The sequence below is a fragment of the Drosophila suzukii genome, chromosome 3 (genome assembly GCF_043229965.1).
Source record: "Drosophila suzukii chromosome 3, CBGP_Dsuzu_IsoJpt1.0, whole genome shotgun sequence".
In the NCBI taxonomy this organism is placed as follows: domain Eukaryota; kingdom Metazoa; phylum Arthropoda; class Insecta; order Diptera; family Drosophilidae; genus Drosophila; species Drosophila suzukii.
Window position 1 is genome coordinate 32,710,203 of NC_092082.1, and position 72,089 is coordinate 32,782,291.

The window sequence follows — 72,089 nt, forward strand, 5'->3', positions numbered from 1 at the left end:
AAGCCTCTCGCTAATTCTTGTATACGTTGATGACATCCTGGTAACCTGTCAGTCAAAAGAGGATCTGCTCAGAATCAAATCGAGCATCTCGAAGTCGTTCGAATGCGTGGACAAAGGCTCACTTAGCCTTTTCTTGGGCATGGAGATAGAGCGTGAGGGAGAGCTAGTAGCAATTTCCCTGGGACATTCGCAGTATATAAAGGATCTACTGCATGCACACGGCATTGAAAATTGCAGACAAGCTGCCACACCACTGAATGCAGGATACCAGGTAGCTTGCACTAGCAATCAGTGCAAAAAGATTGATCCAACTCTATACCAGCCTGCTGTTGGCGAGCTAATGTGGCTTGCACTTACAACCAGGCCGGACATTTCGCATTCCGTTTCCAAACTGGCTCAACGGAATCAGGATCTTCATACCGAACATCTGGCCGGTATCAAGCATGTATTAACGTATATGGCATCAACAGTGGACATGAAGCTACACTACAGGCAGTGTGGTCAACCCTTTCTTGAATACGTAGACGCGGATTGGGCCGGTGACAAAGTCGACAGGAAGTCATATACCGGGTACATCTACTTCCTAGCTGGAGGTCTAATTTCTTGGCGATCTGAAAAGCAGCGAAGTGTCGCCCTTAACAGTACCGAAGCGGAGTATATGGCGCTATCTTCGGCTTGCAAGGAGGCCATTTTGATGCGCAGACTGATAAACAAATGATAAACAATCGTCCTGTACGGTGACAATTTGAGTTCCGAAGCTCTGCCAAGAATCCAGTTCATCATTCCACAACAAAACATATTGATATACGCTATCATTTTGTAAGACAAGTTGTCAAGGAAGGTCAAAATTTGTTAAAGTATAAATGTACTAATGAAATGATTGCTGATATGTTGACCAAAAATGCAAAAGCATTGAGGAAGGGTGTAGCCAATAACATGCGTTTATAGAACTCCGGCAATGCTGGCATGTTCTTTAGTGCCATCTCGCTCTTACGAAGATGGAGCATCGACAATGTATGATAATTGTATTCTCCTTTTATGTTAATTGCAAATAAACTTTTCATGTGAACGCACGCATGGCGGCTTCAATTATAAGATTTGCCAGATCAATAGCTCGCCCTTCTCTTGGTTGATGATCCTGCGTGGGGCCGTCCCTCCTTTTTTGGTTTTCAGATTTTAATTTGGGGTCTTCCTATTTTTTTTGGTTTTCATTTTTTAACTTGGGGTCTTCCTTCTTTTTCAATGTTGTTTTTGGCGAGGGATTGCCCATCAGCCTTTTTCATTGAATGTTTTTTGTTGATGGTTTTAAAGATTTGTTGTTAATTTATGTATTACAAATATTTTTTTAATTAAATTGTTTTTTCCGATGGCTATTTTTTTCGATACATTTTTTTGTCACTTTTTAATTTTTATATTGTCCGGGCAGTGAATTTATGGCACGATCACTGTTTTGTAATTTGAGATTTAAGGGGATTATTTCATTAATTATTTTCCCCCTTAGTTTTTTTTTTATCAACACGAAGTTTTTAATTTTTTGCCGGTTGTATAGAGTTTAAGCGGATTATTGCATTTATTAATTTCCACCTTATTTTTATCAACACTGGCCTTATATGTTCGTCGGTTGTATCGGGTTTTCGGCCGCGCGAAATTCCTTTTTCACTTTCAACTGTTTTAGCATTTATTTTAAAGCTTTGTTTTAGAATTTTTATTAATTACGTTTCTCACTAGTGAATTAATTAAAAACATTTCTTTTTTTTTATAAACACTTATTCACTATTACAATTTTTCAATAGGTCGAACTTATTTTATTCACTGCTCTTACTTTCACTCGATTTTATCAACTGCTCGATTCGGATCTCAAAAACGGACTGCCTGCTCTCTAGTTCAATGATCAATAACTAAACCTCGGCTTAAGAGCTTCATCCCCAAAAATTCATAAAGAGAATGACTCAAGAGAGTCGGAAAATAGGATGATGCAATTTGCCAATTAAATTTGAAGTCCAAACATGGCCGGAAATTGGTGCTTACATTAGCGGACTTTAGGGATCGCTTGGGACTCAGATGTTTACAATATCGGCTTGGATGTTTACAGCATCCGTTTGATACGGACTGCGTGAAACTAATCTGGGTGAGAATGATTTTATTGACAGAAATAGCTGATCATGAATTTATCACGGGTCTGTCAGAGTTATTTGGAAATTAGCTCACTGCTCAAAGTTGTTTATAAATTGGGTAAGAGCCCCTAAATAGTGTGTCATATAACTCCCCCCATTCGTCCCGATTCATTGGAACTGATGGGTATATTGAATGTAACTGATTGGTTAATTCGACAATGATATTTTCTTCTAGGGGATATTATTTATTTCATTATCGGAAATATTGCTCTCTGGTTCAATTTGCCATGGTTTGAATATTAAAAATTTTCTGAATTTGATTATAACCATAATAATTAAATATATATCGTAAACGGAATTTGAGTTTGTTTACTTTGAATAAATGAATTTAGTATGTTAATATTATCGAATGAGAGTTCTGAATCATAAGATATAATATATTCGGTTACTAAAAATTCTGTATATTTTTGAGCGGTGCTGTGTTCCAATATCTTATTGTCTACATTGGTGTACGATATATTATTCATTTTAGATGTGCCATTAAAAGTCATTAAACATGACCCATTTAAATGAGTGTGATTAACTTTATTTTCTCCATTTACAAAAATGGCTCCATCTTGTATTACATCTACACTTTTATTTTTTTCTCGGATTTCTTTACAAAACGATTTTCCTCCATATAGTTATCTGGGGAAACAAGAACCTTCTGGGTTAAGTGTACAATAATTATTAAATATTTATGTCCAAAAATTAGACATTACATTGTTCTTATTATTTCGATTATATTTTGGACTGTGTATCCATTTCCAAATAGTGCCTATTTCATTTATGCCTCTTTTCGATCTACTGGGTATTATTTGAGAGATAAGTGTTTTGACAATTTTTAAGTCGTGGTATATTTCCCAAGAAAAATTCTCGCTGTCGTGTTTCTTTAGAAATTCTGTTTCAAGATTAATTATATCTCTGTAAAGACTTATATTGCGTATGATTAATTAATAAGAACATCTTTGATATCCTTGTAAAGAAGGAAATCATGGTTCGTGTAATCCATTATTTCGGATTTGGCTGTAGCTACCAACAATAATACGTACATTATTGAAATCATTATTTGTAATTTGAAACTAATTTAATATTATCTTTATGAATTGTACGATTTCTGTTATTTATAATAACAGCATTAAGGAGATTTTCCTTAACTACTTGTTTTTATACCCGTTACTCGTAGATTAAAAGGGTATACTAGATTCGTCGGAAAGTATGTAACAGGCAGAAGGAAGCGTTTCCGACCCCATAAAGTATATATATTCTTGATCAGGATCCCTAGCCGAGTCGATCTAGCCATGTCCGTCTGTCCGTCTGTCTGTCCGTCCGGATGAACGCTGAGATCTCGGAAACTATGGGAGCTAGGCTGTTGAGACTTGGCGTGCAGATTCCTAAGCTTCTTACGCAGCGCAAGTTCGTTTCAGCAACGTGATAGTTCTTATTTTGTCTATCTCTATTGTGAAAATGCAACGATTTCTCTTGAAATTTATAAAATTGTCTTTAAGTGGTTTTTTGAATTCTATAATAATCTTCTAGAGTACAGAGAAATCATTGTTGTAATTTAGCTTGAGTAGTGAATAATAGTTCTATTTAAAATAATTGATACAGAGATTAAGTTTTACACATTCGTTGGCGATAGCGGTGGGCAGAAGAAGAAGGAAGATAATCTTTAGAGAAGTTACATTATACGTTGACTTTACTATCGATAGTTCGGTATACGATCTGTGAATGTAGATCAACACTGTACCAATTGCATTTCCAATACTTCCCCTCAATTGGTAAGGCGTTGATCGACTGGACGCATACCCAAGGCTGTCTTGCAGGAATTGTGTTTTGAAGCCCCGAGTCCCTTTGTCAATATGTCTGCTTGCATCTCGGTCGTTTGAATGTAGTTTACTGAAATAGTTCCTTCTTCAACCAGCTCTCGGATGAAATGGTGGCGGATGTCAACGTACTTGGTGCGTTTGTGGAACACGGGGTTGCGTGTAAGTTGGCCAGCTCCTTGATTGTCGTTCTAGATGATGGTCGTCTTCAGTTGGCCCAAAACTTCTTGTAGAAAGCTTCTAAGATGAACAGCTTCCTTTGGGGAGTCAGACAGAGCCATATACTCTGCTTCTGTATAATCTGCTTCTTCCCAGGATATTGCTGCACTTGTGAACTTAAAAGCAAAACCTGAAAAAGATCGGCGATCATCAATGTTGGCGGCCCAGTCAGCATCGGCGTAGCCTATAAGGTCTTTGCTACTTCTTTTATAAACCAGGCAATAGTTCTGAGTGCCTTTTAGGTAACGTAATACTCTTTTCGCAGCAATCCAATGTTGTTTTCCAAAGTTAGTATTGTATTGACTCAGTGCAATCACTGCAAATGCAATATCAGGGCGCGTTGATGCTGCAAACCACATTATTGCTCCTACTGAACTCTGATACGGCACTTTGGAAACTTCTTCTTTCTCGTCTTTGGTTTTTGGACACATTTCAATTGACAATTTCTTATTCGTGTTGATTGGTGTATTTACGGGCTTACAATTCTCCATATTGAACCGTTTGAGAATATCTGCGATATATTTTGGCTGACCCATAGTAAATTCTGTTTTGTCTTTTTATACCCGCTATCGATTGGTCCAAAAAAAAATTTGCCACGCCCACTCTAACGCCCATAATGCTTAAATCTGTATACCGCCGGTAGGTGGCGCATTTTAATCTCGCTTTGCTACTTGCATATCTCTATTCAGCTGAGTAACGGGTATCTGATAGTCGAGGTACTCGACTATAGCGTTCTTCCTTGTTTTTGTTTAAACTCGATGGCCAAGCAATACGATAGCTTACCCAAATCTTTCATCTGGACCTTGTTGGACAATTCGCGCTTCAATTGTAAAAGCATTTGGGTGTTATTGGTCGCAATTATGAGGTCGTCTACATAAAGCGATGCGATCAGGATTCCGTTTTGTTCGTTTTTCAGGTACACGCATTTGACGGCGGCGAGTGGCTTAAGGGTCAGTTCTTTGAGTTTACTATCTAGCTTTTTGTACCACTGGCATTCACTCTGCTTTAGGCCATATAGAGCCTTTTTTTTCTCTTTAGCTGTCAAGATTTCTTGGAATTCAGGTGGGACGCTGAAGTAAAGTTCTTCCTCAATATCTCCATTCAAATAGGAGAAGTCGAATTGATGAAGATCCAGTCCGAGTTCCGCAGCTAGAGCTATTACAATTCGAATCAAATAGGAGAAGTCGAATTGATGAAGATCCAGTCCGAGTTCCGCAGCTAGAGCTATTACAATTCGAATCGAGCTCATTCTGGACACTGGGGAGAAGGTCTCATCATAGTCAATGCCTTCGCGTTGGGTGAATCCTTTAGCAACTAGACGAGCTCTACGGCAATTTACCCTTCCGTCGGGTAAGTACCCATTTCGTTTCGATAACCCTATGGTTTATCCGCCGATCAACAACTTCCCAGGAATTGTTCATTTTCAATGACCTGAACTCGTTTATTAACGCCTTCTTCCATTCGATGACATTTGTACCCTTAAGTGCTGCGCTCGCAGTTAGTTCCTTTGGGTTCGTTGCAAGTGAAGTAGCTTCGTAGAACACTTCTTCTGAGTCGGACTTAAACTGCTGATTGGGTGTGTCGATCTGGTCTGCAAGTATTTGATTGTAAATTAATAGGAATCTTCCTGGTTTACCTGTTAACAGCTTCCTTGGCCTTCCACGACCCATTGTCCTCTGACTCAGGATCTTCTGGTTGGTGCTTTCGTTGTCATCTTGATCATTTTCTGGTTGATTGTCTGCTACCGGCTCAATGTTAACATCGATCTGAGGTTCAATAAACTCTTCGAACTTATACTCGTGCCCAAATAGATTTGTGAAAACGTCGTCTCGGCTTTTAATTAACATTTGGGTTTTCACATCGTACAGCCTATAAGCTTTGGCATCGGTGCAGTATCCAACGAATACGCATTCCTTGGATTTTGGGCTGAACTTACTCTTCGATCGGTTGTAGTTCTGTTTCTTATGTAGTTCGCTGTGTTTACTGCTTCAGCCCAGTAGCTTGCAGGAAGTGCGGCCTGCAGCATCAGGCAGCGATCCATTTCAACAAGGGTCCGGTTCTTACGTTCGGCTGTACCATTTTGTTGAGGAGTATATTCTACGTAATACTCGTGCTTTATTCCCTGGGCTGCAAGATAACCTTTGAACTCATTATTAGTGTATTCTGTACCGTTATCTGACCTGATTGTTTTTATCTTCTTTCCAGTTCGCCGTTCAACATAGTTTTTGAATTCCTTAAATTTCTGGAACACTACAGACTTACTTTTGATAGTAAGAGCTCGCACCATTTTGAGAAATCATCGATGAATGTCAAAAAGTAGGGGCTGCCGCCGTGGCTATCTACACGCACGTGACCGCATACTTCACTGTGGATTAGTTCTAGTACGTCTCTTTCTCTTGAATTTGCTACTGGAAACGTGTTTTGGGACTTTTCTTATTAGTTCTTTTAGTTATTTCATTAAGATGGCCGAAACGATCATGCCATTCCTTTATGCCTTTTTGCTAACCTGTAGCGATCAGGCTGCATACGTGTTTTTCTTCTATCTGGTTTAAGTCCAATTTGCGAGGAGCGGTGTAGCTCTAATTATTTCAGCTTTCTCCTTCTTGAAAACAATATTTAAGCCGTGATCACATATTTTTGAGACCGATAAGAGATTGGTCCTTAAATCCGGCACATAGAGCGTGTTCTTCAGGCTGGCGGTGAACTTGTTTGGCGAGAACTGCACGGATCCATATCCTTTTATGTTTGTAGCCTCATCATTTGGCAGTTTGAGCTTCCGCCCTTCTGCAGGCTCAAGATTCACGAACATATTTGGTTGTGAGTACATGAGTGACGTTGCTCCAGATTCTAGACACCAGTTACTGCAATCACTGCTTGAATGATAAGCTGCATTGATGTACTTACTATCATTCTGGTTCTTTATTGGCTTCGACCTGCACTCAGCTGCACGGTGACCGAGTTTTCCGCAGCTGTAACATTTAAACTTAAACTTTGATTAGTGCTTAATTCTTTCGATTTGCTATAATTATTCTTCTTGTGTGCCAACAATGCTCCGGGCGTCGACTCGCTTTGATTTCTGTTTCTCGCCTCGTATTCTAATTGCTTTATTTAAGTGCCTCCGATGAGATTAAGTTTTCCTGCGTTTCAATCGCGATTCAAAGCTGTTGATATTTCTCAGGGATACTGTACAGTAGCAAAATGGTTAACAGATCGTCAATATCAAAGAGATCAACATCGTTTATTTTGTCCACTAAATTGGAAAACATATTTATGTGGCTTCTTATGTTTCCGCCTGCATTCATTTTAAGTAGGATCAGGGATTTCAACAGTGCGGCTTTACGGGCTGGCCCCGAAGATTGGTAAGTGCTATGCAGCTTCTTCCATACATCGTTTGAAGTTTCGCAGTTTTTTGTATGCCTTAATTCCGATGTTGACATGGCGAAAATAAGATCGGACTTGGTTTTTGCATCTTCGTTTATCCACTGCGTGTTGTTTGCTTCTGGTTTTAAATGCGTGCCGTTCACATATTTCCACGAGTCGTTCTTGACTAACAAGGCCTGCATTTGTATTTTCCAGGTGTCGAAATTATCTTTGCCCAAGGGCTCTATGCGTATACTAGCAATACTCATTATACCCGTTACTCGTAGAGTAAAAGGGTATACTAGATTCGTCGGAAAGTATGTAACAGGCAGAAGGAAGCGTTTCCGACCCCACAAAGTATATATATTCTTGATCAGGATCACTAGCCGAGTCGATCTAGCCATGTCCGTCTGTCCGTCTGTCTGTCCGTCCGGATGAACGCTGAGATCTCGGAAACTATGGGAGCTAGGCTATTGAGATTTGGCGTGCAGATTCCTGAGCTTCTTACGCAGCGCAAGTTTGTTTCAGCACAGTGCCACGCCCACTCTAACTCCCACAAACCGCCCAAAACTGTGGCTCCTACAGTTTTGATACTAGAATAAAAATTTTAGCTGAAATGTATTGTTCTCATCAATACCTATCGATTGATCCAAAAAAAAGTTTGCCACGCCCACTTTAACGCCCACAAACCGCGAAAACCTGTGACGCCCACAATTTTCATGATAGATAAAAAATCTTAACTGAAATGTATTGGTCTCGTCGATACCTATCGATTGATCCAAAAAAAAATTTGCCACGCCCACTCTAACGCCCATAACGCTTAAATCTGTATACCGCCGGTAGGTGGCGCATTTTAGTCTCGCTTTGCTGCTTGCATATCTCCATATAGCTGTGTAACGGGTATCTGATAGCCGAGGTACTCGACTATAGCGTTCTTCCTTGTTTTTCTTTATAATTTGCGTTTAGATTTGCTACACAAGCACCTATTTCACGAAGCTACACAAGCAACGAACACTCTTATTTTTTCTATCACCAATTTGACGCCTTCTGTTTGCGTTTAGTTTTGCTACACAAGCAAACTTTTTTCACGGAGCTACACAAGCAACGAACACTATTCTTTTCTCGGCCTGCATTTGTATTTTCCAGGTGTCGAAATTATCTTTGCCCAAGGGCTCTATGCGTATACTAGCAATACTCATTTTTCTTTATAATTTGCGTTTAGTTTTGCTACACAAGCACCTATTTTACGAAGCCACACAAGCAACGAACACTCTTCTTTTTTCTATCACCAATTTGATGCCTTCTGTATGCGTTTAGCTTTGCTACACAAGCAAACTTTTTTCACGGAGCTACACAAGCAACGAACACTCTTCTTTTCTCGATCGCCAATTAGACGCCTTCTGTCTTGTCCCCAGAAGTCTCAAATTCTTGCACATGCATATGTATGTGCGCGTCGGCAATTTCACCACAAATTAAAATTTGCCTTTTAATCTCACTGGTTGTTCAATATCTTTCTGCTAACTATACTAGATATACTGAATATTTTGTTAAAGATTTAGCTATCTTTGCGTTATTTTGCACACATTTTCTGTAATATCCTGTAAGGCCTAGAAAGCTTCTAAGCTCTCGATTATTTTTAGGGATCGGATATTTTACAATTGTAGAAATTTTTTCGGGATCGGTTTTGGATCACATTGTGAGAATCAACGTAACCGAGAAAGTTTGTTTCTAACTTAAAGAACTTTGATTTTTCAATCGAAATTTTCATATTTGCGATCAGCCAAATTCTTATTATGACAATTAAACCTCTGTAATGTTGTTCAATTGTTTTTGAAAATATAATAATTTCATCCATATAAACATCACATGTTTTGCCCACATGTTCTCTCAAAATAGCATCCATCGCTCGTTGGAGTATTCTAGGAGCGTTTGTCAAACCGAAAGGCATTCTTAGGAATTCGATTTTCCCATTGTTTACTGAAAATTAGATTTTCTGTATGTCTGGTTCATTCAGGAGAATCTGATGAAATCCAGATTCCAAGTCAATTGTTGAAAAGTATTTGGCTTTTTCAAGATTTGATAATATCAGAGAAGGGTCCTGCATTGGATACCTATAAGGTATAGTATTTTCATTAAGTTTTTTATAATCTACTACGAGTCTGAGCTTTGGAGTTCCATCTTCACTTTAACCCTTTTTTAATACCACTGGTACAGGGGAATTATTAGTCTTCTTGGCCTTAAGTAGTATAGAAACGTGGATTCCGGGACAATTAGCATATTAATGGCAAAGGTTGATATCTCAGAGGAGATTGCCCCCATCGCCCCACATCCCCATGTGACAATATTGATCATGTATCCTTCCCCTCATTATGTGAAATTAATAGCCAGGTGAGAAAGGTGCACGTGAGAAAGGTCGCACAACCATAGTATCCAAAGGTTGTTATCTTAGAGGAACATATCTGATCATGTTGGAGAAAGGTGTGATCACGTACCCTTTTGCCTCATTATCACAGGTGTTGCTGTGCACGTGTGAGAAAGGTCGCACACCCAAAGTATTCAAAGATGGTTATCTTAGAGGAACATGTCCGATCATGTTGGGGAATAATGTTTCCTATGATTGTAAAACTAATTTAGAAATAAATCTCACAAGCTAATGATTCTCAGATGTGGAATATATTCAAATACACATTTTTGTTTCCGCCCCAGAACGTTTAACTGGTAAATTGCTTAAGATTTTCTCCTTTCCGCAAATGGGTCATAAACATGTCATAAAAGGGATTCAAGCAAGAGCTACCCGAACGTGCGCACCTGTCAATTACCTGACCGCAACAAAAGAGACACATGCACAACACAGAAGGAGCACGCTCATTGACAAGATCATGGGCCTCACGCCAACGACCTCACGGCTGACTGCTAGCTCTAATACGTACCCATAATAGGGGTTGAAATCACGACCGCGCAACAACTCGCAAGTAGCCGACATATCTCAGTCAAGGAAATATTTTCCATTCTTCGTACCTGTAATTTTAACTCAAAATAAAAAGTCAAAAGTTTATTTTGTAGCATAATAATGTTAATTTATTTTGGTATTGCAAAAATTTTTTTTACGTTATTTAATCTTTGTCATTCTTTTTTCTAGATTATAATTTTTATTCATAATGTTGAGTACTTCCTTTTTGTAATCCGAAATTCGATGGCATACACAAGTATCAACTCCCTCGGTGGCTGCATAATTGCAGGTGTTCATATGATTTCCATACATGATTGTATGAACTGGAGCCGTACATAGTATGCATTGAACAGAATTCAGTAAAAACGTTCAGAATATTACTTATTTTAACTGAATGCATTGTGTCTATCTAAGTCTATAATCTTGTCTTACATTTTCAAATATTATTATAAAAATATTCGACTATAATGTAAAATTTACAGGCGAACTTAAAATTAAGCTATAGCTACGTGGCCTTAAGCTTAAAAACTAGATAACAAATTTCAATATTAATTTCATAACTTCATTTATCTATACGTTTACAAGCTTATTAAATTTCACTAGTTATATTATTAGAGCTAAGGAATTTTATAATTTTTTTATTTGTGGTGCGCTGGGTATAAATATGGATTGTAAGGGGTTTGTGGAAGTGAAGAGAGACGATCTTATGGAATCGAGATGGGAACATCCTATTAGGATGTGTCGAGGTGTTCTTATTTCGATGTTGCATAAGGGGCAAGAGGGTATTGTGGGAGGGCGAGTAAGTATGTAAATTTTCAAATATAATTACACAATTTATAAAAAAATTTAGTATAGGTTTTCATGTTCTTCTTTTACCCCAAGATGCGCATTTTCGAAATTCACCAAAAGAAAATCTTTGATTTTTTTTAGCTGAAATGTATTGTTCTCATCAATACCTATCGATTGATCCAAAAAAAAGTTTGCCACGCCCACTTTAACGCCCACAAACCGCGAAAACCTGTGACGCCCACAATTTTCATGATAGATAAAAAATTTTAACTGAAATGTATTGGTCTCGTCGATACCTATCGATTTATCCAAAAAAAATTTGCCACGCCTACTCTAACGCCCATAACGCTTAAATCTGTATACCGCCGGTAGGTGGCGCATTTTAGTCTCGCTTTGCTGCTTGCATATCTCCATATAGCTGTGTAACGGGTATCTGATAGCCGAGGTACTCGACTATAGCGTTCTTCCTTGTTTTTCTTTATAATTTGCGTTTAGATTTGCTACACAAGCACCTATTTCACGAAGCTACACAAGCAACGAACACTCTTATTTTTTCTATCACCAATTTGACGCCTTCTGTTTGCGTTTAGTTTTGCTACACAAGCAAACTTTTTTCACGGAGCTACACAAGCAACGAACACTATTCTTTTCTCGGCCTGCATTTGTATTTTCCAGGTGTCGAAATTATCTTTGCCCAAGGGCTCTATGCGTATACTAGCAATACTCATTTTTCTTTATAATTTGCGTTTAGTTTTGCTACACAAGCACCTATTTTACGAAGCCACACAAGCAACGAACACTCTTCTTTTTTCTATCACCAATTTGATGCCTTCTGTATGCGTTTAGCTTTGCTACACAAGCAAACTTTTTTCACGGAGCTACACAAGCAACGAACACTCTTCTTTTCTCGATCGCCAATTAGACGCCTTCTGTCTTGTCCCCAGAAGTCTCAAATTCTTGCACATGCATATGTATGTGCGCGTCGGCAATTTCACCACAAATTAAAATTTGCCTTTTAATCTCACTGGTTGTTCAATATCTTTCTGCTAACTATACTAGATATACTGAATATTTTGTTAAAGATTTAGCTATCTTTGCGTTATTTTGCACACATTTTCTGTAATATCCTGTAAGGCCTAGAAAGCTTCTAAGCTCTCGATTATTTTTAGGGATCGGATATTTTACAATTGTAGAAATTTTTTCGGGATCGGTTTTGGATCACATTGTGAGAATCAACGTAACCGAGAAAGTTTGTTTCTAACTTAAAGAACTTTGATTTTTCAATCGAAATTTTCATATTTGCGATCAGCCAAATTCTTATTATGACAATTAAACCTCTGTAATGTTGTTCAATTGTTTTTGAAAATATAATAATTTCATCCATATAAACATCACATGTTTTGCCCACATGTTCTCTCAAAATAGCATCCATCGCTCGTTGGAGTATTCTAGGAGCGTTTGTCAAACCGAAAGGCATTCTTAGGAATTCGATTTTCCCATTGTTTACTGAAAATTAGATTTTCTGTATGTCTGGTTCATTCAGGAGAATCTGATGAAATCCAGATTCCAAGTCAATTGTTGAAAAGTATTTGGCTTTTTCAAGATTTGATAATATCAGAGAAGGGTCCTGCATTGGATACCTATAAGGTATAGTATTTTCATTAAGTTTTTTATAATCTACTACGAGTCTGAGCTTTGGAGTTCCATCTTCACTTTAACCCTTTTTTAATACCACTGGTACAGGGGAATTATTAGTCTTCTTGGCCTTAAGTAGTATAGAAACGTGGATTCCGGGACAATTAGCATATTAATGGCAAAGGTTGATATCTCAGAGGAGATTGCCCCCATCGCCCCACATCCCCATGTGACAATATTGATCATGTATCCTTCCCCTCATTATGTGAAATTAATAGTCAGGTGAGAAAGGTGCACGTGAGAAAGGTCGCACAACCATAGTATCCAAAGGTTGTTATCTTAGAGGAACATATCTGATCATGTTGGAGAAAGGTGTGATCACGTACCCTTTTGCCTCATTATCACAGGTGTTGCTGTGCACGTGTGAGAAAGGTCGCACACCCAAAGTATTCAAAGATGGTTATCTTAGAGGAACATGTCCGATCATGTTGGGGAATAATGTTTCCTATGATTGTAAAACTAATTTAGAAATAAATCTCACAAGCTAATGATTCTCAGATGTGGAATATATTCAAATACACATTTTTGTTTCCGCCCCAGAACGTTTAACTGGTAAATTGCTTAAGATTTTCTCCTTTCCGCAAATGGGTCATAAACATGTCATAAAAGGGATTCAAGCAAGAGCTACCCGAACGTGCGCACCTGTCAATTACCTGACCGCAATAAAAGAGACACATGCACAACACAGAAGGAGCACGCTCATTGACAAGATCATGGGCCTCACGCCAACGACCTCACGGCTAACTGCTAGCTCTAATACGTACCCATAATAGGGGTTGAAATCACGACCGCGCAACAACTCGCAAGTAGCCGACATATCTCAGTCAAGGAAATATTTTCCATTCTTCGTACCTGTAATTTTAACTCAAAATAAAAAGTCAAAAGTCTATTTTGTAGCATAATAATGTTAATTTATTTTGGTATTGCAAAAATTTTTTTTACGTTATTTAATCTTTGTCATTCTTTTTTCTAGATTATAATTTTTATTCATAATGTTGAGTACTTCCTTTTTGTAATCCGAAATTCGATGGCATACACAAGTATCAACTCCCTCGGTGGCTGCATAATTGCAGGTGTTCATATGATTTCCATACATGATTGTATGAACTGGAGCCGTACATAGTATGCATTGAACAGAATTCAGTAAAAACGTTCAGAATATTACTTATTTTAACTGAATGCATTGTGTCTATCTAAGTCTATAATCTTGTCTTACATTTTCAAATATTATTATAAAAATATTCGACTATAATGTAAAATTTACAGGCGAACTTAAAATTAAGCTATAGCTACGTGGCCTTAAGCTTAAAAACTAGATAACAAATTTCAATATTAATTTCATAACTTCATTTATCTATACGTTTACAAGCTTATTAAATTTCACTAGTTATATTATTAGAGCTAAGGAATTTTATAATTTTTTTATTTGTGGTGCGCTGGGTATAAATATGGATTGTAAGGGGTTTGTGGAAGTGAAGAGAGACGATCTTATGGAATCGAGATGGGAACATCCTATTAGGATGTGTCGAGGTGTTCTTATTTCGATGTTGCATAAGGGGCAAGAGGGTATTGTGGGAGGGCGAGTAAGTATGTAAATTTTCAAATATAATTACACAATTTATAAAAAAATTTAATATAGGTTTTCATGTTCTTCTTTTACCCCAAGATGCGCATTTTCGAAATTCACCAAAAGAAAATCTTTGATTTTTCCCAAAGTCGAAATGATTTTTACCAAACTATCCTTTATTGGCTACCTGAGTATGATTGTGTGTATAAATTGACAAGATCTTTCCTTTCCCACCGGTAGCAAAGTATGTGCGACCTCTTCTAACCAACACTCTCCTTTATTCTATGATTTTGGGTCTCCTTTATCGATTTGATGGTGTCCTATTGGTTACACTTGTATCTTTTTCAAAATCAATACTTCTCATCTCTTCTAACCAATGAATAGTCGATGTAACCTACTAGAATTACCTAAGTTTTTGAATTTAAAAAAATCTTAAGTATGCACCTCTCATCTTCAATATTATATTTTATAATAAATAAATAATATTATCGTTCACGCCCACTTCAAACACTATAAATGATCGAGGACAATAGTTAGTCTTCCAAAAATAGTCTTGAAGTGGGATACTCTGCTACGTCAAACACAACTTAAGTAAAAGTGAAAAAGTGATCGTGAAAAAAAATTTAAACTATAAGAATAAAATAAAAGGAATAACCAAAATCAGTATTGTCAATCCTGCAAGTGTTTATTGCAAAAGAATAAGTGGGCAAACCATGTCCGTTCGGAGCTGCATAAGCGAATTGCAATTGAACCCCTTGACGGAAGAGTCAAAAAAATTTATGAGGGATTCAAGGGAAGAATACTGCATTACATGTATGTAAACGATGGATAGGACTTGATCTTACCTGAGAGTTTCTTGAGTGAAGCTGGATTGTCACTGCTACCTCATCTCAGCATTCTATTAGAAAGTTATACTTCAGCAAAAGTAATCTTTGAACTGTTTGCAGAGTATATACTTAATGATGTATTTGAAGAAATTTAAATGAAAAGTTTTCAAAGTAAAATGACGATCATGAATAAAGATGTATCTTTCATGAACATACCACGGAAATAATTTCTAAAACTCAAAAATTTCAAGAGAGAGACAGTGGATGGTCTCTTATAAAATTATTTCGCTTGGAAATGAATGTGAATCATTATACACCGATGGCTGGTTCATCTTTCATACCACTACCGCGTTTCCTTTTAACGAAAAAAGGAATAGTTAACGTTTGTAACGAAAATGATCACTATTGTTTTAAATGGGCTTTGATTTCTGCCTTGAAAATTGTTAACAGGCCGCAAAGATGTTCGGCTTATAATATTGATATATCGCTGGAGATAATTCGTATAAGTGATGAAATAATATTGGATTTCACAGGGTTGACTTTCCCCCTTGAAATAAAATGTATAAAAAATTTTTTAAAGAAGAATACTCATATGAAGGGAAAGGGAAATAATTGGACCACTTTTTCAATCGGAAGTGGAAAAGCCTCTTCATATCAATATGATCTTTTTGGAAGAAGGTGGAAATTGACATTACATGTACATTAAAAATATTTCAAGGTAAATTCTTTTATTCATTTTTATCTCTTTTAAGCAATTAAATAATTTGTATATATTTCTCTTTCAAAGACTAATGACTGCTCAGAGAGGAAATCAGAAGAGGGCGCAATATTTCTGCAATGTGTGTTTAAATTTTTCCAAAACTGAGGAAGCTGCATTGAAACACAAAACGCTATGCAGTAAAAAGGTCTCAAAGATGCCACACCCCCAGAATAAAACATTGGAATTTACCCAGGTTCAACATCAGCTTCAAGTTCCATTCGTTGTCTACGCGGATTTTGAATGCATTCTGGAACCGAAAAATCTTGAAGTGAGCCCCAATATTATTAATATTAATGAACATATTCCAATATCATATGCGTATTATATAAAGTGTGCTTTTGATTCTAGACTAGATAAATTTGTTTTAGAAACAGGAAAAAATTCGGGAGTAAGTTTTGTAGATTCATTGATAAAAAATTTAACTAAATTGAGTGATGACTACTTAAATAAAATAGTTCCTATGAGAATGACTTTGGATGACCAGAAAATATTTGATAATTCATTGAATTGTTCTATTTGTCAGAAAGATTTAGGCACTGATAGGGTTAGAGATCATTGTCATTTCACAGGTCGCTTTAGAGGTGCAGCCCACTCTAAGTGTAACTTGGATTATAAAGTTAACAAATTCACACAAGTATTTTTTCATAATTTTTCGAAATACGACTGTCATTTGTTTATTCAAGAGTTGGGAAAGATTCCCGGTGAAATTTCCGTAATACCAATAAATAAGGAAAACTATATTTCTGTCTCAAAGAAAATAAAAAGTTTAAGTGGAAATAGTTTTGAAATTCGTTTTCTCGATACATATAGATTTATGCCATCAAGTTTAGATACCCTAGCTTCTAATTCAGTTGACGATCAATTGAACACTGTAAAATCGTTTTTCAGTAATGATATAGAATTTCGACCAATGCGTAAGAAGGGTATATTTCCCTATGAATATTTAGATTCCGCTAGTAGACTCGAGGAAACTTCCCTCCCACCAAGGGAAGCATTCTATTGGGTTGGCAAGAAAGTCATGTCGTTTTTTTTCAATATTTTCAAAGATGATTTATTTATATCAGGACTTATAATTAATCAATTATGTATTGGCCGTTTTGTTCGACCACTAATGACCATCTCTCGGGCAGCTGCATAATTCCGCGCTCGAAGAACTTTTGGTCTTTTCCAGCAAAGAATCGAGACAAGTGGTTTTCGACAGCCTCATCTGAATCAAAGTTTTTACCATTCAAAGAGTTTTGAAGAGAGCGAAACAAATGGTAATCTGAAGGTGCTAAGTCCGGACTATAAGGTGGATGTGGTAGCACTTCCCAATTCAGCTCCGTTAATTTTTGCCGAGTGACCAAAGATGTGTGGGGCCTAGCGTTGTCATGGTGAAAGACTATACCCTTGCGATTAGCTAGTGCCGGCTCCTTTTCTTTAATTTTTTCCGCCAAATTGGATAGCTGGCGACAGTACACATCTGAATTGATGGTTTCATTCCGTCCCAGCAGCTCAAAGTGCACTACACCCTTCCAATTCCACCAAACAGACAGCATAACTTTCCTCTGATGGATATCGGCCTTTGATGTGGCTTGGGCTGGCTCATCTTTCTTGCTCCATGATCTTTTTCGTTGGACATTATTGTAAACAACCCACTTTTCGTCGCCAGTAATGATCCGCTTCAAAAAAGGATCGTTTTTAATCCGTTGCAGCAGAGAATAGCAGATGTTGATACGCTTAGTTAGGTGAATTTCCTTTAAGTTATGCGGAACCCAAACATCGAGCTTGCTTACGTAGCCAAGTTTCTTCAAATGGTTTTCAACCGTTGTATGCGACACACTGAGCTTCTCTGACATCTCCCGCGTTGAATAGCGCCGGTTTTCATCCAGCAAAGCCTGAATTTGTTCGTCAAAAACGGCCGATGGTCGACCAGAACGTGGGGCGTCTTTAACTCCAAAATCTCCAAGCCTGAATTTGGCAAACCAGCGCTGACATTGGCGATCACTCATGGCATCTTTACCATACACTTCGCACAATTTTTCGCGAGCTTCGACCGCTTTTTTTCCTTTTCGGAAGTAAAAAAGCAAAATATGCCGAAAATGCTCACTTTGGTCCTCCATGTTTAATTTGCTATAGCTTCCACAAATGTTATCGAATAATTACCAAATTTTCGTCGATAGTACCTAAGACAATAAGCTTTAAAACGATACTAAAAAGTGTGACCCTGGTGCTCGATTAGTCGTAAATAAATTAGATTAAAAACGATTACTAAAAAAAACGACATGACTTTCTTGCCCACCCAATATAGTAATTTAACGGAAAGGGAATGCTCTCAGGAAGATTATGATCAAGCTCTTAAAGTTTGGTCGCATTTCTCTTGTTCCACTCTTAAAGATTATTTAGAATTATATTTAAAAACTGATGTATTTCTTTTAACCGACATTTTTGAAAACTTCCGAAAAATTTGTATGCAAATTTATTCACTTGACCCAGCTCAGTATTTTACGACACCAGGTCTATCTTGGGAGGCAATGTTGAAATCTACAAATGTTCCACTTGAATTGATGACAGAAATAGATATGTATAGATTTATTCAAAGTAGCATTCAAGGTGGTTTAGTTCAATGTTGTCATAGATATACAAAAGCAAATAACAAATATTTGTCAGATTATGATTCCTCGAAGGAGTCTTAATTTTTAATGTATGTAGATGCGAATAACTTGTATGGTTGGGCAATGTCACAACCTTTACCATATAAACATTTTAAGTGGATGTCTACCACAGACATAGACAATTTTGATATTAATAATATTCCAATCGATAGCAAATACGGTTATTTTTTGGAAGTGGACTTAATATATCCATACCGTTTACATGATCTTCATAATGATCTTCCATTTTGTCCGTCAAATTGTCTGGGCTCAAAAGAGGATAAGGTACAAAAATTAATTGCTGACCTGGGAAATAAGAAAAATTATGTAATACATTATCGGAATTTGCAACAATGTATACAAAATGGGTTAGTATTGAAAAAGATCCATAGAGGTGTTCAGTTTTTACAAAAGCCTTGGTTAAAGAATTACATTGATCTAAATACTTTACATAGGCAAAATGCAAAAAATAAATTTGAAAAAGATTTTTTAAAATTAATGAATAATTCTGTTTACGGAAAAACAATGGAAGATCCCGAGCGCAGGGTCGATATTAAGCTTATTAGTTCATGGGAAGCTCCGGATAACTCCAAGACTGGACGAAAAGCACATTGTGCCAAAACTTTAATTTCAAAATCCAATTTTCATAGTGCAACTAAAATTAATGATAATTTCTATGCAATTCAAATGAAAAGATTGTCCGTTCTATTTAATAAGCCAATGTATTTAGGATTTGCAGTATTAGACTTATCGAAATGGAAAATGTATGATTTTCACTATCAATATATGAAGCCAAAGTTTCAGGAAAAGTTAATCTTAAATTATATGGATACTGATTCATTTATCTATACAATAAAAACTGAAGATTTTTATAAAGATATTCGTAATGATCTTGAAGCAAAATTTTATACATCGGACTATTCAGATGAAAGAATTAATCTATATAACTTTAAAAGAGTTAACAAAAAAAGTTTAGGTTTTTTTAAAGATGAGCTTGACGGTAAACTCATGACAGAATTTGTAGGTCTGTGCTCAAATGTTTATTGTTATAGAATAGATCAAGTTAAATCTTCACATAATAAAGCAAAGGGAGTGAGTTCACGAAATCTTACAATTGAAGACTATAAAAACGTTTTATTAACTGGGGCCTCACTATATGGTAATATAACAATGTTTAGATCAAAAGCACATAAAATAACTACAGTTAAAGTAAATAAAAAAATTCTTTGTGGCAAAGATAACAAAAGAAAACGTAATGTTAATGAAACACAATTTTTAGAGTTAAGTAATGAAGACCATGGTACGACATCAATAAAACATCAGAGATTAATTGAAAAAGATATTTTAGAAAATGTTGAATGGCTAGAATCAAATTCATTTTGCTTGGGTGAGATGATACAAAATAATTATGTGAACGATGGAGAATCATTAGATAGCCTTAAATTTCAAAATTAACATATTGAAAAAGAACTATTTTATAAATCAGTTGAATTGGAGATGTTTTATTATGATCAAGACTTTGGAAAATATAATTGAAAATTATTTTGAGCTTGTAAAAAGTATTTTATTATATTTAATTTTAGTTTAAAACATTGTACAAAAATATTAATATTAAACTTAATATAAGATAAGATAAATATGTAAATAAAAAATAATTTACAAATAAAAATTAATTAAATAAATCATTTATTATACTACAACTTTATTTCCTTTTCGCCTTACAATTTTTTCAACTAGGTATGGTTGGGGAAATCATGTTTTTTTCAGTTGTTTATTGTTGTTTATCAGGGTTTATATTTACTGATACGAACGTGGTCCCCCTTACGGAATTTACTTGCAACAAATATTTTTAGGTGATTATACGATGATTGTAATATTTTTTTTTCATTGGAAGAATTGACTTTACTTGGATTCATTTTTATTGTTCTATGCACTCTATTATTATATTTATTAATTAAATGTTTATACATATCTATCCACTTATATTTTCCATTGAAACTAAACTCACGCCACATTACCTCTTTAAGAGTTCTATTGAAACGTTCAACTATTGATGCTTTTAGAGTACTGAAGGTTGAATAATGATTTATCCTATAACTTTTCATTAATACCTTAAATTTGGAATTAAAGAATTCAGTGCCATCATCAGTTTGGAGGTTTCTTGGTGTTACATGACCCGATTTAAATATTCTCTCCATGGCTTGGGAAACATCATTTGCATTTTTTGATTTTAGTGCCTCACCCCAAGCATATTTCGAAAACGTGTCTATAACAGTCAACAAGTATCGGTACCCATCATTAGATTTTGAAAAGGCTCCCATTTCAACCAAATCTGCTTGCCACAGATCGTTTATACCCCTTGTAATCACTCGTCTTCGTTGAAAGTTTTTTCGAGATGGTCCGTGCAACTCATTTACGATTTCTCGCTTAATCATATTCTTCTAATGGGCTGAAAAGCGACACCTTCTAACTCAATTGTGGATTTTTTCGGTAATGATATCGGTTTTGTTACATATTTAAATATATAGTCCTCAATGATTTTAATCTTTTCCAGAATTTTGGCAAAAATTTGGTCAGCGCTGTCTGCCCTCTTATTATTCAATTCAATTTTATTTTCTAAGCTTGAAATTTTTGTGAGTCGACGATTAACATTTTGAGTTATAATTTTTCTTAAATCTTCTCCCAACTTTCCGAGGATCTCATCTGTATATTGTTTCGTTGCTAGGTCATTGTTGTCTAAAGGCTTAGATCCGTTTTTGATACGTTTATTTTGAGCATTTAGATTACCGTCCTCATCGATGAATAATCCCTCAGTAGAATTAACACGTCTTTTCAAATTTTCTGATCGTTCCTTATCAACAGAAAAATGTCCAAACTTGTCGACAGACATGATGTTTATAAATGTAAAACGTATTTGTCCTTCCTATTTATACCCATTAATATATAATCCTTTCTTCACGCAATTCCTCTAATATTGAAAAAATTTCGTTGTTGTGGCGGGTGTTACCCGCTCCTTTTGATGCTACTAAAATTTCCAATCGTTCGACTAACTCATTTACATCATTCCAATAAACATAGTTTGGATTTGATTTCTGAAGAGTCATGTAACCGAAACCTGTTTTTGAGCGAAGTGGAGTAGACGTTGTAGGACTGAAATCTTTGTCTATCAACTTCTTAATAATATGGCTATATTTGTATGCTCGTGTACCCTTGATTCTCTTATTAGGTTTAAAGCCTACTCTATGTATATTCGTTTCTAAAATAATTTTTTTATACATTATCAAGTCTTGATCATCATAGTTTTCAGGTTTACTTAGAAAAATTAGAGAGTACAGACCAGGATTCAGATCACAACTCATTCCACTAAAAAATGTTATTTTATTATCTTTAATTTTTAATTCTTTATCTCCCAAAATTAATGAATTGTTTGCGCTTCTTTTAGGTCCACAACCCTTATCCAACACATTTCCTCTGGTCAAATTACTGATATTAAAATCATAATTAGAACTAGAGTTATTATCTTCTAGCTCTGCATCCACACCCATATCGGCCTCTCCTGTATACATTGGTAAAGGTGTTGTCCCTTCTTCTTCACTCTTTTCCGTCTCCTTTTTCTCTTCTTCTATATCTTCCTCTATATTCGTTTGTGAAAATAATTGATTATAGGAATCACTATCATCGAAAGACCTTGGTGGAGTTATGTTTCGATTAGACTGCGGATCTTTCTCATTAGTTGTAAAGTAGAAATCGTCAAGCTCTCTCTCATCACCATCGTATTTTTTAATTTGCTTCGTTTCACGCTTTACTTTTATACTATCTTTTACATTAGAAATCTTTTGTAAGGGTTCAGTAATAGGTTTAAAAGTTTCCTCCAATTGTAAATTCGTATGATTTTTGACTTGTTTGAGATCATCGAATTTTCGCTTCAAAGCAAATCTAGCTTTGGTTAACTGTGACAAAATGTTCATTGTAGTATATTTTTCAAACTTTATAGGTGAAAGATTTAAAATTTCCGAAATTCATGTAGTCACTCCTCAGTTACTAAACAAATACTGTTTAGGGAACGCCAAAATCTGTAATATTTATATACCATTTCCGAATAAAAAAAAGATTCGATACATTTTCTTCATTATATTTAAAAAAGTGTATTTATTGTTATATTCTTAAAATCTCAATCTTTTTAATGATTACTGACTTATTTCTAAATACAAATTGTCATTACTTTTATAAATATTAAATTTTCCATCAACCATTTCATTGATGATATCATCTTGAAGAGAGGTGTACCTTTCCGGCATGTACAGAATGTGCTCCTCCAACTCGAGAGCAATAGATTCTCCAACCTTTGTTGTTTTGCGCTCCGCCTTGAGGATCGGGAATCTTACATTTTCAGGCATCCTTGTCTTCGATAGCAGTGTCTTTTTATTACATTTATTAAACTCTTTAACTACAATGTTCATCTGGTTTTCCTGATTCATGATGGTTGTTGAGGTTTTTGGACTTGGTACAGTTGTTCCACGTTGTTTTTAGCTGTATTTTGATGTTTACTACCTGTTTAGCAGTTGTTCAGTACTTGTTTCATAGTTGCATTTTACTTGTTTTATCTGATTAATAGCCGTTATTAGATGGTTATTATCTGTTTAGTAGCTGTTAACTAGTTGTTTACTAGTTGTTATAAGCTAGTCACCAGCTGTTTTGAGCTGTTACGAGCAGTTATAGGTTTTTTATTTTTTTTTTTTTTTTGTTAAGAACGATTAAAAGTTCTTGTCCTCTAGATGACGTTCAAAGTGAAGTAAAAACTTAGACTGTGAATTTGAACGCGTGCAGGTCCACTTTTTATACTATACAGAGTTCACACATACACGTACCCATACATTGATTTTCAACCCCCCAAATGTAAATTAACCATTTAAATATACCGGTTTTGACTCCACATCTTCTACGAAAGAAAGTAGAAAAGCGGGGCACAGGTGTCCACAGTTGTATGTATCAAAGTCTTGAACTCTATCGTAGTTGTATTGTATTCTATGTCCCAAGTATTTCACAACTTCTCTAGGTGGCTGAAGATTTCCAAAACTATCGAAATAATGTATATTATTTTTATTTTTATTATATGCAACCCAATGTGTACCACTTGATCGTGAATTATCTAAGTTTACTATACCACACTCCCTACTTTTTGGTGCTTCTGGGAGTAGATCTCTCATAAACACCCCTCTAAAATGTGGGATATATTTCCTAGCAAAATGTATAATGTCGATATTTGATAGTGGTCTATTGGGTAGCAGAGAAATTAGTTTTTTCGCTTCTTAATTCCTTTCCCCTTACTATAGGGCTTAAGAAAGAAACCATAACCCTTTCTATAGGGCTTGAGATATAATCCTTCTCCTACAGCAACACTTTCAATTTTCCTGTTGTGACGTTTTTTCTCCTCCATATCTTCCTTAGGCATTCTCGCATTTTTAATTGTTTTTGCAATTGCTGCACTACCACTTGCTAAACTACAAAGAGCGCTGAGGGCTGTCAAGATCGGCACGATTAGTAGAAAACCTCCAATTTTGGGTACATTAATTACACGAGGTCCTTTAACATTTTTCTTAGAACCCATTGATTGATGAATTGATTAACGTGGAACTTTAATTGCCCTCATAATGTCTAATGGTTTGTGTTTTTTAAATGAAACACTGTTAGCATTAAATTTTTTTGCAACATTAATAACAGTCGATAGGGTTCATCTAAATTTTTTTTTCATTATCTTTTTTCTTTCTTTCTTTTCCGTTTTATTCATTATAATATATTATATATATTCATTACAAAGTATGCTGCTGTTTTTTCACCAAGACTGTTATCTGGTGCCTTGACACGCGACCAGGCTTTGTCAATCAATATGGAGTCTGCCCTATGTCGTACTATCGTGCTCTTTGCAAGCTTCATCCAATGAGTTTATTCCTTGATCACTGCAATCCAAGCGTTTACTGTAAATTATTTTCCGGAATATGATCTTCAATCGGTAATGTATTTATCTGCTTATCGACAATAACACCACCGTGTTAACAGTTAAAAATACGACTGAAGCGATTATAAAAACGTTTCCCCATTCTATTGATGTTTAATCATCAAAGATTTCTCATTGAATAAGGTACAGTAGTTTGAAAGGTGCGTATAGTAAGCCAAAATTAAAAAATTGTAGTTAGAAATATTAACGATGGAAACGAGAAAAATCTAGCGCCACGACATAGTGCCGATTAAAGGAAGTGGATATCACATATTCTTCCATAATGACGGTGTACAGTAAAGCCAAAAACAATTCCATTATGATATTCGATGACGTAGCTTGTTGAAAACAAAATAGCATAAGATCTTATTTTTGTATGGGTCGACATAAAAATATCGACTTCTTATTAATGTCAAACATATAGTCATATACCGAAACATTTGATTCGTGACAATGACAACTTTATTATAATGTTTAAGCAAGATAATATATATATGCGGCATATATAATGGGACCATATTTGTCAGAACTTTTAGGAGGGTAAGCACGAATTCTTATTAACTAGCAAAGATAACGAAATGAATAATGGAAGATACAGAAAAGCACTTGATCAATTTATTATGATTTAGGGAGTGATATCAATATAAAGCTGGGTTAACTACTACAATCCCACAGCTTATCAAGAGATTTCAACAACTCTAGATCACTTGCATTATCCTTGGATGGAAATAGTTCCATTATAAATACAAACTTTTTTCCACCTATCCAATTGAATGGTCGATATGAGTGCGCACTTATCGACTTTAATATGTAAATTTCGATTCCAAATATTGATGAAAGCAATAATCTCTTTCACATCGGTGACAATGTTATTACAATTCCAACTGGATCATATGAATTGAATGATATCACCGATTTCATTTACAATAAACTAAAAGACTATAACCTTGGAAATACATTTAAAATTCAAACTAATAACAATACACTTCAAGTTGAAATAACTACCATGCGAGAGTCAGTTTACTTTAATAAGGAAAGATCGGTTGGACAAGTGTTTGGTTTCCATCCAAAAGTACTAGAGCCACATCCTACAAAAACCTATCGATCAGATCAGACCGTGAACATATTAAAAACTAATACAATTCGTTTGGAATGTAATATAATCAGCGGTTCATATGTAGATAATAAACCGAATCATATATTACATGAGTTTGGTATTAATGTTCCGCCTGGGTTTAAAATGACAGTGACACCACATAACCTAATTTATTTACCAATCAACTGTGACGAAATAAGCACACTATCTATACGCATAGTTGATCAAAACGGTGATTTGGTGAATTTACGTGGTGAAAACGTTTCTATTCGCATGCACATTCGGTTAATAGAATGATTATTTATAATAAAAGACGTAGTTTAAGTCCTCAGCCAAGCATTACTAATTGTAAAGCTATGGAAAGAGGATCGACAGTAAAAAGAAGCTCACTTACTTTGAAAAATAAACTATTTTTAAAGTCGTTAGGCTTGAAGCTTCGAGTATAATATAAAAGGTGGAAAGGAAAACAATGAGCGAAATTTTAAATGTTCGAGAAAAGGTTTACTCAGATGAGAGTATTTCGAAGAAAGAGTTTCATACTTATTCATCGTATAATCAAACATTTAAACCAAACGATGAAATTCGAATTACTATTCAAAATCAAGACTTGTATGTGCTTCCTCACGAAAGTTACCTTAATTTTCAAGGAATTATTAGAAAAGATTCACCGAATGGACCTACAACTGATAATGTTACCACTTTTTTTAAAAATAATTGTATGGCTTACTTTTTGGTTGAAATTAAGTACGAAATAAATGGATGTGAGATTGATAAAACACGATTTGTCGGTATGACTACAACCCTAAAAAATTATATATCTCTGGATAATCTTCAAAGTCAAAATCTATTAAATTCCGGATGGAGCAGTGGGGACGAAATTTCTACGGGACCCCACTTTAACTTTTCTGTACCATTAAAAAATTTATTGGGATTTGCTGAGGATTATAAAAAAGTTTTGTTAAATTGTAAACACGAACTAGTGTTGATGCTAACTAAGAATCTTGGTGATGTGTTTGAACAAACCAGAAATGAACAAACTTTTAAGTTGGAAATGACGAATATAACCTGGAAAATTCCCCATGTAACTCCGAGCGATTTTGCAAAAATTAAGATGTACGATATTATTAAAAGTGGTGTAAACCTACCAATCGCATTCCGGAGTTGGGATTCATATGTTAACCCCAAATTGGGGTATGGAAGTCAACACAGCTGGAATGTGAAATTGTCGGCTAACCGCGAAAAACCAAGATTTGCCATAATTGGATTTACACTTAATGGAGAACTTATCACAAATATCTTATCAAACTTGAAAGTTCACTTGAATTCTGAGTCATATCCGTATGATAATCTGAATGTTGATTTTAGTAAGAATCAGTATGCTCACCTATATGAAATGTATTCAAGATTTCAATCTAGTTACTATAATCGTGAGTCACAACCATTTTTGACCCCAAATGAATTTAAATTGAAGGCCCCTATTATTGTCGTTGATCTTTCATATCAAAACGAATCAGTGAAAACTGGTCTTATTGATGTGAGAATTTCTATTGAACTGAAGACACCATTAATATGATAATTGTCCCCAGAACCCGTCTTTCCCTACTACTAACCTTAGCCTCCAGAGAGGACACCTAATCATATATAGTGACAGCCAAGCGGCTATTAAGTCGATCTACTCGACAAACACCAACACTCGTACAATAGCAGACTGTCGCAGATCTCTCCACGAGATGGCAAATCAGTTTACTATCAGCCTAATATGGGTTCCGGGTCACCGGGACATCGTAGGCAACTGCATAGCGGACGAATTAGCCAGGCAGGGCACCACCAAGCCTCTCCTATCAGGAGAGGAAAATGTCGGTATGCCCATGGCTACTTGCAAGCTAAACATAAAAAACCACTTCAACACACTAGCCAACACCCATTGGCAAAACGCACCACAGTGTCACATCTCTCACCAGACATGGCCTGTGATAAACAACAAAAAAACCTCGGAGTTACTGAAACTCAGCCGCACAGAGTGCGGCATGCTGATCCGAGCTCTTACAGGCCACTGGCTTGTTGGCGCGCATGCCGGCAGGTTAAAAGCCCCGCAAAATGATTTCTGCAGAAGCTGTAGGGATGAGGCAGAAGTGGAAACGGTAGAACACCTTCTCTGCTTCTGCCCAGCCCTATGCAGACTCAGACTGAAACACTTAGGAAGCCCCTTCATCGACGATCTTACCGAAATATCGGAGATTAATCTCCAAAGCATAAGTGCCTTTATTAAATCTTCCGGGTGGAAGACATGCTGATCAGCTTAACACAAGCTGAAACTACAAGAAACGGGACCCTAGAGAAGGAAGGAACGAGATCATGGGGTATCACAACGGACCCATTGAGGTCTAAGTGTGTCGGACTATAGTCCGACAGCCGCCCTAACCTAACCTAACCTAAATACAAAAATTTTAAATAATGAAGATGTTCATGAAATATTAAAACACGAACAAAAGCCAGTAAGTATCGCTGACTTAATGGATATCTCGGTGTTCAAAATAGCACCACATAAAGAACTTTTTATAATTTAAATAAAATACCAAATAATAAAAATCAGATGCGAGATATTTAACGCCCGAACCATTTCCCAATCCAATGGAAATTTATTAATAAGTAATCAAATCGCAAAATGCGCAAATACATTTAAGGAAACGTCTACATTATTGCACTTTAAGTTTAAAAAAACTTGTTTTACCTGATTATTAAACAATAAGAAATCAATTTGTAAAAAAAAAAATTAACATTATCCAAGATGGTGCCATTTTAATATATGGTAACTATATTGTCAACAACTCCGAGTTAAGCGGATCATTCTTAATTATATTTAATGGTACAATTACAATAAATAACGTTTCATATACCAATTTAGAAAACAAAATTCTTAACTTCTTAACTTCGAATCACTTCAAAAATTATGAAATATCCGATTATATATTATTAAATAACTTAGAACTCACTTTGAACAATATAAACATTTTAAATCCATTCATTAAAATTAATAATACCAAAAAATCTTTATACTTTATATTATTAGTTTTAATCATTATATATTTGATTTCTTTACCTATTATTAAATACAAAAATATATTTGTAACCAAAAAACAACGGCCAGAACTTGAGAAACCTATTAACGAAGACATATTTTTCCATTAACTTCGAGGGCCGCGCTTGACCGTCCTGCTAAGATAAATAAACCAATCGTAAAGTAAACACAAGCTTCCGTTCGAGGCCAAAATTCTTTCGTTCGAAGCTCACTGTATAGCGTTCTAAGTTCAGATCATATTGCGTTCCGATTTTCAATCAAATTGCATCGGTCAGCATAATTCCATTTTACAACGAGATGCGAAAGTTTCAGCATAAGCTTTTTGTTGTGACGATTCGCACCCGATCGTCAAAGTTGAGCAGAAGTCTACTCTGGGGGTCTTTCACACACTTTGTAATAAAAACTCAGAAATATGTTGAACTTCACCAGTTGTAATTCATTTGTATACTTTCAATCTTTGACTTAATTGCTAACTTTGATTTACAAATTAGGAAATATAAAAGCTCGGTTATAAACGCGACCAGCTTCTCCTTATGTCTTCTTCGTAGTGTAGTGCTGCTAACATTAGCAGCAGAAATCTAACATTCGCTGTTAAAACTGCTGTTGTCCACTGCTTCTCAGAGTCGCCAGAAAACAGCTGTCTGGCTTCTCCTAATCGACAGAAACACCCGTTCATGCCGCCCCCAATACTGGACCCAGTATTCAAAGCCTTAGACCATGCTTAACTCTGAAAAGGTTAAAGTGTGTTATGGAGTGAATGCGGGTATATTCAAAGGTGCATGGGTTGTGTACTTGGGCTAGACTCTTCAGTAAATCTTGGCAAGTGCAAACGACAAATCTTTGACACAGACCTCTTGTAAATACCCGTTGAGGTCTTAATTGTAGCTACTCGAACGAGCCCATCGGCCCCAGGATGTAAGTCGATGATTCGCCCTAATTTCCAGTCAGAAGGACCAGTTCGATCATCCTTGATGATGATCATGTCGTTGCGCTGAAGATTGTCAGTTTCGTGGCGCCACTTGGGGCGCGCCTGCAGATGAGATAGACAATCTGCACTCCATTTTCTCCAAAAGAGGCGAAACATCCTTTGACCATTCAGGAACTCTGTGTTTAATGAAGAATCCTTAAGACTAGGCTCAGGGAGTGACATCATCGAATCCCCGATTAAAAAATGTGCAGGGGTGAGAGCTTGCAAATCATCTAAGTCAGACGTTAAGGGGCATAATGGCCGAGAGTTCAAGCACGCTTCTATCTGGACAAGAATGGTAGACAGTTGCTCGTACGTCATTCGAATCCCATTAAACGATCGATAAAGATGGGTTTTAACAGCCTTTACGTTGGATTCCCAGAGTCCTCCAAAGTTTGGACTATGTGGAGGATTGAAATGCCACTGGATGTTCCGACGAGTAAGTTCAGGAACTACTGTCTCTTCAATTCCTTTATAGAATTCATTGGTCCACAGCTTTAGAGACTTGTCGGATGAGATAAAGTTGGTTCCACAGTCGCTGTATAGATGTTGACAAAAACCCCTACGTCCGATAAAGCGCTGCAGCGCCCACAGAAAATGCTGTGCCGACATTCCCGTGACTGCTTCCAAATGAATCGCTTTGCTCGCTAAGCAAATGAAAACTGCAATGTATGCTTTATAGCAAGTGTGACCTCTAAATCTGGATGACTTTATCTCAATCGCACCAGTGTAATCAACTCCAATTGCTTCGAACGCCCGTTTGGGCGGATTGACACGGTGCGCTGGTAAATCTCCCATCAGTTGGCTTGATGGTGACGGCCGGTGTTTGAAACAGGTTACACACTGTCGCAGAATCCTTTTTACTGCCTGTTTACCGTTGACGATCCAGAAAACTTGATGAATTGTAGATAAAGTTAGTTGCACACCGCCATGTAAGGTGTTGTGATGAGCGTTCCTTATAACCAAAATCGTCAGGTGGTGGGCCTTTGGAAGGATTATTGGTGTGCGTTGAGACATGGAGAGCTGCAAAGCATTCTTAAGTCTGCCTTTAACTCTCATGAGCCCCTCATCGTCGAGAAACGGTGATAGCTGGCTGAGTTTGTTGTGTTTGGATAGAAATTTGTTGGATCGTAGTCTTGATAATTCTTCCGAATAGACTTCTTGTTGAACCATCCGCACCAGTGCGAACAAAGCCTGTTGGAATTCAGATACCTGAATAGGGCCGGTGAGTCTATCCGCTTTTTTGTGACGAGTATTATAAATGAATCGTTTGACGTAGGCTGTAACGAATAAGAGTTTATTATAGGAGGAATATGATTCGATAAATGGTTGCACTTCTATACAAATGTGGGCTCCGATGTGCTTTAAGGATTGCTCTCCTGAAATAAGTTCTGATTTTGGGGACTGAACTGGATTGACTGGCCAATGCTCCTCTGAAAGATGCAGCCAATGTGGTCCGTTCCACCAAAGCGTGTGGTGTTTCAGCTGGGAAGGGGTGAGTCCGCGTGTAGCACAATCTGCTGGGTTTTCTTGCGTAAGAACATGTCTCCACTGCGATGGCGAGCTTGCCTCCAGGATTGCTCCAATTCTATTCGACACAAATGTCTTCCAACGCTTAGGGTCACCGCTGATCCAATACAGCACTATCATTGCATCCGACCAGTAGTGTACGGATATGGTGTGATGTGATGCTTGAAGTTGATTGACAATCCAATCGGCTAATTGTGTACACAGCAGGGCTCCGGATAACTCAACTCTCGGAATTGTTAGCGGCTTAACAGGTGTGACTCGACTGCGGGCGGCTAATAAGTTAACCTGCACGGAACCATCCGTACAACTAGCTCGAAGATAAGCGCATGCTGCATACGCCATGGATGATCCATCACAAAACATGTGTAGTTGCAACGTCGAGGCATGCCTTAAATCGAAGCCTAACCACCGAGGGATGTGTATCTCTTCAATGTCGGGGAGCTCTTGAATGAGCTGTCGCCACCGCTCGGCGAGTTGATCTGGCAATGGGTCGTCCCAATCTAATGATGCGGGGGGCTCATCCTTGCGCTCGATACGAAAACTCCAAACTTCCTTCAACAGGATTTTCGCAGCGATGATCACTGGTGCCAGGTATCCCAACGGATCGAATAAGCGTGCTACTGTGGATAGTATAGAACGTTTGGTGAATATAGGATTGAGAGAAAACTTAAGATTAAAACCAAAACCATCTTTGTTTGGATGCCAATACAACCCTAAAGTTTTAATGGAGTCCTTATTGTCTATCTCAAAAATGCTACTGTAAGAGAGATCTGTAGTTGGGATGCTTTCTAAGATATCTGGATGGTTGGATGCCCACTTCTTGAGCTCCATGCCTGCTGATTGCAGAGCTGCGATGACATCATTGCGAATTTTTAGAGCTCCGTCGATGGTCTCGTGTCCTGTTTGAACATCGTCCACATAGATTTCTTTTTTAAGGACATGCTCGGCCAGAGGATAGCGTTCGCGCTCGTCGGCCGCAATCTGATGTATGACTCGAATCGCTGTGAAGGGTGCCGAGGCAGTGCCAAACGTTACTGTAGTCAAAAAATATTCCTTGATGAGTCCCTTTTCATCGCGCCAGAAAATTCGCTGATACTGGGCATCTTCTTCATGCATATCTATGCAGCGATACATTTTCGTTATATCGGCCACGAAGACATATCGATGGAGACGCCAGTTGAGTATAACTCCTCCAAGATCGTTTTGTAGGGCGGGACCCGTGCATAAAATATCATTCAAAGACCTCCCGTTAGACGTTCTGCACGAAGCGTCGTATACGACGCGCATCTTTGTAGTTAAACTGTCGTCTTTGATCACAGCATGATGTGGAACGGTGCACGCAGAGATTGAGAGTTGCCTTTGAGAGTTGATCCTAGTGTGTTCTTCCTCACTGCCTTTTACCTCTTTTATCTGACATACTGTTGACTGAAATCTGGCCGATGATTAAGTTTCCTTTCCAGAGCGTGGAAACGGTTTAATGCGATTTGGATTGGCCGGCCGATCACCTGTGTGGGGTCAAACAACGTTTTTAAAGGCAAACGAACCAGATATTTCCCATTCGGCTGACGGATATGAGTTTGTTGAAAATGGTCTTCACACCATCTTTCCTCTGCGTTGAGTTGTCTTGTTGTGGAGACCTGATCCAATTCGAAAAACCTCTGTACCATGTTGTTTAGGTTTGCCAAATTACAACGGATGGAGATTGATGTCGTCTGGGCTGCTTCAGCTGGTCCAAAAACTATCCAGCCCAGCTGTGTGTTTTGTGCAACTGGTTCTGCAACCGTCCCTTTGCGTATGTCCGGAAGCATTAATTGCGGGATAATGTCGACACCGATAAGTAGGTCAATGCGACCCGACTTGATGAAATTAGGATCTGCAAAGGATAACCCTTGGAGATGTTTACAGGACTTAATGTTTACATTTTGTTTTGGTAAATGACCTGTTAGTGACCGAAGGATGAAGGCTGAGGACACGTAGGCATTAAAATCCGATCCTGAACATGAGATTATGGTGAAGTCGGTGCTGTGCCTGCACTGATTATGCGACGTATTACCAATTCCTGTGATCTCAGCTCGAACAGGATGCCGTTTGAGTCTAAGCGCTTGAACGATGTTTTCCGTGATGAGGGTGCCTTCCGAGCCATGGTCGATTAGAGCTCGAACTAAAGCTGACTGCCCAGTGGAGTTATTTACGATCCGAACCAGTGCAGTACCAAGAAGGGTCGTTGAGTTTAGATGGGAGGCAACTGCGCTGAAGAGTTGCGTTGATGGTGCATTTTGTACAGCGGCTGCGCTCCGACCAGAGTCTGGAGCATGCTGTCGGGATACTTCAGGAGTCAATGAAGAACTTTGTTGAGCATTCGGGAAATGTAACAAAGTGTGGTGCCGTTGACCACATTGCGAGCAGTTTCGGTTGCTGCTGCATTGACTGAGAGAATGGGAAGCACTAAGGCAGTTGATGCATGCCTTCGAGCGTTCGACTATAACCTTTCGCGCGAAACAATCCTTGGCAAGGAAGTCCGGGCACCGTCTTAGAACGTGATTCTGTTGGCAGAGCGAGCACCTGATGGATCCAGACTCAAGAGTACTGTGGAAGCTGTGTCCCCTAACAGTGGAGTTTCCCGATGGTCTGGTTGTCTGGCGATGGTTGGTCGATTGTATAGATGATCTAACTGGAACGGATGGTTTCCTACTCTCGATTAGGTCGATGCTGACCAATCGATTGTGAAGAAACACCTCCAGCTTTGTGAAGGTGGGGATTTCCACGTTGTTGCCCAGGGAATGTTCCCAGGCCTGTGTTGTGCTGATAGGCAGCTTTGTGAGTAAGTGATGTACCGACCAATGATCACAGGAATCAATGGCAATGTGTAGTCGTCGGAATTCACTAATACATACATTTGCCAAGTTTAACAAGTTCCTAAGGTCCACCGCGATCTCCTTGGACAGTGGCTCGATTCCGTACAGTGCATTCATATTGTACATGAACTGCAGTCGAGGGTTGTTGTAACGTTTTACCACAAGGTTCCATGCCACTGAATAGTTGGTTTCTGTTAATGCCATATGGTTTATATCCTGGTCTCGCCCGTGCGGTAGTGCTTGCTTCAAGAAATGAAATTTTTTAATGTTTGAAAGAGATTGATTTTCATGTATTAGCTGCGTAAAGCTGTCATAAAAAGATCTGCAAAATTTCCTGAAAAGTGGGGTACGGGCAATTTGGGCAGCTGAATTGTGGAAACAGGAATGGGCACAAGGGTGCTGTTTATGGATTGATCACCTGATACCTGTATTGGGACTGGAAACTTGGTTTCGTATTCATCGGCGAAAGAACAATAAATGTGGCTGTATGCTTGCTCAAAATTGTCTTCAACAGCATCCGCAAAATATGGATGCGATCGTGGACATTGCTGTAAAATGAGCGCTTGATGATTTGTGTAAAATTGTTTTGAAAGCTCGTTGAGCTTGTTGAGGCGAAACTCATAGTAGGATTTAGTTTTCTTTATTTTACCGTCCTTTTTAGCATTTTTAATTAGTTGGGTCAACCTGGAAGATAAGTCCATCTGCATTGCGTACATGTCTGCAAAAGGCTCAACCACAGCCAAAGGTGCCGAGCTCTGTTGTGCCAAATCACTACCATTACTTTCATTTTTATCCATTTTAATGTTTTCCTATTGCACTCTGCTTTGAAAAACCATGCACAAATACTCTCACAATCACACTCACCTGTTTCACTCGTTCCGCTCGTGTTGCGATCAAGCTTTGAAGGAAGGGGACGGCAAACTTCACGAGACTAGTGTGTCGCATGAGATGGCAATAGGCATGGGTTGAATCCGCTATTCTCCTCGACTTATTGATTCCTCCGTCATTCGAGGCTCCGTTATGGCGATGTACGTGGCAAAGGTTGCATAACTTTGCTGGTTTAAATTAATAGTAGATTTGCAAACAAGTAAGCACAAAGATTGAAGTATGTTTACAAATATTGGAAGCTGATGAAGTTATGAGTGTATGTTCCCCTCATGGGCCACCAAAATGTTGTGACGATTTGCACCCGATCGTCAAAGTTGAGCAGAAGTCTACTCTGGGGGTCTTTCACACACTTTGTAATAAAAACTCAGAAATATGTTGAACTTCACCAGTTGTAATTCATTTGTATACTTTCAATCTTTGACTTAATTGCTAACTTTGATTTACAAATTAGGAAATATAAAAGCTCGGTTATAAACGCGACCAGCTTCTCCTTATGTCTTCTTCGTAGTGTAGTGCTGCTAACATTAGCAGCAGAAATCTAACATTCGCTGTTAAAACTGCTGTTGTCCACTGCTTCTCAGAGTCGCCAGAAAACAGCTGTCTGGCTTCTCCTAATCGACAGAAACACTCGTTCTCTTTTATTTTAAACAAAAATTAACGTTCTGGAAGCTTCAAAAGAAGAGCTTCTGGCTGAGGTTCGTTGGATAAATTTTTAGAATTCAGAAGTCAGCCTATTTCGGATTGAAGCCGAGATCGGTCCTACCTAAGAATTAAAAGTAAAAGTGTCTTGATGTATAAGTAAGATTGTGAATTAAGGTCAAACACCAATAAAATAAAATTTCAAAATAATAATTATATTTTTTTTTAATCAACAACAACGAATAAAATTAATTTACATGCTATTTTTTCTGGACGCCTAGTAGAGATTTATTTCAATTTACTTACTTTTGTTTTGTTATTGCTAGATTATTTAATTTGGTTATTTCTGATGACAAGGAATTAATGTATTAATAAAAGTATATATAAGCAATAGAAATAATTTTTTAATAAAACTTCACGGCCGTCTTGTCGCAGACTCGAACTTGTTTTACCATGAACGAATTTTTCAGGTACAGACAATCAGGATACCAGAAGTACATACATGTTTTCATGAACGGTGTTAATAATTTAAAAACTGTGTTTCCCATTTCTATCAAGGCATTTTTCACTGACACATTTGACCCCGTTGCGTTCGTTTTTGTTATGAGCGCAAATCATAAGCAATGTTCATGATTTTTTTCGTTCTTTTTTTTCTGGGCTAAGCTGTTTCATAATTTTAAATAGACTTCGTTTTTTTTTACTGCCTTGAGTTTGTTAAATTTAAGGTTAGGACTACGGTCCTCCCTTGTATGAATTATTTCTGTAAATAACTCGTTAAACAAATTCCATTCTTTGAAATCACTCATTTGGCGGGGTAGGTATTTCCTCTGCCTTTCTAATTTGTATCCTTGCTGATTTTTTTATCTATAGTTTGTTAATGGGTAATTTTTCGTTTATAACAGATGTTCGGAGACGCGCATGCTCTTCCGGCTGTACTGTTTGGGTTCAACATGCATGCCTAGCCCTTGGCTCCAGTGCTTATTACGATTATTTAAAATAATTCACTTACAAAATTATTGGGGATTGTAATGAAGTAACGAATAGTTCTGGCGGCTCATGTGGACAACTGACAATTACCGCTAAGCGGAAAACTAGGGAATCGCATCAAAGAAGGTGAATTTTCTTACATAATATCGCATCGCTGCAAATACGCCCACCCAACCTTGATCTCCGATAAAGCCTAGAGCAAGTAGTAAAAACGGAGATCCCTCAGAAAAGCTCAGAGGCGGCTCTTCAACATTCCAATCCGGCTAAGTTTCAACACGATAACAAATTAGTTCATTCATACAACTTTATAACGTTATAGCTACAATCCAAAGTTTTCTTTATTAAAAGTCATGCTAATGAGTGCGTAGTGATTGGGCAATAGTAATAGCACACGAATAAATAAAAGCAATGGTATTTCATTATTACTTGAGTAGTCATGAGCCTGAAAGTTTTCCTTAAGTTTTACATGGTTATATAAGCGCCACTTTTACCCTGTCTTGTGCTGTTAAGCAACAACAGTTGGAAAGCAGGCTAACACAGTGCAAATACCACTCTCCGCAAACTTCTTGAAAGGAGGGACATATTTTATATTCCAGAGCTTTTCATTTAACGGGGAATATTTGGGTATATCACTTACATGTTTGCGATTCCCGAGCCGAAAATCTTACGTTAAGGGCTGCTATGATGATTTTGCTTGTTGAATGGTATTAATGAATAAATAATGAGACCAGTGCCGGGAGCTTTTCCTTTTTTTCGGTATTTGGGAGAACTGTTTTTCACTCTGCTAATGATATTAATCTGGGTGTGGATTGCATATTTTCTTTGCGAGGCCGGAACTTTGCAGGTTTCATTTGATCGTTATTTTTTAGACCTCAAACTCTCAAACTCCCAGTTAGCTGAAGCACGTGAAGGCAGAATCGTTTTTAAAAGTTACTTCATTGAATTTCCGGCAGTCCATACACAGTCTCACCTTTCCGGGCTTACGAACCAGAACCGCAGGAGATGACCATGGTCTGACGGACTCTTCTATAACCCCTATGTATACATAAGTTGTTCAATGGCTGGTGATTCTACGTAATGTCTTTGTATTATTGCATTTGCCCTGCCTACATCCATCTCATGTTTTAGTAGCGAGGTTTTTCATAATGATAATAAAATAAATAATAAATAATAAAAATAAATAAATAACTGATCTTTTAGTAGCACTTGATTTGAATCATTTACCTTAAGACTAGCAATGTGTTAAACTGTAGGACAACTACTTCGGTTCGCCAAAAATTTAGGCAACAGATTAAAGCTACTCTAGAATTCAATTCCCAAGTACAGGTCTTCAGATAAAGACGGTGCTATCCATAAGCGAAATGACTTTAATTCGCCTCTAAAGTAGCCTCTAAGTAGATAGGTAATACAGGAGCTGGCTCACTAGGTAATAAATCATGTCAAAAAAGGGGGTGGGGGTGACCCTAATTAGTCACGCATGGTTGCGCGCAGGTGTTTTAATGACCTAATTAGCATAATTAGAAAAAGGGGTTGGTGGTGGTGGCGACCCTAATTAGTCACTTAATGAGGTTAGAAAGGGGTGTGTAGGAGTGTGTGAGAGGGGTGTTTTGTTATGTCTTGTTTTGTCTGGTCTTTTTCTCACCCTAAAGGTGTGTGTGATAGGGGTGCAAATGACATGTGTAGGATTTTGTGGTTGTTTAGAGTGATCTTTACCCGAATAGGGTGTGTAGGAGTGTAAGAGGGGTGTTTTGTCATGCGTATGAATTTGTGATTGCTTGTGTGTGAGGGGTGCAATGGTTGCACACAGGTCACTTAAAGTATGTTGCTTCTAACTCGTATTAAGTTAAGGGGAGGGTAATCTTAAATGTTTCAATTCTATAGTGGAGGTGGTGGTTCCTAACAGAATATACACAAAAACAAATGAGTTCGTTTGTTTAGTTAAATACGTTTTTATTTGAGAAGGGTGTTTTGATATGTCTTGTTTTGTCTTGGAGGGGTGTTTTGTCATGCGTATGAATTTGTAAAACAATATTTAGACGGAGGGGAAGTTGTTTTGTTATGCGTGGGCGTTTTGTTGATTCAATTAGGGTTGTAGTTGACATTTGTTAGTGTAACCTGTCTGCGGTCGTGTGTTCAAAAGGTGTTGGTTTGAGGGATATTAGACCGCATACTTTGTGGTGTGAAACAAGCGTGAGTTCGGTAACCTCCCCCTCTTTAGCAAGCATTAGATGGGAAAGTGAGCGTAGGAGTGTAAGAGGGGTGTTGGTGGTGGTGGTTCCTAACAAAAACGTTGTTTTGTTATGCGTGGGCGTTTTGTTGATTCAATTAGGGATAGTTTTAATAGGGTAGATTCAATTAGGGTTGTAGTTGACATCTGTTAGTGTAACCTGTCTACGGTCTTGTGGTCAAAATGGTGGTGGTGGTTGTGGTTCCTAACAGAATATACACAAAAACAAATGAGATCGTTTGTTTAGTTAAATACGTTTTTTTTTAATCATATTCGTGCTAAATTAGTTTACATTGAGTCTTTTAAATAAATGAATGTATCTTTCCGTCAATTTTAAGGCGTCTTCTTCTTTCTTTTCAACATGCATACACCTGCAAGTGTCAGGTCCAACTTTACAATCATCATATGCACATGCACAGGATGATAGGTGTTCTCCATACTTTGAATGAATTACTGGGGTGGCTTCTACATCTTTAAAAAATATATGAAATGATTTCAATTTCGTAGCATGTTCCTTGAAGATCTCACTTCCATGCTCCCTTAAGATCTCTTCAATTTTTGAGGAAATCATTTTTTCTTTCAACGTAATAGTCTGAATGTTTTTCTTAAACTAAAGTTTGGTAGAGATAAATCGTTGTATTATACTTAAGAAACAGATGTTAAAAAATGCAACAGCTGATGATAGACCCACCCTCGAAAACAAATTTAAAACAATAGAAAATTTTTTTTTTGGTTTTCTCTTTATTTTAGAATTTCAATATATGATGAAATTAATTTTCTAGCACAAGTTTCTATATTATCATTAGAAAATGTACATAAATTTAAATGTTCTCCAAATGTTGTTTTTATAAACTCCTTTACGTCAGTACCCATGAACATGTTCCTTGTCTCCAGTAGTAATTTCAAGTTCTCTTTTGAAATCATATTTCCAAATGTATTAATAAAAAAATTAATTTTATTTATTAAAGAAGAATAAGTCGGTATATTAAGATTGTTATTAGAATCAGTCATTTCGTAAACTTATTTCCCCGACTCTCAAAATGTGAATGAATGGTTAAAAGGTGTTTAGGAGTTTTCGTTTATGTAAAAGTTTAAGATTTTATGAGCATTGTTCAGAGAGCAGACAACATCCAGAGCATGTAATGAACAATATGGAAAGTGATTTCCATCCATTATTTTTAGAGAGGGACAACCAATTTCATCAATGTTAATTACACTATCAATTTTTAACAAATTTTGTAGGAATAACCTTTTTTGATATCCATTACAAATTATTTCCTGTTTCCTAATTATTTCTCTTAAATACATTTGTGTTTCTTTGAAAAAGTATACTCCATCATTCCAATAAATTTTGTGATGTTTTTTTGTTAGCCAAGTAGCTGTTTTTCTACATTTCTTATTCAATTCAATAAAATCATGTGGAGAGTGTATGATAAAATTAGAATTCAAGATTGTCTCGTTTTTGAATACGACACCAATTTCTTTTAGAATAAATTTATTATTATTCCCAAGAAATCCTTGAACATCATTTGCAACAATATCATCACTCATGATTGATTGATTAATTGTTAGACGATCCGCTGAACTAGACCATTCAACGGGTTATATTCAACTAAACGATCATGTATGAGCACGCAATATACTTGAACATTTTCGATAGCGGGCTTGGTAAGTTCAATTGAAATCCTAACATCAATGGGTCCCGATTTAACCATTTCCTTTTGATATGATAAGTCTATTACGATAATAGGAGCTTTAGTTTTAAACTCTGTAGGTGATAGTAAAGGAGGTTCACTTCGGTTATAGTAGCTAGATTGAAACTTGCAATACATATCATATAGGTGAGCAAATCGACTTTTATCAAAGTCCAAGTTTAAGTCATCGTAGGGATATGTTTCAGAGTTTAAGTAGACCTTTAGATTTCTTAAATTGTTTGAAATCAGATGGTGGTTATCTTTAAATCCAATTAAAGCAAATCATGGACGTTCTCGGTTAGCAGCTAATTTAACATTCCAAACATGATTTGTTCCATTACTTAGTTTAGGATTAATGTATGTATCCCAACTACGGAATGCAATCGCTAGATTGGTTCCACTTTTTATAATATCATACATTTTAATTTTCGTTGAATCGCTGGGTGTTATATGATGAATTTTCCATGTAATATTAGTCATATTGAGATGATATTTTCCGACTAATTGTGCACTCTCAAATGTATCTTGCTCAAGTACATCATTAAAATTGTTTGATACTAATAGTACTAGTTCATGTTTACAATTTAATAATACTTTTTTGAAATCTTCAGCAAATCCAAGTAGATTTTTAAGGGGTATTGAAAAGTTGAAGTGGGGGGTTAAATTGAATTCGGGTCCTCCACTCCATCCAGAATTGTAAAGTCTCTTGCTTTCAAATTGATTTAAAGAAACAAAGTTTTTTATTGTAGAAGTAATACCACTAAATCTTGTTCTATCTATCTCAACACCATTGATTTTATAGCGTATTTCATCTAAAAAGTATGCCATACAATTATTTTTCATTCTCGCAATAACATTTTGAGTTTCTACCGCTCCCCCTTCCTTAATGAGGGTAATATCTCCTTGAAAATTTAGAAGACTCTCATGGGGGAGTACATATAAATCTTGATTTTGGAATGTAATTATTATCTCATCATTTGGTTTAAATGATTGTTGATAGGGTTGATATCTGTGATATTCCTTCTTTGATATACTTTCATCAGAGAAAGGTTTTTCCCGTACTGCCAATATTTCATTCAAACCCATGACTTTAGTTAAACTCGCACTTTGAAGCCCAATGATTTAAGAATTAACTTATTTGTTAATGTAAGTGTGTGTCTTTTTGGTTTCGATCCTCTTCCTCTAACTTTATGTTTTAAAGTGTGCTGATGATGGTAAGTATCACCTCTTTTATTGTATACAATCATTGTATTAATCTTAAGTGTAAACGAATTGTATAGTTTTCACCGCGTAAATTTATTAATTCACCGTTCTTATCAGTTATGTGTATAGAGAGTGTACTTATTTCTCTGGTTCGGCCAAAGAGCTAGTGGGATGGCTCTGAGGGCGCCGAGCTGAAGGCTACCGAACGGGTCGCAGGTTGCGGATAGCGAGCGCCCTGGTTCTTCTGGGTAGCTACGAATAAGCGTGGAAGTTGGACACGGCCCGGCTACCGCCAAGCCCCCAACATTAAGCGTAAATAAGTAGCCCCGGACAGTAAGCGGGTATCTGCGCCGTAGCAGTACCGACGTCGCGCTTGTGCTGCCGCCTCCGACAAATAGCTCACACACACCCCTACCCACACGCTCTGTACCTACCACTTCCCTACCCACACAACTCATCTCACCCCGGGCTGGACTAAGGTGTCACTCGTACCGTGCCGAGAGTCAATCTGGCTGGGAGCCCGAGTCATCAAATAACTCAGTCTCAAACGGTGAACTCAGGCAAGTGCCGACCGCCTGTTCTAATTCAGCCTTATCCGGATACGGCGGATCTCTGCCCGGGTGGACCTGTCCTTTCTCCGCAGCTCGTGGGAATTAACATGGAGAATTTAACAAATACAAAACTAAAAGACTGCACAAGACAGAAGCCCGACACTCTTATAAAGTCGGAAGTCGTAACCAACGACGAAAGAAAGAGCAAGTTCACGGCTCTGACTACCCCAGTCCACGTGACGTCTACCCCTGCCAAGGCCAGCGAACAACGCAGCCGGCTAAGCCCAACTCGCCATAGCGACAAGCCCAAGCCTCCCACCAGCGTAGGTGTGGCTAACCAGCCACTCCAACCTGAGGGTAGCGCTAAGGCCGGTCTCGTGGTGAGTACCACGGCAAAGGAGTTTAAGAGGGTACCACCTAACCAGGCAGGACCTCTTGAAAGAAGGAAGGCTTCTAGGATTCTCAAACGGCTGGCCACCAATCCGATACGGGGGGAACAGACATCGAAATTGGATTACCTGAAAATCCAAGAGGACATAGCCTGGGCAAAGGCAATTATCCCAGACTTCGACATCGCTATGACCACCAGCCACAGCAACAAGCGAGAGAGGTCGATGGAGTTAGCTTAACCAGCGAGCAAGAAGACTAAGGTAACCAACCGCGGCACATGGTCGAGATCCTTTGCGGAAGTGGTAAAGGATCGGAAGATCATTGGTGTCATCGACTAGAGCGTTGAAGGCGGTAGGATCCCAAGAAACCAATGGGGTCTGGTTAGACGGGCCCTTGCATCAGTGGCCTTGAAAGTGCTGGACGAAAACCCAGGCCCGCCACCCGATTGCACAGATGCAGGGTGGTACCAGGGCAATGTAAAGTTGATCGCCTGCGAAGACGAGAGATCGACAGCACTCTACAAGGCTGCAATTACCGAAGTCGGCGAGGTCTACCCCGGGGCCAAGCTGGCAGTTTGTGAGGCTGCAGACATCCCGTCTCGACCGAGAGCGAGGGTGTGGCTGCCGTCGGAACCATCGGAACCAGAGGCTATACTCAGCCTGCTGACCAGGTTCAACCCAAAACTTCCAACAGACGGTTGGAAGGTGGTCAAGGTGGAGAAAACCGAGCGAGTCACCATGAGCGTGGTTATCCTCCTGAACCAGGCCTGCTTGGAACCCCTCGCAGCCCAACAACAGAGTGAACTACGGGTTCGATAAGGTGCAGCTACGCATATACGACACCGATAAGTTGGCGGCAGACAACCTGGCTGCCTGCGCGTCGTACGAACCCCCGAGCGACGACGAACCAAATCACGAAGAGGCCACCCTCACCGGCTACGTGTCAACCGACTCGGAGCTGACAGAGAGCCTGAAGCAGCTGTGCACCCAGGACACAACCCGACCAGGGCGCTCTGTTCTCCAGGACATAGCGGAGGAAGCGGAGGGTACCCAGCCCGAACCCAGTCCCAAAGATGGTGCAGTTTCTGCAAATTAATCTGCGCCACAGCAAGGCAGCATCCGCTGCCCTCCTCACCAGCCTGGCAACAGGCAACATAGACGTAGTCCTCATTCCAGAGCCATGGATTGTTGGTAACAACATCTGTGGCTTATCAACCCCCCTATACAAGCTTTTTTACACCAAGGACAAGGGTAAAACCAGAACCTGCATTCTTACAAAGTCACACTTTAATACATTTCTTATTCCACAGTTTAGCGAAGGCGACCTTACCACGGTCAGACTGGAGCTAAACGAACACACCCATCACACCATAGCATCATTCTATCTGGCTCACGACTACGAAGGGCCACTACCAAACACCACTACATACTCATCTAAGGAACTCATCCTGGGTGGGGACGCTAACTCACACCACACACAATGGGGAAGTACAAACACCAACGAAAGGGGTGAGTTACTCTACGACTATCTCCTTCAATCAAATCTATTCATCTGCAACAAAGGTAATGACCCAACTTTCATCACTAGAAATAGGAGGGAAGTACTAGACATTACTCTAATATCTGATCCCTTACTTAACCAGCTAGACGCGTGGAAGGTGGGGATCGAACACTCATTCTCGGACCACCGATACATGGAATTTACAATAAGTCTAGACTATCCTCCCGCCGAGAACATAACTAATCTAAGATTAACCAACTGGGGATACTATAAAAATCTCCTCAACAGGAACTTACTCGCTCCTCCGACACACATACGCAACCGTCAAGAATTAGATAGCCTAGTTAACACTTTTACTGATATCTGCGGTGAGGCCTTAAAAAGGGCTTGCCCAAGTAGAACAGTCAAAACAAAGCACAAACCCCCATGGTGGAACCCAACCCTAGTGAACCTTAAAAGAGAGTGTAGAACTTACTTCAATAAAGCTAAAAACAACAATAGCGAATCCTCCTGGAATTTATATCATACAAAACTAAGCCTATACAAAAAGGATATTAGAATATCAAAACGAAGAGCCTGGGCTAACTTGTGCAGTAGTATAGAATCTACTGCGGAGGCATCCAGACTCAGAAAAATTCTAGCTAAAGCTCCAGCGACCATTGGCTATCTTAAAACCAATGCTGACAGCTGGACGGAAAACAGTCAGGAAACCCTTGAACTACTGTTAGACACCCACTTCCCTAAGAACACCCATGTAGTGGAGGACCTCCACATAGAGGAGAATTTAGACGACCAGAGTGTTGTCAACGTTTCAAACCCTGGCCGCATTCAGTGGGCTGTCAACTCTTTCAAGCCCTTCAAATCACCTGGCCCAGATGGGTTCTTCCCGGCCCAGTTACAACGGACACGAGATATGTCCCTTCCCTGGCTGACAGCCATCTTCCACGGCTGCCTTGCTCTAAACCATATTCCAACAAGGTGGCTGGACGTTAAGGTAATTTTTATACCGAAAGCCGGCAAGCCCTCCCACACCAACCAAAGGACTTCCGCCCGATCAGTCTCTCTTCCTTCTTGTTGAAGACCCTGGAAAGGCTAATCGACACCCATATCAGACTAACCATCGACCATAGCCTACTCTCTGACGCACAGCATGCGTACCGTAAGGGTAGGTCAACCGATACCGCCCTCCACTCTCTAGTGTACAGTATAGAACGAGGCTTCCGCAATAAGGAATACTCTCTTGCAGCGTTTCTAGACATAGATGGCGCCTTTAACAACGTCACCCCAACGGCGATTACTTGTGCTCTGACTGAACTGGGCATTGAGCGGCCCATAGTGGGACTCATACACACCATGCTAACCAGCAGGGTAGTGCACTCCACTATGGGACCGGCCCACTCGACCAGGAACGTCAGTAGTGGAACCCCACAAGGGGGCGTACTCTCACCTCTTCTATGGGTTTTAGTGGTCAACAAACTGCTTTCACTCCTAGAAGAGGCGGGCACAAAAGTGGTAGCCTACGCGGATGACGTGGTTATCCTACTGCAGGGTAAATTCCCGCAAACCCTTTGCAATCTAATGGAGACAGCCCTATCCACCCTCTCCCGGTGGACAGCTGGCTGTGGACTGGGAGTTAACCCGGAAAAAACCGAACTAGTTCTCTTTACAAGGAAGTACAAGGTACCAATTCTAGTTCCCCCAAAACTACACCAAACGCGCCTAACCTTTAGCAACCAAGCAAAGTACCTAGGTATCATTCTTGACAAAAAGCTCCTCTGGACTGATAACATCCTAGATCGCACACGCAAAGCGGCCAAAGCCCTCTTCGCTTGTAAAAAAGCCATAGGGAGGAAGTGGGGTTTCTCCCCCATGATAGTTCACTGGCTATATACTGCAATAGTCAGGCCCATTCTACTCTACGGAAACATCGTTTGGTGGCCTTCTCTAGATATAAACTGTAACCTCCGGATCCTTCACAAGATCCAAATAAGCGCAGAGCTCTGCATCAGTGGGGCGCTGCGCACTACCGCCACTGAGGCACTAAATACAATTCTCGATCTCCAACCCCTGGACCTACTTGCCAAAAGCTGGGCATCTGCCACAGCGCTGAGGCTCCGTGAAGCAGCGGCATGGACAACAGGCTCCACGGGTCACTCCAATATCCTATCAAAGCATTCACCCCTACCACGTTATACAGACTACGTCCCACCCATAGTCGACTTCGAAAGAAGATACAAAATTTATATACCCACCCGTTCAGACTGGGACAACCTCCCACATCAATTCGTAAACGCCGTCAACATATACACTGACGGCTCCAAGCTTAACTCCCAAACAGGTGGGGGAGTCTTTTCCCCCGAACTAGACTTAAAAGTCTCATTCCGCCTACCAGACCACTGTAGTGTTTTCCAAGCGGAAGTGAATGCAATTCAGGAAGCCACTACCCACCTGAACACGTCTGTACATCAAGACATAGATATCTTCATCTTCTCGGATAGTCAAGCTGCCCTCAGGGCCCTCGACTCCTACACAACGAGCTGAAAAACAATCTCTGAATGCCGCAAATCTCTTAACGAGATGGCCACTCATCTGAGTATCAACCTCATCTGGGTGCCTGGACACCGCAACATTGAGGGCAACTGCATAGCAGACGAGCTAGCAAGACAGGGGACAACCGCCGATATCCTTCGCGATAAGGACACGGTAGGGATGCCCATGGCTACCTGCAAGCTCCATCTCAGGCAGAGATTGTATACTCTTTCCAACAACCGTTGGAACTCAATCTCAACATGCCACAATTCTAGACTCACATGGTCAAACTACAACACGAAAAGAACAAAAACTCTCCTACAATGTAGCAGGGAGAACATCTCCACTCTCCTAAATGCCCTCACGGGCCACTGTCTTATAGGGACTCATGCGATAAGGCTGGGTCTAAGTAACCACGACTTCTGCCGCAGCTGCAAACAGATAGACGAAGAGGAGAGCATCGAACACCGCCTATGCTTCTGCCCAGCGCATAACCTAAAGCGCTTTCAAACCCTAGGTAGCTACACACTTCCGAACCTTGCGGCCATTCAGGACGTAAGCATTCAAAAACTACTATGTTTCTTGAGAAAAACAGAATACAAAACGGATCTTTTCAGAGATCATGTGGTATCACAAGGGGCCCATTTTGGCCTAAGTGAGGGGACTAATATTTAGTCTCCAACCACTCCTACCTAACCTAACCTATTTCTCTGGTGTTGACTGGTAAGTAAATAAGATTGTGTGGTGTGATATTCATTTTATAGCCTGGTGGAACATTAATTCCAAATTCGTATAATGAATGATCTTATCTACTATCAATATATGACCCGCTTACAATATTATATACTAAGCGTATTGTGTTTATTTTTAAAATGTTGACAGGTTGATCAGATATATATGTTTTTTTCAAGTCGGGGTAAATTATTTTTTTATTGAAACCAAGCAATCGTCCAATGGAGTTGTTTCTATTAAAATAAATAGGTTCCTTGGTAGTTGTAATATGAACTTGAAGTGTGTTATTATTACTCTCCATTTGAAATGTTTTCTCAAGATCATAATCTTTTAGTTTATTTTTTAGAAAATCATAAATGTGGGAATAGGTCTGGCATCCTTGTCAGCCGAACCCACCACAGATGAACAGCACTACTAATTATGGGCGTGGTGAAAAAGGAAGTCTTGTACAAACACTTAGAACGAGAGAGACGAAGACGAAAGACGTGAAATATATACGAAGTAAAAGAACGACGCGAGTAATAATCTAAAAACGCTGTTAAGATCCCTATTAAACACCCAAAACTATAATCAGAACTACTTATCACTATTCCTTTAAATAAAACTATAAACATATTATAATAAAATAACAATTAGTGGGACTTTTCTTTAAACCAGAAAAACCAATCCCACAAATATGGGGGCTCAACCTACGTGAAAAGTGAAAAGTAAAACGACGAAAAGTGTGCCTAAGAAAATACTTAAAACGACGAAAACTGTGGAAAACGAGAAAAAACTTAAAAAACGACGTACGAGTGTGTGAAAACGACGCTACGACCAAAACTGTGATCTGCCATATACATACATATGTATATAACGACGCGTATGTGTATATAAACGACGGGTAGAGAACGCGTGTGAAAACGACGAATACGAGTGTAAAGAAGGGCAACGAGTACGAGCGAACATTTCCAAGAACTGTTTCTGCAAACATGTCCAGTCTAGCTGATTTTGATTCCGTTTTACAGGCGCTAAAATCTGAAAAAAAGAAAAATGTTGACCTGCTGCACAAGTTTGTTTACGAAAATGACGGCGATCGGCATAACCGAAAGCGACTACGGGGTTTCGACGGGTTTGACTTTTTGGAAACTGATGAGCTTTTCAACCAGAAGGTGTCTTACGTTGCGCAAAATTTGTCAAACAGCGACCTTGCCATAATTTGCAACATTTTGGGCTTGCAACACGACAAAAGTGATCTCATGCTACACATTTTCCGCAATTTGCGCGCAGGAAAACTGCTGGAAGATGCAGATGAAGAGGACTCCGAAGATGATGAAGTAGACGAACGAGAAGAGAATGACGAAGATATCGACGAGAAAAGTTCTAACGGTGACGACGACGAGTTTCGCTCTGTGCGAAGCAACACAGAGAAGCAGAAAAAACTGAACAAGGCACGGGATGGCACAGTGGCGTCCAACAATAACGATTCCGCCTCTGTACAAAGTGTCGCTGTGAATTCGCCGCGTTTTTCTGTAAACTTCCGCGATGTAGAAGACTCTATTCGGCCGTTCAGTGGAGATGACACCCTTGCAATAGAGGTTTGGATTTCTGATTTCGAGGACATGGCTTCCATTATGTATTGGGATGACCTGCAAAAACTCATTTTCGCGAAACGTTCTCTAAAAGGTCACGCTAAAGTCTTTATTATGAGTAAGCGTGGTATCAAAAATTGGCAAATGTTAAAAAACGCGTTGATCAAAGAGTTCAAAGCCGAAGTAAATAGTGCTCAATTACATAAGTTGCTATCCGAAATAAAAATCAAAAACAATGAAAGTGTTCAAGAATATCTCCTCAAAATGAAAGAAGTCGCTTCTCGTGGCAGTGTGCACTTATGCAATATGTGATTGACGGCATCAATGATTTAAGTGTTAACAAATCGATTTTGTACAATGCCAAAGACTTGAAGGAGTTCAAGGAAAAATTGAAGTGCTACGAGAAAATTCGCGAAAAATCCGGACAGCCTAAAATTTACGAAGACAACTCAAAATACCCGATAGGTAAAGAAAGTGCGGGTCATAAGGAAGTGTCAATGCAAAGAAAGGTACATTGCTTCACCTGTGGTGCCGGTGGCCAGCAGTCCGGTCGTACTGGTAAAGAAACGCGATAACACACCTCGACTCTGCATTGACTATAGAAGGATTAACAAGGTAATAGTACGAGATATGTTTCCCCTTCCCTTGATCGAAGACCAATTAGACCGTCTGCAAGATGCCCAAGTATTCAGCACGCTGGACCTCAAAAACGGATTTTTCCACGTTAATGTCGATGAAGAAAGCCGCAAGCTCACATCCTTTGTAGCTCACAATGGCCAGTACCAGTTCCTGAAAGTCCCTTTTGGCCTCACGAATTCTCCAGGCGTATTTCAAAGACACGTTAACGCCATTTTTCGAGATTTGACCCGTTCTGGTATTGCGATTCCCTACGTCGACGATATCATAGTCCCAGCTGCAGACGAAGGCGAAGCAGTAGCCAATCTCAAGACAGTCGTCAAGCGTTGTGAAGAGTATTCCTAAAAAAGAAAATCGAGTTTCTAGGCCATTGTATTGAAAACCAATCGATCAGCATCTCAGACGACAAGACGAAAGCTGTGACGAAGTTTCCTCCCCCGACAAACCAGAAGCAATTACAAAGCTTTCTAGGTTTGGTTGGATATTTTCGCTAATTCATCCTGAGCTTTTCGATAATCGCCAAACCTTTGACCGATCTTATGAAGCATGACGCCAAGTTTTGTTTTTCTGACAGAGAGATTGACGCTTTTAACAAGCTTAAGAGTTTGATTACCCAAAAACCTGTGCTCAAAATTTTTCATCCACAGCACGAAACAGAACTTCATACAGATGCTTCGATTGATGGTTTTGGGGCAGTATTACTCCAAAAATCTCCTAAGGATAACCAGATCCATCCAGTCTACTACATGAGTAAGAAAACTACGGACGCAGAAAGAAAGTTTTCTAGCTACGAGTTGGAGATCCTTGCAGTGGTAGAAGCTTTCCGAAAGTTCCGAATATACCTGTTGGGTATGCATTTCAAGCTGATCAGCGATTGCAATGCTTTCACGAAGACGATTGAGAAAAGAGAAGTCTGCACTAGAGTCGCACGTTGGATCCTCGAACTTCAGGAGTTTGACTTTGAAGTCGAACACAGATCAGGCACTCGCATACGCCATGCTGATGCTCTAAGCCGTTACCCTGTAATGATGATATCCGACGATAGTTTGCACAGCAAATTGAAGAGTGTTCAGTCGCAGGACGAGGAATTAAAAGCCATAATAGACATCCTTGCTGAAAAATCTATCCACAACAACTTCTTTTTACGATTTGGGTTGCTGTACAAATTGCTGAACGACGACGAGCTTATAGTTGTACCACCGACCCTTCAACGTGATATCATTGGGCAGGCTCATGAAAAAGGACATTTTTCTGTAAAGAAAACCAAAGAGATCATCGGAAAGAAATATTACATTCCTAAACTTGATGACAAGATCCAAGGGCAGATTAAATGCTGCATTCCGTGTATCGTATCCAACCGCAAACTTGGGAAAAAAGAAGGAGAGTTGCACCCATTGCCCAAGGAAGCGGAGCCACTTCAAACATTCCACATCGATTTTTTGGGACCTCTGGAATCAACCCACAAGGCGTACGAGCACATCCTTGCTGTCATTGACGGATTCACCAAATTTTGTTGGCTATATCCTACGAAATCAACATCCTCCAAAGACGTCATCACTAGACCAGAGGCTCAGAGCGCAATATTTGGAAATCCTGCTCAAATAATATCCGATCGAGGCACAGCGTTCACTTCAGACGAGTTCAAGAATTATTGTGAGAACGAGGGCATTGAACTTCACGCAGTAACCACTGGAGTTCCGAGAGCAAACGGTCAAGTCGAACGCCTCAACGCCACAATTGTATCTGTACTGTCCAAACTGTCATTAGATGATCCCAGCAAGTGGTATAAGTTCGTAAACCAGGTGCAGCAGACAATTAATTCGACGTACTGCAGAAGTACACACACAACACCATTCGAACTTCTTGTAGGCATCAAGATGCGTACTAAAACAGACGTCCTGTTGAAGGAAATGATTGAGCAAGAGTTAATACAAATGTTTCAGGACAATCGAGACGAGATCCGCAAAGCTGCAAAACAACAGATCCTGGTTATGCAGAATGAAAACAAGCACTCATACAACCTCAGACGTAGACCAGCAGCAACATACAAAGTTGGCGATATTGTCGCTATCAAACGCACGCAACTTGGTGGTGGACTTAAGCTAAAGCCTAAGTACTTGGCTCCCTACCGTGTTACAAAAGTCAAGCCGAAGGACACTTACGATGTTGTAAAGGAATCGCTAACTACGGACGGACCAAGATACACTACCTCTTGCGCAGAGTATATGAAGCCATGGATGAATATATCTTACGAGGACGACGACGATACATTCGGGACGAATGTTTAGAAGGATGGCCGAGTTGTGGGAATAGGTCTGGCATCCTTGTCAGCCGAACCCACCACAGATGAACAGCACTACTAATTATGGGCGTGGTGAAAAAGGAAGTCTTGTACAAACACTTAGAACGAGAGAGACGAAGACGAAAGACGTGAAATATATACGAAGTAAAAGAACGACGCGAGTAATAATCTAAAAACGCTGTTAAAATCCCTATTAAACACCCAAAACTATAATCGGAACTACTTATCACTATTCCTTTAAATAAAACTATAAACATATTATAATAAAATAACAATTAGTGGGACTTTTCATTTAAACCAGAAAAACCAATCCCATATAAATATCATTAAGTTCATATGATCCAATTGGAAGTTGAATAACTTTATCACCAATATGAAATATATTATTATTTATATCAACATTGGGTATAGAGTTGTACATATGAAAGTCAATGAGTGCACACTCATATTCACCATTTGTCAGTTCAATGGGTGGGAAATAAGAAATGCTTGTAATGGGTTCATTGCCATTTAATGTAAGAGTGAATGTTCTACTCATTTTGGAATCTAATAATGTACTGTGCAAATATAGCTTACAGAATGAAACTTATATTCTCAAATAATTATAAATTCATTAAAACCCTTCCTGTATCTTCCTTTTTCCATATCGTTATCTTTACTTATTATGAGGAATCCGTATTTATCACTCCAACACTTTTGACAAATTTTCATAAATGAATCATAGGACATATCAGTATTTGCATGATCACGATATATATGACGCATATTTAAATCATCTTGTTTAAACATTATAATCATATTCGCGTTATCACGTATTAGATGTTTTGGAATATGAGTATATGTTTGACATAGGTAAAAAGAATCTATATTTTTATGACGCCCCATACAGAAATATGACCGAATGTTGTTTTGTTTTTCACAAGCAACATCATCAAAAATCATAATAGAGTTTTCTTTAGCCTTAGCGGGTGGTAAAACTTCATCATTTTGTGAGAACGTATAATATCCCATTCCCTTTATCGGTTTAATTAGTTTCTCATATACTCATACTTTGGTTGATATAAACTCTTTGAGAATATATATAACATATATTATATAAGTTAAAAGTTTAGATAGTATTTTTATTTAAAAAAAATACAAACTTTATTATTTGAGTTCAGATTTACAACTAACTTTTCTTATGTTAATAATTAATAATGTAACCTAGGTGCTGCTGCCGTTTCTGCCGCTGCTGCTGCTGCTGCTGCTGCCTCTGCTGACGTTCTCTGCTATCGTCATTGAACATCGCTGCTGTTGTTGATGTGGTCGGTCCTAATTGGTTGCTGTCGCTGATGTTGCTGCTGCCGCGGTGCAGTTGACCATTTCTTATTCTGATTGGTCAACTTAATTCGGCAATAATTGTTGTTGCCAAATGCACTCGGCGTTGGGTTCAATCACCCAGCGTTGAAGCTTTCCCACGATCGTAAGGTGGGAAGTGCAAGCTCAGCGCACGTGGCTGCTGAACTCAATTGGGGGCCTATTGGGCAACGTTCTGGCCAGTATAGGGAAATTGGTGTGGGAATTGGTATGGGAAATTAATGCCTACGCTTTTCTCGCGCTTATAACCAATTTGTTTTTGTTTGGAATTTTGCGCGTGTGGCGATACTCTTACTTGAGCATTTAGCATTCTGGGTGTTAACTCCTCCCCCCTTAAACGCGACTGTCCTCGGTCGCAACGTAAAAGAGTACAGATCCGGAAGGGGATGGCTCTTCAGTTGTTTTCGCTGGAGCTGGCAAGCCTTCTGTTGGTTTGCGCCTTCGCATGAATCGTATGATCAGTCCTAGGGTAACTACAAATAGGATGATGGCGGATCCATAATTCAGGGAAGAATCTATAATTCCTTCGCTTCTGAGTTTCTCTAGTACTCTTGTGTTGTTTATGTTAAGTTTCTTGACCATTTGTAGTGACAGTACTTCATCTATTTTCGACTTTTCCGCTGTTAATTGAAAAAGTGGGGGTTCCGGTTCGACCGTGCTGGTTTCTTTTGACTTGTAGATGTTTTCTCCAATTGTTACTGTAGAGTTCCTGTATTGGATTATAAATGAGCCCTGTAGTTTTAAGAGTTTTTCGTCCAACGAGACAAATCCGCTAAAGTCGTTCAGCAGTAGAGTTCCTGGCAATATTTCCTCGACATCGGGAATGTGTTGATTGTTGACCATTTTGCATACTGGTTCCTTAAGGTTGAGCAGAGCATTTACGCAAGTATCGTTACTTAAGTCTAGCAATTTTTCGGAATTACAAATAGTTTTATCGTTATGTGCCCCGAAGGGTTCTGTTATTGCGAATAGCTGTTTCTTACATTCTAGTAGATTTTCATATTTTAGATCGTTAATTATATGGGCTTTTTTTTAGTGCTTTTACCTTTAATGTTCTGCAAGTATCTTTATTAATTGTTGGTAGGCTAATAATGTAAATGAGGTCGTGGCCGTTGGTGGCAAGTTTGACTTTGGCAAATTCTAAAAGTTCTTCTATGTCAAAAAATAAACTGTTTTCTTCTTTAAAAATGTTTTCTACAAGGTTTGTTTTTTTTTGCTGGGAAAATGAATGAATTCACTGTGTTAGATTTTGCCCAAGTTATTGCGTACAGAATGTTTGTAATTTCTTCTTTAATTAGTTAGTTTAGTCTATTATTCCTTCCGAGCTTTGAGTAAATTTTATAATTGCATTTGTGGCATTACTGAGTTGATTTATTTTTCGTTAATTAGCCGGTTTATTACTACTTGTCTGTTATTATTTTCTAGCTGTTCATTTATCTTATTTTCTACGACCTCATAATCATGGTGATCTGGTGATCCTGCCAGCCACTTCCATGCTGTCCCTATTGCTTCTTTTGCTCTTTTTGGTCTTTTTTGTGTTTGCAATCTGCGTAAGTCGGATTTGATTTGTTTTAGTTCGTACGACAGATATGGTTGAAGCGGGTGAGATGAAGTAAGTGATTTAAATGATTCTTCTAAAGTTGTAAATGTCTCTTTGTAGCTGGTCAAGTTGAAAATGTGGATTATTTTAAACGTTCCGTCTTGTTTGGCTGCTAGTCCGGTTTCAAGTGAAATGAGTTGGGAGTTTGAATAGTCGAGGACCGTGGTAATACCCAGGCAGGTTGGTAAAAATAGTCTGAAAAATTATGTTTTAATATTATTTTTATGAATTATTTTTCCGCTTTGAGTTTTAATGGTGGTGTTTTTATTTTCTGGTACTTTTTCTTTTTTATACCTAGGTGTTAGTTTTGACTCTAATCTTTTGTCGATTTTAACGTGTACTATTTCGCCTGGCCTGAAATGTTTTGGTAGGTTCTTGTTTTTGTTGTGGTATTCTAAGTCATAAAGTTGTTTCTTTTGAATTTTTTGTATTATTTCCTCTCGTTGATTTCTTATATCTTCTGGTGTGTTAGGGATTGTGTTTCTAAAAAAAATGTCTATGGGCTTTTCTTTTGTTACTGAATGTATTGATTTATTGTATTCCTGGACCGCCTGAAAAAGTAAATCTTCAAATACCATGCTCCCGTTGTCTTTTTTTAAGCACCTTAAAATTTCGGGTAGTGTCGAATGGAACCTTTCTACTTGTCCATTACTTGTTGATGCGTATGGGGCAGTGGTGTGCACTGAGATTTTAAGTTGGTCTTCAAGCATGAATTTTATAGCTGCAGAACTTAAAGAACGTTCGTTATCCATTATTATCAATTTCGGCATACCGAAAGCTATAAGCATTTCTCTTAAGGGGTTTTTAATATCCTCAGCTGCTCTTGACTGTAAAATTTTTACTTGAGCGTATTTGGAAAATTTGTCAATACCTGTTAATACGCTGTTTTTTTCTGTGATATAAATATCTATATGGACTATTTCTCCTGGATATTTGGGGATAGGTGTTGGTTGAAGTTCGCCCTTTGGCGGATGCCTATCGTATTTAGATTCTTTACAGGTCTGGCAGGACTGAACTATTGCTTGAATTTTCTTTTGGGCTTGCGGGAAAAAATAATTCTTAAGTATTTGTATTTTATTTTCTTTCGCATCTCTATGCGCTCTCTTGTGTTCCAGAGTTATTAATTCATTTTGTTGTAATTCGGACGTGACGTCGTCTACTTGTTTTCGCGTGAACGTTACTTTATATGAACTGAAATATGTGGGATAAATATTTTGTATTTTTCCCATTACTTCTTCGGAAGTAAAAATTCCGTTTATTAATCTGGGATCTAGTCTGCATGTTAGGATTGCTATAATTTGTTCTTCTGTGTACCCTCTTCTTTTTACTATGTGTCTATGGTAGGTTGGGAATGGAATTTCAAAAGTATCTGAGTCCGTTTCGTCCATGAGTAGAAATAATTGATTTTTGAAAACATTAATGGGAGCTTCTACAGAGATTATAAGATTGTGAGATGCGCTTTCGTCGCTATGAATGGTTGCTGTGGAGCTGAGTGAATTTATTTCGGCCGGGGCCCTAGAAAGTGCGTCAGCTACTACATTAGCTACTCCTGGCTTGTATTTAATTTCGTGATTATATTCGCCAATAAGGTCTCTCCATCGTTTTAGTTTCGCGTTATGGTTATTGACAGTATTTGAAAAACTTAGGGGCTGGTGGTCTGTGTATATTACCACTTTCGAATATCCGTAAAGATAATGTCTTAGGCTTTGAAGTGCCCACACGATGGCTAACATTTCCCTTTCGTTTGTTGCGTAATTTTCTTCGGTTTTTGTGAGTGTACGTGAGATAAATGTTATTGGGTATGGTTTTGTTCTAAGACTGCGCCTATCACATAACTTGACGCGTCGGTTGTAAGCTGAAATTGTTTTGTTTTTTTGTTACAAAAACCGGGTATGCTAGGGTGACGTCTCGGAAGATAAGTGTATTTTTTAATTTTTCGAAAGCATTTATTGCTTCCTTGTCTAAGTTAATAGCTGTCCTGCTTGATTTATTTTTTGATATGCGACCTTCTTCTCCTCTGAGGAGAATGGTTAGTGGTTTTGCAATTTTTGAATAATCTCTAATAAATCTTCTATAATACCCTGTCATGCCTAAGAAAGATCGTAGATCTTTTAACGTTTTCGGAATCGGAAATTTTGCAATTGCTTTTATTTTGTCGATATTTGTCTTAACTCCGTCTTGTGAGATGGTATACCCTAAAAAATCTACTTCGTTTTTGAAAAAATGACATTTCTCTATTTGTACCCTCATATTGGCATTTTGTAGGGTTGAAAATACTTTTTCGAGGTTCTGACCGTGTTCTACTTCGTTTTTGCTAAAAACGATTATGTCGTCCACGTACACATAGCAAATTTTCCCTATGTATTCCCTCAGGATGTCGTCCAAGGCTCTTTGGAAAATAGATGTCGAGTTTTTTAGACCAAATGAGAGCCTGGTGAATTCATATTTTCCACCGTTTACTGCAAAGGCTGTTTTTTCGATATCCGTGTCCTTTAATGGGATTTGATGAAATCCACTCTTAAGGTCTAACACTGAAAAGTATTTATTATCCCCTAGCTGTGCGATAATTTCGCCAATCTCTGGGATAGGGTACCGATCAGAGATAGTGACGTCGTTGAGTTTCCTGTAATCTATTACTAATCTATACTTTTTTTCTTCGGACTGACCTGACTTTTTTGGAACTACCCAAACGGGTGCATTATACGGAGAACGTGAAGGTCTAATAATGCCATCTTCGAGCATTTCGTTTATTTGTTTTTCTACTTCCTGTCTTAGTGAAGCTGGGTATGGGTAGTGTTTTCCATAGACTGGGGAGTCTGATGAAGTTCTTATTTCTCCTACCACTTTAGTTGTGTATGCTAATTTTGTGTCTGGGTCGGCGAATAAGTTTTTGTGGCTTTGTACAAGGTTTTTTATAATTATTTTTTGTGACTTGGTCATATGACTGACTTGTGGTCCTATTGTGTTAACGGCTTGTGCGGCTAGTTGGTGAATTTTAATTTTCCTTTTGTTTTCAAGAATGAGTGTATCGTTTTTGACATCTATAATTGCGCCTAATATTTTCATTGTATCGTTGCCTAATATGCCATGGAATGTTTTTAGTGTATCTAGTAGAAAAAATTTCATTGGTTTATCTGAGATATTGGGGTGTTTAAGAATCGTGTGTTGTGTAATATTATTGTTGCCTCCCACAGAGCTAACTGAAAAGTTTTTCTCGTTTGGTTTTGGGTTTGGTACCAGTTGTGGTTGGATGTAATTCTGGTTTGAGCCTGCGCCTATTAAAAATCTTAAGATTTTTCCGTTCCCCGTCGTTACTTTAAAATAAGGTAGTGAGGAACGATTTATTCTAAAAAATAGAGCTCGGACATGTCAATGTATTCTTGTTGTTCTGTATCAGTTTGCCAAGTAAATTCTTCTTGAAGTTCGCCTATGTTATTATGTTCTGCCATTTCGTAATATTCCTGCTCTGCACTAGTTATATCTTTTTGCATTTCCTGTTGTGTAGTAGTTTCGGACTCGGTTTGAATATGAAATTGTCTTGGCATCTTGCTAGTGTTCTGAACATTAGAAGTGCTAAGAGGTCGTTTCCCAGAATAATCGTTGTTCGCCGGCTTATTCATATAGTTAATATGACGCGATCGAATTGATTGATCAACTTCCATAGGTATTGCTTTTGGTTGGGGTCGGGGGGGCGGTGTCGGGGAATTATGGGGTGTTAATTGTCTTGCTTGGCCTGAGTTAGCTTGATTGTAATAATAAGGTTGGGTGGTTTGTGTGAAGGGGAATTTCCCGGTTGCGGCTACTACTTGCATCTGTTTAGGGTTGTGGTATAAATGGGGATGAAAATTTTGTTTCGCTCCTACCATTCGGAACGGTTGGTGAGTTCTTGGTGGTAGTGTAGGCGGTTTTCCTGAGTAAATGTTTTTAGGTTTTTGATTGTTTCTAGTGGTCTGGTTCTCAAGCAAACTGCATAGGTGAAGTGCGTGCCCTAAGTCGTGCGGTTCTTTGATTGCTAACAGTTGAGCTAGATTTCCGTTTAGGCCTCTAACAAAAGTGTCTAGAGCTTTTTCCCTGTACATAGTTGTTAAAGATTGTATGGTTTCTTGTGAAACGTCCATGTTACTAACTTGGTTCAGGATGAGGGATAGACTGTTTGGTAGAACTCGACTATAGTGTTGTTTCCTTGAGCGAGGGCATAGAGCTGGTATTCTAAAGTTTTAAGGTCTCGTTTTTTAAAACTCGTGCTACACTCTTTTTCCATGAGAAATATTCGCTTTTGTTTCCTGAAAATTCCCTAAGCGATCGTACAATGTCCGGTATTTTGTCTAATTCACTAAGGTTGTGTGCTAGTTCTCGTTTAACTGTTTGGTCTGTATATTGCGAAAAATCATTATTGGGTTTAATTATTTCTTTCACCAAGCCACTTAATTTGGTTTCTAAGACACCTCTTATTATTTCTTCGATATCCCTCTCGGTCATAAGTCGCGCATGGGTAGTTGCGGAAGGGCCTGTAAGGTGTCCTAGTCTGTCTGCTAAATCTTGGTCGGGCATTTTAGTTACTTTTTTGTGATCACGATATTTGAACAGTAGATTAAAAGGATGAATTTATATTTAAAAAAAATTTTTCTGATAGTTACTCAGAATTCGGAATGAAAATAATTAATTATTTCGTGCTGTAAAAATTATAAGGTTTGATTTAGAGCTTAGAATTTAAGTGCTCTGTATTTTCTTAATTCTTAATATAGATTTTTAATCCTTAAATATTTTCTTTAAATTTGATTTAATTTAATTTTAAAATTCTTTGATTCTTTGTTTATCAATTTAATTATTCGTTAGTTATTATACTTTTCCTTTTCACGGAATTTGTTTGTCGCTTGACAATTATTGTTTCCTTTTTTTGTTTGGAATATTTGCTTAATTTTATGCTTACAAAATATTCATATCTCGGTGTGCTCTCGTGCCGGTAATCTTGGTGTTTTTCCTTTTTGTCCCACGTTGCAGCGATTTCTCCAGAATGCGGGTCTACTAAGGCACCTCCTTTACACCTTTGTTTGCACGTTCCCTCCGAACGGATACTAAAGGGAATCACAGCGATAAAGTTTGGCCTGATATGTCCACCAGGTACAAGTCCTTTTTGCAGGAGTGTCACTTTGTAGCGTTTTCTGGAACGGCACTTTAATTGTGGCACTTCCGGGCTTCGGTGGTCGGGTTTTTTCGTACGGATTAGGCAGGATAATTTTACCGAACCGGCAGGATTTTTTTACTGCTCGTCGCGAAGCGCGGAACTTGTATCTTTCGCGAACTTTTATACCAGGTCCCTGTTCGGGCGCCAGTTAAAAGTTTAGATAGTACTTTTATTTAAAAAAAATACAAACTTTATTATTTGAGTTCAGATTTACAACTAACTTTTCTTATGTTAATAATTAATAATGTAACCTAGGTGCTGCTGCCGTTTCTGCCGCTGCTGCTGCTGCTGCTGCTGCCTCTGCTGACGTTCTCTGCTATCGTCATTGAACATCGCTGCTGTTGTTGATGTGGTCGGTCCTAATTGGTTGCTGTCGTTGATATTGCTGCGGCCGCGGTGCAGTTGACCATTTCTTATTCTGATTTGTCAACTTAATTCGGCAATAATTGTTGTTGCCAAATGCACTCGGCGTTGGGTTCAATCACCCAGCGTTGAAGCTTTCCCCCGATCGTAAGGTGGGAAGTGCAAGCTCAGCGCACGTGGCTGCTTAACTCAATTTATGGGCCTATTGGGCAACGTTCTGGCCAGTATAGGGTTACTGTTGGGAAATTGGTGCCTATGCTTTTCTCGCGCTTATAACCAATTTGTTTTTGTTTGGGATTTTGCGCGTGTGGCGATACTCTTACTTGAGCATTTAGCATTATATATTATATATATTCTCAAATTTTAGCCCGTTTGGACTTTCAATAAGGCTGAGCATAACATTTGTTTTTCCACAGTTTTCCACCAATGCTTTTATTGTATTGGGTAATAAAGAACTATGTCGTGGAACTGAATTTGTTAATGAATGATCACCACCCTCGATATTTATAACACTGATTTCTTGTTTTTGACGTATTAAACGCCTATTCACGTGTGTAATGTACTTCATTCGATGAGAAATGCTCCTTGATTAAACATTATATAAAATGGGTATAAGTTTTTATAATTGTTGCAGTCAGAGTTCAAACTTGAAACGAGGTAGTGGTATTATCAACAAAATAATTAACACACTTCCATATGAAGTACATGTTCCTGGTTCTAATTTTTGTGGACCTGGAACAAAGCTAAAACAAAGGTTGGAGCGCGGTGATCGTGGGATAAATCAATTGGATGAAGCTTGTAGAGTACATGATATTGCATATTCACAATATAAGGATCTAGCTGATCGACATAAGGCTGACGCAGTACTAATAAATAAAGCGTGGGAACGTGTTGGTTCAAAAGATAGTAGTATTGCAGAGAATACAGCAGCATACTTGATTACAAATACTATGAAAACAAAAAAGAAATTCGGAATGGGTGTGAAAAAGGGAACAAAGAGAAAGTGTAAGAAAAGGAAATCAAAGGTAAAGAGTTTTTCAAATGTTATCCAAACAGGAATACGGGCATTGAAAACTCGGAGGCCACTAGATCTAATGAGTGCGATTAAGGTTGAACGTAAAGCAGTCAATAAATCAATTGGTAGAAATAAAAAAAATATTAAGATTCCTCGTATTATTAATGTACCGAAAATTGGTGGTTTTTTACCTATTGTACCCATTTTGACTGCACAAAGTGCATTAGGAAGTCTCGCCTCTGGTAGTGCAGCCATTGCTAAAACTATCAATAATGCAAATATGGGGAAAAAACAATTAGAAGAGAGTAAACAACATAATAAGAAAATGGAAAGTATTAAGGTGGGTGAAGGTATGTTTCTTAAACCTTATAGAAAAGGTTATGGATTATATCTTAATCCATTTAGAGGAAATCCAAAAAACTAATTACTAAGCTACCTAAAAACCTCTTTTAAATTTCGAAATTTTGAATTTTGCTCAAAAGTACATTCCACATTTCCGAGGTGTGTTTATGAGAGACTCACTGCCCAAATCTCCTTGGAGAGAAGAGTCATGAATTATAAACCTAGATGATAGTTCATCAAATGGTACGCATTGGGTAGCTTATAACAAAAATAAAAAAAGTATACATTACTTTGATAGTTTTGGAAATTTACAACCCCCAAAAGAAACAGAACTAGAATTAAATTTACTTGATTGTAAAAAAAAAAATGAATAAATGTAACCTATAATTGTAAATAAGACAGAACAAACATCGCTTTTTTTATTTAAAGGTTAAAATTTAAGGTAATGTATAAACCAAATATTACAATTCACAATATTATTATTATTATAAAAATTTTTATTTAACAGAACAAACATCGCTTTTACTTACAGGTTAATGTTAAAATTTATAAAAATGTACAGAACATGAAAAAATTTGAATTTAACAGAAGAATTACAATATTTTCTTTGAATTAAATTCGATTTGCTTACTTTCTTCTATATTTAGTGGTATAGTTTGTTTATAGTTATCTATACCACCCTCTAATCTATACACTTTATTGTCATCATTACTTAAATGAATTGATCTAATGTATTTATCATTATCTTCATCTAAATTAAACGGTATAGTTTGAACATAGTTATCTATACCACCCTCAACAAGAATAGTTTCATCCTCACTAGATGATCTTGGAATACATGGTTCTGGATTTTCATCATCATAAAGGATTGTATCATGGTCATCATCATCATCATCATCATCACCATACAAATTAAGAGAAAATTTGCCAACCTCTTTTTTATTAATGTTTTGGAGTTCTGAAAATATAAATATTTTACTATATATATATATACAAATATTATTTTATATGTATTCAACCAACCCGACTTACACTTTCAAATTCTGTATCACTATCACTGATCCCCAACACTAATTCTTGTGACGTATTACTAAATGTTGGTGCTCGACTTACGTTTTCAAATTCTCTCTCACTATCATTTATACCCATATTAATTTTTTCTGATTTTTCATCTCCTATGTTTTTATTTTCTATGTGATTAACACTTTCTTTTTCGCTATTAAAATCAAAAAAACTGGGTGGTTGTAGTTGTTTCAAATGTAGTGTTTGTAGCTGTTTTTTTGTTGTTGTATCTTCTTCCAGAAGTTCTCTTTTTAATGTAGTTGCTGCTGTTGTAGTTGTTGTTTCTTCCTCCTCCTCCTCCAGAATTCCCCTTCTCATTGTAGGTGTAGTTGTACTTGTTGTAGTTGAGGTAGATGTAGTTGTAGTAGATGTTGATCTAGTTGTTTCTTCTTCAACTGTGCTTGCACTTGTATTTGTTGTTAAGTCTTTTTCATTAATGCTACCATTAATAGCATTAAATATTTTAGTATCGAGTTCACTTTTTAAGTTTCGTTTCTCACTTTCATCACTTGTCTTGTTTATGAGATCCATAAAAATATGACTGTCCTCTAGGATCTCAAATTTTAAGTCAATTTTAATGATTTTTTTTAGTTTTGGAACATTGATAAATAACCCAATCGAATTATTGGAAGTCGATGGGTTTTCAATTAAAGTCATTTCATTGGGGAGTGGTACCATTTTCACCATCGGATTAAAGAGGGAAAGTATTACAAAAAATATTATAAAAGCCGTCATTTTAATTTTTTTGATTTTGTTTTTTTTTTTTTGACAATCGAACAAACGATCCGAAATTGAGTTGCGTGACCGAATAGATGGAGACTGAATACTTTTTGAAATTCTTCCGCCTTTATACCCTCCAGATTTGTATATATACATATATAACGTTCTGTTCAAATTCTTATCTGTACATGCTTTTCTTCACACTTTATAAATAGGAATTGCGTGATTGTGAAGAAACATAATTTATTTTCACGCATTGACGTCGATGTCTACATTTTAATTGTTCTTTATAGAATTTCGTTTTTATGAATCCAACTATCTTCTGATTTTGAAAAGCCTACCCAACGCACAAGCTTATAATCAAGTTCCACCCAAAATTCTTATCTGTATATACTCTTTTAGTCTATCCAACGCACAAGCTCATAATCAAGTTCCACCCAAAATTCTTATCTGTACATGCTTTTCTTCACACTTTATAAATAGGAACTGCGTGATTGTGAAGAAACATAATTTTTTTTCACGCATTGACGTCAATGTCTACATTTTAATTGTTCTTTATAGAATTTCGTTTTTATGAATCCAACTATCTTCTGATTTTGAAAAGCCTACCCAACGCACAAGCACATAATCAAGTTCCACCCAAAATTCTAATCTGTATATACTCTTTTAGTCTAGCCAACGCACAAGCTCATAATCAAGTTCCGTTCAAATTCTTATCTGTACATGCTTTTCTTCACACTTTATAAATAGGAATTGCGTGATTGTGAAGAAACATAATTTATTTTCACGCATTGACGTCAATGTCTATATTTTAATTGTTCTATGCTTCCACTTGTTCTTTATAGAACTTCGTTTTTATGAATCCAACTATCTTCTGATTTCGAAAAGCCCAACCAACGCACAAGCACATAATCATCTTTTTGTTTCACAATCTTTTCAACAAGATAAGTATTAGGGAATTTTGTTTTTTTAATTTCTTGTTTATAGAAACCACCTTGAACTGGATCACCCTTCAAGTCCTCAAGTAAATAGGTGGTGGGGGATGTATTTTGTACTTTCCGAATTCGAAAAATTTCCGTTGTCCAGTTTGGGGTATAGCCTTTTTCAAAGACATGTTTATATTTACTTATTCGTACATGATCCCCCTCTTTAAAGTCCCCATTTGTAAATATTTTTAGATGATTGTATGATCTCATCAAAATCTGTTTTTCATTTTTAGCATTGACGTCAATAGGCTTCATTTTAGTCGTTCTATGCTTCCTGTTATTATAATTATTAATCAACTCTTTGTATATTTGAAGCCAAGTATATTTTCCATTAAAACTAAACTCACACCACATAAGTTCTTTTAATGTTCTATTAAAACGTTCCACAATAGATGCTTTAAGAGTACTAAATGTTGAGTAATGATTAATTTCATATCTTTTCATCAATTCTCTAAATTGTTTATTATAGAATTCATTTCCATTATCTGTTTGTAAATTCGTTGGTACTCCACGACCAGATATTATTATTTTTTCCATTGCTTTTGTAACTTCTTTTGCATTTTTTGATTTTATTGCTTCACCCCATCCATATTTAGAAAATGTATCTATTACTTTTAACAAATACCTATAGCCTTTATTTGATGATGCGTATGCCCCAATTTCAACCAAATCAGCCAGCCATAAATCATTAATACCCTTTACTATAACTCTACGTCTTGGGAAATTCTTGAATGATGGGCGATGTAACTCATTTACAATATCTCGTTTACTCATAGCTTTAGTTTATCTGGTATAAATGGTTTCTTCTCTAAAGATTCAGTTTCACCTTTTAAAACTGAGGTTGGTGCAATTATATAATTCAAAATGTTACTTTCTATTTCATTTATATCCTCCACTACCTTATTAAAAGTTTTCATGAGAAATTCCAATTTTTTAGAAATTTCACTCACTTTTCCCTCAATATTATTTATTCGAGGTCTTAATCTAAAGATTTTTTGTTTCTGCGGTTGCTTAGAAATTTCATTAGATGTGTTCTGTACTAGTTTACTTATTTCATCATCAATATAAATCTTTGTTGCAATATCATTTTCATGAATGGGGGGTAGGGAATTTTTAAATCGTTTCCTCTGAACATTTAAATGTCCATCATAATCATTAAGTATACTTTGAAATTTTTCTATACCTTTTGTTATATCTCTTGAGTACTCTTTCTCATTTAAAAAACAATCAAACTTATCAACTGACATTTTAATTATAAAATAAATAATGAAAGAGTGGTATATTTATGTATGATCCACATTAATTGTTAAAACTTCTTCGTTTTCACGATGTGCAAATGGATTTTTCCGAAGTATTATTCCATCGATAAAATCTGTTCTATCCCTTTTTTCTAACAGTGACCTTTTGATTGTTTTGGGTGACTTTAATCTCCCTGATATTTCTTGGTCTCCTCCTACTGACTCACTAGTCGCTATACCTCTATCCGCCCATGATTTTGTTGATGGTCTTCTAGAATTATCGTTACAGCAAGTAAGCTTTATACGGAATTCATTAAATAGACAACTAGATCTTGTGTTTGTTTCAGACCCGTCTGAAGTCACGGTATCTAGAATTGACGCTCTTGTTGTACCTGAAGACCGATATCATCCAACAATGGAATTGACAATCTGCCTCCCATGCGTTGATACCCTCTCTCCTTTAGTTTCTCAAACTAAAGTGAGATGTTTCCGAAAATGTAACTATAAAAAACTTAACGACATGATTTCTCAATATAATTGGACAGAATTGTACAGTTGTATGGATATTGAAAGTGCCACTGAACACTTCTATATAGTGTTAAATACCTTTTTTAATGAATGCGTTCCTGATAGGTTTCCTTCAAAGACAAACAGGCCACCTTGGTTTACCAATGCGCTTCAAAGACTTAAAAACCTTAAGACAAACACTTATAAAAAGTATAAGAAATCGGGTAAGCTCGATCGGATTTTAATGTTCTCAATAGTCATTGCTATTCTATGTATTTAAGTCGATGTAAATTTGAATTTTCAAATGATCCGAAGCAGTTTTATAACTTTGTCAATGCCAAGCGTAAGTCGTCAGCATTGCCTTCATCGGTACGTTTTAACTCAATGAAGGCATCGACGGATTCTGAAATTTCTGATTTATTTGCCGAGTTTTTCCAAACTACTTATAGTTCTGCTGCTTGGTCAAATTCTAACTACCCTAATCCCTTTAATAAGGCAAATTGTATCTTTACCCCTGAAATTACGGAAATCTCTCTCGTAAGAGACTTAGAAAAACCAACGCCAACTTATTCTCCCGGTCCTGATGGACTCCCCGGGTGTGTGCTTAAGTTTTGTGCGTTAACCATATGTAAACCGATTCTTAAACTTTTTAATTTGTCTATTTCATCGTCAGTTTTTCCTACTATCTGGAAAGACTCTTTTATCATTCCACTTCACAAAAAGGGTACGAAGGCGTATGCCCAGAATTACAGAGGTATTTCTTAATTGTCGGCAATTCCTAAAGCATTTGAACGTATTATTACTTCTCATTTGCAACATTTATGTTCCTCGCTAATATCACCGTGTCAGCATGGTTTTGTTAAGCGAAGATCGACCACCACCAACCTTCTGGAATTGTCATCTATTGTAATAAATGGATTTAAGAATAAAATGCAGACTGACGTTATATACACTGATTTTAGTAAGGCCTTTGACTTTGTCAACCACTCTCTTCTCTTATTCAAATTAAATCAGCTTGGGTTTCCATGTAATCTATTAACTTGGATTTCAAGTTATTTGAATGGTAGGACTCAGAGGGTTATATTCAAGAACGCTGCCTCAAAACTGATCTATGTGACATCTGGAGTGCCTCAGGGTAGTCATTTGGGCCCTTTGCTGTTTACTTTGTTTATTAACGATCTTCCCTCTATCATAACACACTCTCGTGTACTAATGTATGCTGATGATGTTAAGCTTTGTTTATCACATAATGATATAGCGTCGGGTTTCAACTTACAGTCAGATATTGATTGTTTTCAGGGGTGGTGTGAGTATAACCTTTTAAATTTGAACTGCCTTAAATGCAACGTTATGACTTTTCATAGGGGTACTCCTACTTTTGTTAGTTACTCTCTTCAAAATACGCCACTCGACCGTATATATTCAGTTAATGACTTAGGCGTTCTTCTGGACCCAAAACTTAAATTTGACTGCTACATAATGTCCACTGTCAGCAAGGCTATGAGTGTTCTTGGGTTTGTAAAGCGTTGGTCAAAAGAATTTGATGACCCTTATACAACCAAATTATTATTTACCTCCCTTGTCCGTCCTATTTTGGAATATTGTTCTTCGGTTTGGAGTCCACAATATCAAGTGCATATTGACCGTATTGAGTCGGTACAAAAAAAAATTCTTCTTTTTGCCCTTCGTAGTTTGAACTGGGATCAAAACATAAGGCTACCTTCCTATCAGAGTAGATTACTATTGCTTAATTTACCTACCCTTGCAAATCGTAGAACAATGCTTGGTACTATTTTTATGCAAAATCTTATAAGAGGTGATATTGATTCTGTAGAACTTGTAAACCGCCTAACTTTCAATGTTCCTGTTAGACTAACACGAAACTATTATCCCCTAAATTTGCCACGATGTACATCTAATTTTTGTCTGCACGAGCCCTTTCGCGTTCTATGTAATAATTATAACAACCTTTATCATTTAATTTGCACTTCAACTTCTATCACGGTATTAAAAACTAATATTTTAACTCATTTGCTTCATTCTTAGATGCTTCTTTTATTTTCATTTGTGTCCCGTCTCTATTTGTTTTTGTATCTTCCTCGCGAACTCGTATTTTTTGCCCAAATTGATAAAAGGGCCCCGCGCGTAACAAGCACGTGCTTGGTGTCGTTGGGCCACTTGTTTGTACTGCTCGTAGTGCATCAACGTCCATCATTAATTCTTCTTCTCCGTCCGTATCAATGTCAATATCAATTGAATTTACAAATTTTTCAATCTCCACGTCGGAAAGAGCTGATAGCTTATTCACTTGTCGTCGCTCCATGTCTACTGAAGCAATTATTTGTACTTAAATGTGTCATAGGTTGTTCCACTTTCAAACTTACCTTACAATTTTTTTTCCCGAATTGTCCCAAGACCGCCTCTAGACGGGATACCTTATAAAAGCTATAGAAAGCTAACGAAATCTTATTTTTAGTGTGGGTTTCGTTTTTTGAGTCCTTGAGACTATCAACAACACGGTACAATTTTTTTTTCCAGCAACAAACTTTTTATAATATTTTAAAAAAATATTTTTATTTTGCACTTAATTTGCAAATAATTATTTCGTCCGAGTTGCACAAATTTTCTGCTTCAAATGACTACAGCAGCTTGCGCAAGCTCTAGTATGTATTCCAAACGCAACGAACTTAATTTTTGGACTTCCCCGAAATAGAAAAAACGCAAAACCGAGTCAAAAGGAATGAAAAGACTAAAATAACGGTGTTTTTAACCTTACCCGTCTGGAGGCGGTCTTGGGCATTAGAGGGTTAAGTCGACACCACCCATGTGGCTGTTGTATTCGTGGATTACATTTGGGCAATTTATGTCAACGTACTTTTTTTTCGGAACGAACAAAACGTGAAACCTGATCTTTTGAATTCGTTTCATTCAGGAAAGGCTTTGTGCCCGCGTAAGTCGAAGCAAGTCGTACTGCCTTATTGTCCTTCCAAATCGTCAAAGACAGTTCGACTCCTGATACAGATCCACAAAATTCTGTAGAATATCCACGCACTTGTTTCTTGAGGTCGCTGTCAGATGGCAGCTTACAATTTGGAATGCGATTCGAGCGAATAGTTCCCAAAGAAAATATTCCCCGGGACTTGAGATATACAAGAAGCGGCAAGGAAGTATAATAATTGTCAAAGTAGATAATCTGGTTTTTGAAATCCGGAACATTGCGTGACAATCGAACAACTACATTTGCTGCCGCACCAAGATCTGGTGAGCCAGTTTGAACAACGTTGTCACCTGCTCCACAATATATCTCGAAATTATAGCAAAAGCCAGAAGAGTCACACAAACTGAAGAATTTCACTCCCCATTTGTGTGGTTTGTCTGGTAAATATTGTCTAAGAAAGGTCTTCATCTTCGTTGCACACATTTGTTCATCCACAGATAAGCGTTGGCGCATCGGAACCGACTGAAACTTCTCATTGAAGTGATTCACGAGCGGCCGTATTTTGTATAAAGGATCGTGGTCGGTAGAATCCTTGGAGGGCACCTTACTATTATCATTAAAATGCAAATTACCTCGTATTTTTTCAAAGCGATTTCTTGACATTGTGTTCTGAATTGTTCCAACTGCGAACTCACCCCAATATGAACGGACATTTGGGTAGCGAAAAACTGACATAAAAAATAAAATGCCAATAAATTTTCGAATTTCTAAATTGGTTGTAGAAAACGAAGTATTGACATCCTTTTGGGCAGCATACAAATTGGTTTGCTGCGTGATATGCTCAATTATAGTATCACTCAAAAAGAATTGAAAACACTTGAATGGCGTATCCAGATTTATAAGTGCCCCGAGGTCAGGCTCATTAAAGGATATTGCAGATTTATCCATGACTAGGTTCGTTTGGCGCCACAACATCTTTTTGAAAAGCGGTGATTTTGGGTCTATAGCCCAAACAGATCCTACACATTCAGCTATTGTGCTTGCTTTAACATGAGCAATATTTTGCTCAGCAGGCGCTTTGCGTTTGCGTTTCTGTGCTTGAGGTGAATTGGATGCAATCGAACTTGAGGGTGACAACAATTTTGCAAAAGGAGTAGGACTTCCGCTTGAAGTTACACAAATCTCTCTAGCCAACATAGAATCCGACATATGTATAACTTTCTCAATCGCTTCTTCATCTTCCTCATTGACAGGACGCGCTGCCTCGCAAACATCATCAGTCAAATCTTCCTCCAATTCTTCTTCTCCGTCCGTATCAATGTCAATATCAATTGAATTTAAAAATTTTTCAATCTCCACCTCGGAAAGAGCTGATAGCTTATTCACTTGTCGTCGCTCCATGTCTACTGAAGCAATTATTTGTACTTAAATATGTCATAGGTTGTTCCACTTTCAAACTTACCTTATAATTTTTTTTTCCCGAATTGTCCCAAGACCGCCTCTAGACGGGATACCTTATAAAAGCTATAGAAAGCTAACGAAATCTTATTTTTAGTGTGGGTTTCGTTTTTTGTGTCCTTGAGACTATCAGCAACACGGTACAATTTTTTTTTCCAGCAACAAACTTTTTTTAATTGTGGGATTGGTTTTTCTGGTTTAAATGAAAAGTCCCACTAATTTTTATTTTATTATAATATGTTTGTAGTTTTATTTAAAGGAACAGTGATAAGTAGTTCTGATTATAGTTTGGGTGTTTAATAGGGATTTTAACAGCGTTTTTAGATTATTAATCGCGTCGGTCTCGTTCTAAGTGTTTGTACAAGACTTCCTTTTTCACCACGCCCATAATTAGTAGTGCTGTTCATCTGTGGTGGGTTCGGCTGACAAGGATGCCAGACCTATTCCCACAACTCGGCCATCCTTCTAAACATTCGTCACGAATGTATCGTCGTCGTCCTCGGAGGATATATTCATCCATGGCTTCATATACTCAGCGCAAGAGGTAGTGTATCTTGGTCCGTCCGTAGTTAGCGATTCCTTTACAACATCGTAAGTGTCCTTCGGCTTGACTTTTGTAACGCAGTAGGGACCCAAGTACTTAGGCTTTAGCTTAAGTCCAACACCAAGTTGCATGCGTTTGATAGCGACAATATCGCCAACTTTGTATGTTGCTGCTGGTCTACGTCTGAGGTTGTATGAGTGCTTGTTTTCATTCTGCATAACCAGGATCTGTTGTTTTGCAGCTTTGCGGATCTCGTCTCGATTGTCCTGAAACATTTGTATTAACTCTTGCTCAATCATTTCCTTCAACAGGACGTCTGTTTTAGTACGCATCTTGATGCCTACAAGAAGTTCGAATGGTGTTGTGTGTGTACTTCTGCAGTACGTCGAATTAATTGTCTGCTGCACCTGGTTTACGAACTTATACCACTTGCTGGGATCATCTAATGACAGTTTGGACAGTACAGATACAATTGTGGCGTTGAGGCGTTCGACTTGACCGTTTGCTCTCGGAACTCCAGTGGTTACTGCGTGAAGTTCAATGCCCTCGTTCTCACAATAATTCTTGAACTTGTCTGAAGTGAACGCTGTGCCTCGATCGGATATTATTTGAGCAGGATTTCCAA

General features: G+C 37.9%; 1 protein-coding gene across 1 annotated transcript; it reads right to left on the reverse strand.

Annotated features, from left to right (window-relative positions):
- Positions 1–29,651: 29,651 nt before the first annotated feature.
- Positions 29,652–34,505, reverse strand: LOC139352736 (uncharacterized). Its single transcript, XM_070995366.1, has 7 exons — positions 33,386–34,505; positions 33,137–33,319; positions 31,260–32,753; positions 30,642–31,196; positions 30,286–30,563; positions 29,801–29,979; positions 29,652–29,676 (listed from the first exon to the last, which is right to left on the reverse strand). The coding sequence occupies exons 1-7, from the start codon at positions 34,503–34,505 to the stop codon at positions 29,652–29,654; spliced, it is 3,834 nt and encodes a 1,277-aa protein (XP_070851467.1).
- Positions 34,506–72,089: the final 37,584 nt, after the last annotated feature.

Bases quoted from the DNA above. Each gene is read 5' to 3' on its own strand.
- LOC139352736 (XM_070995366.1), bottom strand. From the start codon at position 34,505: ATGGCATTAACAGAAACCAACTATTCAGTGGCATGGAACCTTGTGGTA. The intron at 30,564-30,641 runs GTGCGATTGAGA...TCATTTGCTTAG, and splicing joins AATTGGAGTTGATTACACTG to CGAGCAAAGCGATTCATTTG. The intron at 29,677-29,800 runs GTCTGTGTCAAA...TAACCTTTTCAG, and splicing joins TCAACGGGTATTTACAAGAG to AGTTAAGCATGGTCTAAGGC.